Source organism: Gossypium arboreum, chromosome 1 (assembly GCF_025698485.1).
Source record: "Gossypium arboreum isolate Shixiya-1 chromosome 1, ASM2569848v2, whole genome shotgun sequence".
Classification (NCBI taxonomy): domain Eukaryota; kingdom Viridiplantae; phylum Streptophyta; class Magnoliopsida; order Malvales; family Malvaceae; genus Gossypium; species Gossypium arboreum.
This window is the reverse complement of record NC_069070.1, coordinates 70,713,405-70,785,493: the sequence shown is the minus strand read 5'-3', so window position 1 is coordinate 70,785,493 and position 72,089 is coordinate 70,713,405. Positions and strand designations below refer to the sequence as shown.

General features: G+C 34.2%; 3 protein-coding genes and 1 long non-coding RNA gene across 6 annotated transcripts; 3 read left to right on the top strand and 1 right to left on the bottom strand.

Moving 5' to 3' along the window:
• The first annotated feature begins 30,858 nt into the window (after positions 1-30,858).
• On the top strand, positions 30,859-33,176 carry LOC108480692 (uncharacterized). The gene is made up of 2 exons (XM_017783767.2): positions 30,859-31,872; positions 32,656-33,176. The coding sequence occupies exons 1-2, from the start codon at positions 31,257-31,259 to the stop codon at positions 32,856-32,858; spliced, it is 819 nt and encodes a 272-aa protein (XP_017639256.1). The 5' UTR covers positions 30,859-31,256; the 3' UTR covers positions 32,859-33,176.
• A 369-nt stretch (positions 33,177-33,545) lies between these two features.
• LOC108483304 (uncharacterized) lies at positions 33,546-41,745 on the bottom strand. 2 transcript variants are annotated; one of them, XM_017786623.2, is made up of 9 exons: positions 41,209-41,745; positions 39,995-40,363; positions 39,659-39,918; positions 38,440-38,581; positions 37,943-38,314; positions 37,733-37,864; positions 36,413-36,541; positions 36,118-36,310; positions 33,546-36,030 (listed from the first exon to the last, which is right to left on the bottom strand). In XM_017786623.2, exons 1-9 carry the CDS (start codon positions 41,305-41,307, stop codon positions 33,899-33,901), a joined length of 3,828 nt encoding a protein of 1,275 aa, XP_017642112.1. In that variant the 5' UTR covers positions 41,308-41,745; the 3' UTR covers positions 33,546-33,898. The 2 variants fall into 2 exon arrangements, with proteins under 2 accessions (XP_017642112.1, XP_017642111.1); XM_017786622.2 differs by having other exon boundaries at positions 33,546-36,310.
• An 11,031-nt stretch (positions 41,746-52,776) lies between these two features.
• On the top strand, positions 52,777-53,361 carry LOC128280755 (uncharacterized). The gene is made up of 2 exons (XR_008270891.1): positions 52,777-52,855; positions 53,078-53,361. It is a non-coding gene; the product is annotated as an uncharacterized LOC128280755 (long non-coding RNA).
• An 11,749-nt stretch (positions 53,362-65,110) lies between these two features.
• On the top strand, positions 65,111-67,949 carry LOC108482293 (E3 ubiquitin-protein ligase SINAT2). Of its 2 annotated transcripts, none has more exons than XM_017785417.2 (4): positions 65,111-65,236; positions 66,028-66,292; positions 66,797-67,183; positions 67,383-67,949. In XM_017785417.2, the coding sequence occupies exons 2-4, from the start codon at positions 66,080-66,082 to the stop codon at positions 67,701-67,703; spliced, it is 921 nt and encodes a 306-aa protein (XP_017640906.1). In that variant the 5' UTR covers positions 65,111-65,236; positions 66,028-66,079; the 3' UTR covers positions 67,704-67,949. The 2 variants fall into 2 exon arrangements, with proteins under 2 accessions (XP_017640906.1, XP_052875029.1); XM_053019069.1 differs by lacking the exon at positions 65,111-65,236 and adding an exon at positions 65,423-65,618.
• The last annotated feature ends 4,140 nt before the right edge of the window (positions 67,950-72,089 follow it).

Genomic DNA, 72,089 nt, shown 5'->3' with positions numbered 1-72,089 from the left:
AAAAGTGAAATAAAGGAAAATGTGGGTTGTTATAAGCTAGAATATAATTCAGCTAGGCTTGGGAAATCAAATGAATGCATGTATTTTATTATACGAGCCTAGGTACTAAAATGTAAAAATGTGCAAAGCTAGGGGTAAAAAGGTAATTTTACCATAGAGTAAGTTTCCGGGTTGAAATTGAAGAATGTGGTGAATTATAATTTAATCTGTTTATATAGACTCGGAAAGACCCATTCCAGAAGTAGGCCATGGAAAACAAAGGGCTTTGGAATAGTCAGAATCCAAACCCGAGACATCATTCAGGTAAGTTCGTGAAACCTAATTGGATGTTTATGCATGTTGACTTTAATTTTTGTATTGAATTGAATGTGAAATTTGTAAATAATGAATTGTATGAAAATGTCCATAATTTCGAAATTGATTGAAATGGCTTAGAATTTGTTTGAATATGGAATTTCGATAGATAGGTCACTTCTCACGAGAAAAGGGATCCTGAATGTGTTGTTGTAACACCCCAAGCCCTGCCCAGACGTTACGACCGAATCTGGCATGTCACATTGAAGCGTTACTAGAAAATTCATGTTTTATCTCAAGTCTTTCTTAGTGTTTAAAGAATATCCTCGTTATAGATTAAAATGAATGGAAGCTGTGCACCAGGTAGGATGCCAAAAAAGAGGAGGTGAGTTAATTAGACTGCTTAAGTACCCAGCTCTCCACGGATCCAATCCTAGACATACACACAACCATTGCCACACTTTAACTGAGTGATTGTTCAGGGAAAACCAATTCGTTTAAAACCATTTAAAAAGGTTATTAATTTTGAAAATGTTTTCGTTGCGGAAGCTTTGCCTTGTTATCGCGATATTTTGAAATCAAGTAACCTTTTTAAAATGCGCCCTAGAGCTATTCAATTTCAAACAATTAAAACAATATCATATCTAAGCTAACAAAACATACTAAAAATAATTAAAAATAATTAAAGCGGCCTTATTACAAATTAAAACCCGAAAACATAAAAGAAATAATCTAGAATAAAAGTGAAGGCATAAACACTTATTTTAAACAGTCCACATGGCCACTCTGAATCCCTCCAGCTCCAAGTCCACCGATCTAAGGCTCACCTGCAAAGATGGGAAAAAGGGGGTGAGTTTGGAAAACTCAGTGTGGAAAGTATCCCAACCAGAGCCCAAATCAGTTCAAGCTTTACTAGGCCTAAGCCCTATTCAGAAATCAGAGTTAACTGGGCCTTAGCCCATATCAATATTAATCTGGGCCATAGCCCCTTACAATATCAGAGTATATTGGGCCTAGCCCATGTCAGTATCAATCTGGGTCGTAGCCCTATTACAAGTCGAGATATATTGGGCCTTGCCCATATTAACACAGTTGGGCCCATTTCAATACAGTTGGCCCATAATAAAATAGTCTCATATGATTAACACATGATAACCCCATCCAACCCTGCACTTGCCTCCGTCCATCCCTACACTTCCTTTGGGGAATAAATCACCCACGCCATCCCTACACTTACAATGTTAGCACTGGTTGCGGCACTAACTATAATCCATAGCAAAGCTGCTTATATCAGAAGATACGGCACAGCCACCAGAACGGGTTCTTCCTCCATAACAAAACCCAACCCCATGCAGTATGACATGTATGCAGAATATATATAATTAACAAGGCATGCTTCAGAAAGATAGTCAGATTATAGCGTAAGAACAGTTATTTACCCTCGAGGGGCGTAATCGTGAACTTACCATTCAGGGTATTACGGTAATTCTACCTTATAGAGGTATTTCAGTAATTTTATCAGTCTTTTTAAGGTTTTATGCTCATTACAGTTATTAACGTATTAACAGAAACACTTACCGAGCGTTTTTACCGAATTGGGCCCGTTGGCCCATTAACCCGATTTCAGCCCATTAAGCCCAAATATACCGAAGTGCACGAAACTGCGCACTCTGCAATCTTACCGTTGAAGTTACCAAAATTGTCAATTCAAATAATCCCACGAGCATTCGCACGCTCGCAAGTTCTCGAAATGGCGGCTTTTCAGCATTTTGGCTTTTCGGCTTTTGCCGATCTAGTCTACTAGTGGGTGTCGTTTACACACCTGATCTGTAATGATACCCTGGCGAGATCCACACACGCGTTGACTACAATCGAGTTACTAACCGTCAGTCTACATATCAAAAGCAACTATGTACTAGTCCCCTTACCATATTCGGCCAACATTGCCTTAGAACCTAAAGTTCTTACCTTTCGGCCGAAATATGGACTAGATCTAGATGTCCAACCGAGTTAGCCTTCAAGCCCTTCGCTGTACGCCCCCTTGTCCACACAATCATTGTTCTGCCTAAGAGAGTGATCTTATCTATGATACTAATCCCAATCTACCGTAGTCAGAAGAGACAGGTTCAAGTAGCCAAAGATTAGTCTTCCTACACCACAGGTATGAAGGTTTCGGCTTTTTAAAGAAAAAAGAGAAAGGGGTTCACCTATAGCAAGATTCAGCCTCCTAGATGTAAGGAAAACAAATGAAGAGAAGAAGAGAATGAAAGGGATGGTAGATTCAGCCACTTAAGGAATCAATGGAGAAAAGAAATTGACGCAAGAAGTAAAAGAGGGGAGAGTATAGGTTCGGCTATGAGAGAAAAAGAAAAAAATAAAAAAAAGATGAATGAAAGAGAGGGGAGAAGGGAAACAATATTCGACAAGGGAAAAAAAATGGCACATAGACCTAGCCGAATTGCCTAATACTAAAGACCCTTTGCCGGCCAACTCTTGCCCCTCAAGAGTCCAACATTCGGCCAACACCAAGCTCCTTGATCAGCTCCTAAATTTCCTTCCTTATCTCATCCTTACCCAATCCTCTGATCAGCTCAAACTCTTCCACTGATTAGCAGCATCCTTATCCACCCCTTGCACCACTTCAGCATGCTGCCAGGAGAGTCTGGATCAGACTCCAACTCCCTCCCATGAGCAAGCGAGCAGTAAAAACCCAAACCTTCCGTGCGCGAGGTGAGACTCGAACCCCAGACCTCCGTCCGCCCCTGCGCCTTCACCCATGCTGCTGGCCATTGCACCATGCTTCCTTCTTTACTAATATAGGGTCATAATTAATTATAAACCTTACCTGCTGAAGCTCCGATTACTTGCAAAATAAAAAGGAAATTTTTGCCTGCTGTACATCTTGAACCTACAACCTTCTAAACACACACATACGCTTCTTGCCACTGCACTGAAGTTCCTTTCATGACATAATCCTCTCTCAATTAATTTATAACCCTTACCTGCTTCAGTTCTGGTCCGCTTTAAAAATAAAACAAAGTTCGCCCACGCAAGGAATCGAACCCGCGCCCTCTCTGCGTGCCCAGCACGCTACTGCCACTACTCCACAGTGCCCCTTTTGTTAGATTATGCTCGCAACTCCTCTTAACCCCTACTCCAACGACAACCTGCATACTAAAAAAAACACCCAATTTGCGCATGACGTGCCTTGAACCCAGGCACCTCCCACGCCCTCCTAGCGTCCTTAGCCACTGGGCTAGGTGCTTGCTTGTGCTAAAACTCAGCCCAAATTATTAATAAGGCCTACTGCCCAGATTCCCTTAAGAGGCAAAATTTAAGAATTTTGCTAAAGCTATGGGCCGAGCCCCGGACTTTTTCCCACACCATAAACCCTTTGTAATTTATTTAATTACTAAACTAAACATACTAAATAATAATAATAATAATAATAATAGTAATAACATCCAACTTATTTGGGCCGTCTTCTATCTGAACCCAGACTCAAGGCCCAATACTTCTAAGCCCAAAAATTGGGGCGTTACAGTTGCGGAAAGGATTTAGCCCAGACGGGTAATCCTGAAACGAGCCTATCGAGCATACATTTCAATTAGGATTTAGCCTGGACTGGTAATCCAGATTAGACTCTGTAAGGAATTCTTGTCATATAAAGGATTTAGCCAGGACTGGTCATCCAACAAAGTCCTTAGAGTACATGGTATAGATAGAATTTAGCCAGGACTGGTAATTTTGCTATAAGAGATGTGGCTCGAGAGTGTACCGGATAGGGTACTACTTGATATAAATGGACGGTTAATAAAATAGTACACCTAGAGCGTACTAAGTGATGAAATATCCATCGAAAATTCAATGATTCTATAACAGCCCGATTTAGGGCCTAGTCAAAAAAGTGGCCTCGGGACCACAATTTTGATGTTAAAAATTTTATTTTATTATTATTTTGATGTATTAGCATGTTTTTAAGAGTACGTGAAAATTTTGGTGAGTCAATTTTAGCGTTTGGAAGCCTAATTGAGAAAAAAGGCTAAATCGCATAAAGTGCAAAAGTCTTAAATTGATAGCTAAGGGTGCTAAATTGCCATGAAACCTAAATTGGGGGTCTTTAAAGGGCAAATAGACCTTAGAGAGGATGCTAGCAGGCCATAGGGGACATAAGAAAGAGAAATGGTCAAAATTAGGTAAGTTGGTGACCAATTTTGACTAAAATAGAAATAAAATAAGAGAAAGATGATATCACCTTCTCATCTTCTTCTCTACCACCGAAATTTTCAGCAAAATAAGGGCTTTGGAGCTTAAAAATTTCAGCAACTTTAAGTCTTCACAAGTAAGTGATTTTCCAACCCTTTGTTGAATATTTTTGTACTTTTGAAACCCTTGAAGCTTAAGCTTTCCTATAAGGGTACTATTTTGCAAATCGATTAAGAGTTTAGGGTTTTTCCATGAAAGGATTTATAATTTTTTTCTAAGTTTTTATGGAATAAAATGAGTCTTTGGTGTCTTATAAACAACTTTTATGAAATGTGTTAGCATGAAAACACCTAAAAGGACTATTTTGCATAAGTTGTAAATAGATGATAAGTGTGTGAAATAATGAAAAGTTGGAGTTGCTATAAGTGTAGAAAGGTTTGACTAGGCTTAAGGTGTGAAGAAATTCAATAAAAATCGATCTTCGGGCTTAGGGGTAAAATGGTCCTTTTGCAGAAGTCTAGGGGCAAATTGGTTATTTTTTCCAATTATGAACTGTAGAGTGCCTAGATTGATAAAGTGACTAAATAAAAACATTTTTTTATTATAGATCAAGAAACATCGAATCCAAATATAGACCGGGGGAAAGCCAAGCAAATTGACTAAATCGACTAGACGTCACATTTTGTAATCCGAGGTAAGTTGTATGTAAATAATACAACCACATCACTAATGTATATGTGTTGAATTGTATTTGAATTAATATAGCATGAATTGCTTGATTGTGAAATTGAGAAAGTATGATGATAATAGAGATAGTAGAGTTCTCGTTCGAAACTAGAAAATATATCGGATAGTCATGCCATGACATATGGGTCATTGTGCGCTAGCCTAAGACGTGTCTGGGACATGCATTAGCCACATTATGAGAGCTAGTGTAAGACCATGTCTGGGATATGGCATCGGCATCGAGATGAGAGCTAGTGTAAGACATGTTTGGGACATGCATCGACCTCAAGATGTAAGCCAGTGAAAGACATGTTTGGGACATGCATCGGCTACGAGATGATAGTCAGTGTAAGACCATGTCTAGGACATGGCATTGACATGAGATACGAGCTAGTGTAAGACCGTGTCTGGGACATGGCATCGGCACCTTACTCACGTTTGAGGCTTAATGAATATGTAGTGTTCTGAATGGTTCAACGGTGAGTATTATGACTTTAAGTTAATAAGCATGGTATAACTGTGTTGTGAGTGGTACAGGTACCTATTTGAAATGTATGAGATATAAGCTCGATATATGCTATGAGGCTTATATAGATAGTGATGAGTAAGTTATGCTTGCGCCTACTTTTGTGTTATGAGCATGTTAATTAATGGTAAAATTGTTGTTGTATATTTATTTATATGCAACTTACTAAGCTTTATGGTTACTCCCTCTCCTTTCCTTTTTCTTATAGTGTCGCCTACCTAGCTCAAGGATCAACAGAAGTCAGAGATATCGATTACACTATCAATCGAAGCATTCGGTATAGTTTGATTTATATTTTTGAATATGGAATGTATAGGGAACTAGACTTATGTTTTGTTTTAATATTAACTTGGCCAAATGTGTTGGCTCTGAATAAATCCCTCATTTTGTATTAAGCATCGAATAATGGCTAATGTTCATTTTGATTTGTATGGAATGAAGTTATTTTCATGGTTGAGTAAATTGCGTAAATGGAATGTTATCTGTTGTGGATGATTTGGTTGCTTGAGATAGTCTTATATTGGATTTAGTGGTTATTGTGTAGGTTGTGTAAATAAGGGTGGCAAAGAGGCTTGGTAAATAGCCTTATATTGTTCACACGGGTAGACACATGGGCGTGTGTCTAGGCCGTGTGTGACACACGACTAGCCCCATAGGCGTGTGGTCCGGCCGTCTGTCCCCTGCACGTAAAAAAATTTCAAGTCAGTATGCATGATAGTAAATACACGGGCAAAGATACGGCCGTGTGTCTCAGCCGTGTGAGGGACATGGCCTAGCATACGAGCATGTGCCATAGCCGTGTGATATCTTGGGGATGCTGACGTCAGAAATAGAATGTCCATATTTTTATACACGGGCATGTCATGGCCGTGTGAAGCACATGGGCCAGGGGCACGGGCATGTGCCAGGCCGTGTGAAAACCACTGTAGGTGTGCAATTAATATTAATTCCACACGGGCCATCAACACGCCCATGTTGAAAAAGACCACACGGACGTGTGCCTTGTTTCAAAGTCAAATTTTCTATATATAGGTTAAGGGCCTGGGTTGATCCCAAATAGTTCCCAATGGTCGATTAGGGGCTCATAGGCCCATCACAAGAGGTTTAAAGTAGAAATTGAAAAAAATTTAAGTTGGACCTAGTCTAGGTAAGTTGTGAAAGTTTGTGTGCATGAGATCGAGTTAAGTAATGCCTCGTATTCTGCTCCAGCATGGGTTACGAGTATGGAGTATTACATTTAATGGTATCAGAGCTATGGTTTAGTCGGTTCTAGGACTAACGCAACGAGAGTACTGGTCTAGCTATACATGCCATAACTATACATTGATAGTGTGACGACTTCTGATGATTATAAATTGTATTTTCTATATAGTAAATGGATCTTGATAGAACCACGGCAGATGACGTGGAGAGTAACGTGCCGGCTCCCATTGAAAGGACTAAGCCAGTAAAGAGTGAGCCCGTAACTATGGCCAAGGTGGAGGGGCTAGAGAAGCCTATCTCCGAATGATGGATGCTTGGTACACGGAGTTTGTTCGTGTGAATCTGAACATTCCACCTCCACCACCTCCTCCGATTCCTCAGTATGCCCCGGTAGCTCTGCAAGGCAGGGACTTGATTAGGAGAGAGAAGCCTTCGATAAATAAGATTAGGAAACAAGGGGTTAAGGAATTCCAAGCTAACATAGATCATGACCTGGAGAAAGCAGAGTTTTGGTTAGAGAATACCATCAGAGTGTTTGATGAACTATCGTCCACGCCTGAGGAGTGCGTGAAGTGTGCAACATCGCTCTTGCGAGATTCGGCCTACCATTGGTGGAGCACTCTTGTGTTTGTGGTACTGAGAGAGAAAGTAACTTGGGAATTCTTCCAGGAAGAGTTCCGAAAGAAGTATATTAGTCAGAGGTTTATAGACCAAAAGAGGAAAGAATTTCTAAAGTTACAGCAAGGCCGCATGACAGTAGCGGAATATGAACGTGAGTTTGTGAGGCTTATAAGTATGTGCTGGAGTGCGTATCTACAGAAGCCACCATTTATAAGAGGTTTAAGGATGGACTCAATGAAGATATCTGAGTGTTTGTTGGCATCTTAGAGCTGCGGGAATTTGTAGCACTTGTTGAAAGAGCCTGTAAGGCTGAAGAGCTGATTAAAGAAAGGAGGAAAGTGGCTTTTGAGTTACGAGATACAAAGAAAAGACAGATGGAGAAGTCACATCAGTCTTTACCAAAAAGATCAAGAGAGTTTACGACCCAATCAAATGCTTTGGTGGGGTTTTCAAATAGAAACAAAAACAAACAGAACACACATCTAGAGCCCAGACCGCTTTTGTAGTTAGTGTCGGTAGTGCTTGGCCAAATAGGCCTGAATGATCATATTGTGGTAGGCATCATTTCGGCGAGTACCGAGTGAATGAAAGGGTCTGTTTCAAGTGTGGATCATTAGAACATTTCATCTGTGATTGTCCCGAAATGGAAGAGAGAGAAAAACAGCAAGAAGGGAAGGCAAGTAATGCTCCTTTGAAGGGTAGATCACAAAAGAACCCTGGAAGTGGGACCAGCGGTAGAGGCATGCCAAGAGATGTTATGGTGAGGTCCAAGGGTAGAGCGCCCGCAAGGACTTACATTATTCATGCCCGAGAAGAGACAGAGTCTTTCGATGTGATCACGGGTACTTTTTCTATCCATGAAATATCTGTTGTTGCTTTAGTTGACCCAGGGTCTACCCACTCTTATATTTGTATGGATTTGATACCTCGTATAAACATGATGGTAGAGTCCACTGAGTTTGTGATAAAGGTGTCTAACCCTTTAGGTAGACATATACTAGTGGACCAAGTATACAGAAATTGTCCTTTGACAATTAGAGATCATTGTTTTCTGGCTAACTTGATGTTATTGACGTTTAATAAATTTGATGTAATCCTTGGGATAGATTGGTTGACTTTTCAACATGTTGTAGTGGACTGTAGGAGAAAAGTTATTGAGTTAAAATGTGAAGACGAGAATGTTCTTCGGGTTTGGCCAGATGAATCAGATAGTTTTCCTGTGATAGTATCGTCTTTGACTACTGAGAAATATTTGAGAAAAAAATATGAGGCTTCCCTAGCTTTTGTGCTGAATACTCAAGTGTCTGAGTTGAAGATCGAATTGGTCCGAAGGAATTACCTGGATTACCTCCAGTGAGGGAAGTTGAGTTTGGAATTGAGTTGGTCCCCGGTACGACACCCATCTCGATTGCTCCATATAGGATGGCTCCTACAGAGTTAAACGAGTTAAAATTGCAATTACAAGAGTTTACTGACAAGGGCTTTGCGAGACCGAGCTTTTTCCCGTGGGGTTCTGGTACTCTTTGTGAAAAAGAAAGATGGGTCGATGAGGTTATGCATTGACTATAGACAGCTCAATAAGGTAACATTAAAGAACAAGTATCCTTTGCCAAGGATCGATGACCTATTTGATCAGTTAAAGGGAGCCACTGTATTTTCTAAGATTGACCTGAGGTCAGGATACTACCACTTAAGGGTGAAAGAACAAGGTGTACCAAAGACTGCGTTTCGGACAAGATACGGGCATTATGAGTTCCTCGTCATGCCCTTTGGTTTAACTAATGCCCCGACGGTGTTTATGGATTTGATGAACCGTATTTTTCGTCCATATTTAGATAAGTTGTGGTGGTCTTTATCGACAACATACTATTTACTCGCGTGATGAGAGTGAACATGCGAAGCATTTGAGGACTATATTACAGACCTTGAGAGACAAAAAATTGTACGCCAAGTTCAATAAGAGTGAATTCTAGCTTAGGGAGGTTGGATTTTTAGGACACATTGTGTCAGGTGACAGGATTAGAGTTGACCCAAGCAAAATCTTGGCTATTGTTGAATGGAAACCGCCGAAGAATGTGACGGAGGTCCGAAGCTTTTTGGGTTTGGCTGAGTACTATAGGCAATTTGTAAACGGGTTCTCCATTATAGCTACTCCGATGACAAGGCTACTACAAAAGATGTTAAGTTTGAATGGATAGAAAAGTACCAACAGAGTTTCGAAATATTAAAGGCTTTGTTGACCTAAGCACAAGTGTTAGTGCAACCGGAGTTGGGCAAAGAATTTGTGATATATAGCGACGCCTCCTTGAATGGTTTGGGGTGTATGCTTATGCAAGAAGGTAAGGTTATAGCATACGCTTTGAGACAGCTGAAGCCTGATGAGAAAAACTACCCGACACATGATTTAGAGTTGGTCGCTATTGTGTTCGCGTTGAAATTTTGGAGACACCATCTATATAGCGAGAAATGCCAAGTATTTACCGATCATAAAAATCTCAAGTATTTGATGACTCAGAAGGAGTTTAATTTGCGGCAACGACGATGGTTAGTGCTAATAAAGGATTATGAGTTGATTATCGACTGCCATTTGGGAAAGGCGAATGTAGTCACCGACGCTTTGAGTAGAAATTCATTGTTCTCTTTAAGAGCCATGAATACTCAGTTGTCTATGTCTAGCAACGGTTCGGTACTAGTAGAGTTGAGAGCTAGACCGACATTTCTACAAGAGATACGTGAAGCTCAAGAAAGTGATAAAGAGTTGCAAGCTAAGATGGCTCAATGTGAGCCAGAAAATGAATCCGAGTTTTGTATTGGTGTTGATGGATGTTTAATGTTCAAAAATAGAGTTTGTATACCCAAGGACAATGAGCTTATTCAGAATATTCTACGAGAAGCACATAGTGGTTGTTTGTACGTCCACCCAGGTTGTGTGAAAATGTACAACGACCTTAAGAAAATGTACTGGTGGTCGGGAATGAAAAGAGACATTTCAGAGTTTGTTTCTAAGTGTCTAATGTGTCAGCAAGTGAAGGCTGAACACCAAGTACCTTCGGGTCTACTTCAGCCTATCATGGTCCCCAAGTGGAAGTGGAATCGGATTACTATGGATTTTGTGACGGGTTTGCCGGTAACCCCAAGGAAAAAGGATATTGTTTGGGTAGTTGCGAATAGGCTAACAAAGTCGGCACATTTTATACTAGTACGTACCGACTACTCCCTTGAAAGATTGGCAAACTTATGCGTATCCGAGATCGTAAGGCTTCATGGAGTGCCATTATCGATTATTTTAGATCGGGACCCAAGATTTGCCTCGAGGTTTTGGAAAAAGTTACAAGAGGCATTGTGAAAAAAGTTGATTTTTAGCACGGCATTTTACTCGTAAAACGACGGTCAGTCGAAAAGAGTGATTCAGATCTTAGAAGATATGTTGCGGTGTTGTATTCTCGAGTTTTAGGGAAGTTGGGAAAGGTACTTACCATTGGTTTAATTCGCCTACAACAATAGCTATCAGTCAAGTTTGAATATGGCACCTTATGAAGCATTATATAGGCGAAAGTGTCGAACGCCTGTATATTGGACTGAGCTCAGAGAAAGTCAAATTAATGGGGTCGATGTGGTCAAGAAGACTGAAGAGAAAGTTAAAGTGATTCGCGACTGTTTGAAGGCTGCCTCGAATAGGTAGAAATCCTATATAGATTTGAAACGAAAGGAGATCGAATTTCAAGTTGGTGATTGAGTGTTTTTGAAAGTATCCCCATGGAGAAAAGTTCTCAGATTTGGTAAAAGAGGCAAGTTGAGTCCTCGTTTCAAAAGACCTTATGAGATTACTGAGAGAGTAAGACCGGTTACCTATCGATTGGCTTTGCCACCAGAATTAGAAAAGATTCACGATGTATTTTATGTGTCCATGCTACGCCGATATAGATCAGACCCTTCACATGTGATTGCGCCAACAGAGGTTGAGATTCTTCCGGACATGACTTATGGCGAAGAGCCGATCAAGATATTGGCTAGGGAAGTCAAACAGTTAAGAAAAAAGAGTATTGCACTTGTGAAAGTTTTATGGGATAGACATGGAGTCGAGGAAGCCACATGGTAACCCGAGGAGACTATGAGAGATCAGTACCCGAAATTATTCACCGGTAAGGTTTTCAGGGACAAAAATCCCTAAAGGGGAAGAATTGTAACAGCCCGATTTAGGGCCTAATCAGAATAGTGGCCTCGAGACCATAATTTTGATGTAAAAAAATTATTTTATTATTATTTTTATGTATTAGCATGTTTTTAAGAGTACGTGAAAAATTTGGTGAGTCGATTTTAGCGTTTGGAAGCCTAATTGAGAAAAAAGACTAAATCGCATAAAGTGCAAAAGTTTTAAATTGATAGCTAAGGGTGTTAAATTGCCATGAAACCTAAATTGGGGGTCTTTAAAGGGAAAATAAACCTTAGAGAGGATGCTAGCCAACCATAGGGGACAGAAGAAAGAGAAATGGTCAAAATTAAGTGAGAGAGGATGCTAGCCAGCTGTAGGGGACATAAGAAAGAGAAATGGTCAAAATTGAGTTGGTGACCAATTTTGACTAAAATAGAAATAAAATAAGAGAAAGATGATATCACCTTCTCATCTTCTTCTTTACCACCGAAATTTTTAGCAAAATAAGGGTTCTGGAGCTTAAAATTTTCAGCAACTTTAAGCCTTCACAAGTAAGTGATTTTCCAACCCTTTGTTGAATATTTTTGTACTTTTGAGACCCTTGAAGCTTAAGCTTTCAAATGAGGGTACTATTTTTCAAATATGATTAAGAGTTTAGGGTTTTTCCATGAAATGATTTATAATTTTTTCTGAGTTTTTATGGAAGAAAATGAGTCTTAGGTGTCTTATAAACAACTTTTATGAAAGGTGTTAGCACGAAAACACCTAAAAGGACCATTTTGCATAAGTTGTAAAATAAATGATAAGTGTGTAAAATATTGAAAATTTGGAGTTTCTATAAGAGTAGAAAGGTTTGACTAGGCTTAAGGTGTGAAGAAATTCAATAAAAATTGATTTTCGGGCTTAGGGGTAAAATGGTCCTTTTGCAAAAGTCTAGGGGCAAATTGGTCATTTTCCCAATTATGAACTGTAGAGTGCCTAGATTGATAAAATGACTACATAAAAGCATTTTTTTATTATAGATCAAGAAATACCGAATCCAAATCTAGACCGGAGGAAAGCCAAGCAAATTGACTAAATCGACTAGTCGCCACATTTTGTAATCCGAGGTAAGTTGTATGTAAATAATACAACCACATCACTAATGTATATGTGTTGAATTGTATTTGAATTAGTATAGGATGAATTGCTTGATTGTGAAATTGAGAAAGCATGATGATAATAGAGATAGTAGAGCTCCCGTTCGAACCTAGAAAATATATTGGATATTCATGCCATGACATATGGGTCATTGTGCGCTAGTGTAAGATGTGTCTGGGACATGCATCAGAAACATTATGAGAGCCAGTGTAAGACCATGTCTGGGACATGGCATCGGCATCGAGACGAGTGCTAGTGTAAGACATGTCTGGGACATGCATCGACTACGAGATGATAGTCAGTGTAAGGCCATGTCTGGGACATGGCACCGACATGAGATATGAGCTAGTGTAAGACCGTGTCTGGGACATGGCATCAGCTCTTTACCCACGTTTGAGGCGTAATGAATATCCGGTAATGTTCTGAATGGTTCAATGGTGAGTATTATGACTTTAAGTTAATGAGCATGGTATAACCGTGTTGTGAGTGGTACAGGTACCTATTTGAAATGTATGAGATATAAGCTCGATATATGCTATGAGGTTTATGTGGAGAGTGCTGAGTAAGTTATGCTTGCGCCTACTTTTGTGTTATAAGCATGTTAATGAATGGTAAAATTGTTGTTGTATATTTATTTATATGCAACTTACTAAGCTTTATGCTTACTCCCTCTCCTTTCATTTTTCTTATAGTGTCGCCTATCTAGCTCAAGGGTCAACGGAAGTCAGAGATATCTATCACACTATCAATTTTTCTTATAGTGTCGCCTATCTAGCTCAAGGGTCAACGGAAGTCAGAGATATCTATCACACTATCAATTGAAGCATTTGGTATAGTTTGATTTATATTTTTAAATATAGCATGTATTGGGAGCTAGACTTATGTTTTGTGTTAATATTAACTTGGCCAAATGTGTTGGCTCTGAATAAATCCCTCATTTTGTTTTAAGCCTCGAATAATGGCTAATGTTCATTTTGATTTGTATGGAATGAAGTTATTTTCATTGTTGAGTAAAATGCGTAAATGGAATGTTATCTGTTGTGGATGATTTGGTTACTTGAGATAGTCTTATATTGGATTTAGTGGTTATTGTGTAGGTTGTGTAAGTAAGGGTGGCAAAGAGGCTTAGTAAATAGCCTTATATTGTCCACACGGGTAGACAAACGAGCGTGTGTCTAGGCTGTGTGTGACACACAGCCAGCCTTATGGGCGTGTGGTCCAGCCGTGTGTCCCCTGCACATAAAAAATTTCAAGTCAGTATGTATGATCGTAAACACATGGGCAGAGACACGGCTATGTGTCTCAGCCGTTTGAGGGACATGGCCTAGCACAGGGGCGTATGCCATGGCCGTGTGATATTTTGTGGATGCTGATGTCAGAAACAGAATGTCCATATTTTAATACACGGGTGTGTCATGGCCATGTGAAGCACATGGGCCAGGGGCACGGGTGTGTGCCAAGGCATGTGAAAAACCCTATAGGTGTGTAATTAAAATTAATTCCACACAGGCCATCAACACACCCATGTTGAAAAAGGCTACACAGGCGTGTGCCTTGTTTCAAAGTCAAATTTTCTATATATGGGTTAAGGACTGGGTTGATCCTGAATAGTTCCCAATGTCGATTAGGGGCTCATAGGCCCATCACAAGAGGTTTAAAGTAGAAATTGAAAAAAGTTTTAAATTAGACCTAGTCTGGATGACTTGTGAAAATTTGTATACATGAGATCGAGTTAAGTAATGCCTCGTATTTCGTTCTGGCGTGGGTTACAGGTATGGGGTGTTACAGATTCACCGGATAAAATATTTGTAAATGACATGAGAAACACGAATTTGAATATGTATATGATATGATGAGCTCAGCTATGGATCTTGAAATGTATATGACTAACTTGTTCATTGAGTGCATGTGTTTAAGGAAAATTATTTATAATTGATGGATAACATGGCTTATTATGATTATGTGTTTGAAATGACCGGTAAGTTTACCTTCCGTTATACGAACTTACTAAGCATGTAATGCCTACCCCTTTTTACTTTTCCCTATCTTATAGAGCTTTCAGACTCGTAAAGTTTAGAAAACGGTGGAAGTTTGATCACACTATCGGCAATCTCGTTTTAGGTATAAAAGAACTATTCATTTTGATATAATGGCATGTATAGGGTAACTTATCTTTTGGTTATATGTGTCATTTAAATTAGCCAAGTGTAATGGCTCATGATGGTTGATGAATCATTTTGTATATGGCCATGAAATATGGCTCATATTTTGCTATTGGGTTATAATCCTTATTAATCATGTATGCATGCAATGTGTCTATGTCGATGTGGATGTCTGAGAATGAAGGATGTGAATGATGGTATGTTGATTTACAAATGAACCATAATATATATATATATACAAAATGACCATAACAAAGTAGTAATGGGTAAGACTAGAAAAGGGGTTATAAACCTAATGGATGCATATTGGTATGAAAACATTGAAAGAAGCTTGTATATTTAAGAGGGTACTAAATAGCATTAGGGGCATAGATTTTAATCATGGATTTTGATATCGGAGTAATTAAAAGTGTTTTGTTGTATGTTGAGAACACGTATAAGTAAGTAAGTCCTTAAAGGTGACAATTGGCTTGGAAAATAGCCTAGAAGTTGTCCACACGGATGTGTGTCTAGACCGTGTGTGATACACGGTCTGCCCCACGGGCATGTTGTTCGGCCGTGTGTCCCCTCCACCTTAATTTTACAAGTCAGAATGCCCAGTAGTAAACAAACGGGCTAAGACACGGACGTGTGTCTTGGCCGTGTGAGAGACGACCTAACTACATGGGCGTGTACTCTGGCCGTGTGGAGTCCGCACCATTTTATGAAAAATCATTTAATTTCATTTGGCCACACGGGCGTGTGTCACGGAAATGTGACCTTATTTTGGTGATGATGTCATAGTCAAAGGGTTACACGGCCTGAGGACACGAACGTGTCAAGCACACACGAGCGTGTCCCTTTTTTTTACGTGGACATGTAACTCTGTATTAAAGAAAATTTCCCAAGTTTTTCTAAAGTTTCCGGTTCGGTCCCGAACTATTTCTAATGTATGCTTTGGACCTCGTAGGTCCATACAAGGGACGTTTCGCATATGTTTGAATGACTTTTAAATTGAAATAAATTTTATAGCCTGGTTTTGCATGAATATTTGTATGTATGTCTAGTAATGCCTCGTACCCTATCTCGGCCTCGGGTATAGGTAAGGGGTGTTACAAAACCTGTAGGGTATACTAACTTATACCACACGACCAAGTCACACGCCCGTGTACTGGGCCGTGTGGAGCATGCTGACTTGATTTCTAATTAAACACCAGGGGATACACGCCCGTGTCCTCTGACCGTGTGTCACACACGGCTGAGACACACGCCTGTGTTTCTACCCGATGAACAAAAATTAGGCTATTTACCAAGCCATCTTTCTCACCCAAATTGCAATCACCTACACCAAACCAAAAGGCATATGATATGGCATAAATAGGTATTCCAAACAATATCAACCAAGCCTAATTCATGCTAATTCCATACTATCAACCATATGACGTACAAGTATCACAAATTAACATTCAATTTCATACCTGTACAAGCTCGTATAGTTCACGTACAATTTGTCATTCAATTTCACGTACATACTTGTACAAGTTCATACCATTCTCATACTCATCCATATCCTTGATATACTCGTTGAACCATTTGGAATACTATCAGATACTCGGGAATCTCTCACCCTAAGTGCCAATACATAGCCAAAGCTATCTCAATCTCATATCACATATAATGCTCACTTTCGAGCTATCAATGGGTTTGCTCACACAAGTTGATGGTCATGATGTAGCTACACAGTACTGCTCACACAAGCTGGTGAGAATCTGCAACACATGCTGGATAACTCAGCCACCGGTAGGACGTACGGACCAGCACCAAATCACATAACCCCTAATGACATGACATGCGTATCCTAATCTATTCCTAAGGGTCAACCGAGATTTCTCATTGTCGAATTTTCATTGAACATTTTCGTACAATCATATTCATCAACAATTCAAATATAAAGCATTTAAAACACAATTACAATAATGTTTATTAACATATGAACTTACCTTGATTCATAAAAATGACAGAATGAATCGATTAATCCAACACTTTGTTTTTCCCCTGATCTAGATCCGAACTTCATTTTTCTTCATCTATATGTAATCAAATTTAGCTTATTCAATTATCATTCTATTCAATTTAGCCCAAAATGCACATTATGGCAACTTTATACTTTTACCCCTAATATTTCAATTTTTTTACAATTTAGTCCTTTACTCATAAAAGTACAATTTCATGCAATTCAATTTCAAGCCATCACAACCGAATATCAATCAAGTCCCTAGCAGCCGAAAATTTTCATTTATTTCACAATTTAACCATAATTTTTACATTTCTCAATTTAATCCCTAATTGGAAATTTTACCAAAAATCACTTTACAAATGTTGTTTATCTAACAACAAGCATAAATTTTCTATCATCAAACATCAAAATACACACATATTCATCAATGGAAAAACCCTAAACCTTTAACAATTTTTCAAATTAGTCCCTGGGCTAGCTAGATTAAGCCGCAACGATCTCAAAAACATAGAAATCATTAAAAATGGGACAAAAATGAACTTACATGCACAAGGAGACTAGGCCGAATGCTTCAAGCTATTCTCATGGCTTTTCCATGCCCTAAATTCAGCTAGGAAGAAGATGAATAAATACAATGGCCTTTTGTTTTATTAATTTGTCATTTAATTATCTATTTACTTAATTAACCTTAAAAATTAATTCAATTTACAACATTACCAAGCCATTATCATCCACTAACATATTAATGGGTTATTACCACATAAGGACCTTCACTTTAATATTCTATAGCTATTAGACACATTTAGCTGATAGAATGCAAGTTTTACACTTTACGCGATTTAGTCTTTTTTATCAAATTAAGCATTTAATCAATAATGTTTCTTAACGAAATTTTTACACAATCATATTATCATGCTGTAGACCTCAATTTAATAATAAAATAAATATTTCAACATTGGATTTGTGGTCCCGAAACCACTGTTCCAATTTGACTAAAAATGGGCTGCTACAAAGTATGCTTACCTTTGTTTTGTTTTCTTCATTGTATATTATTGGGAATCGTGCTATCAGTTGGATCAAATTGGAGCTCACACTACCCACTTATCAACTCAATAGACTTTTGAACATTTTTTCTCAGTTATAAATGGCATGTAATTAGGTGTAAATGGATATGTGTATGTCTGAGATTGGAATTTACGAATTGGTTTCTCTTGATGTGAATATAAGTGTAACGCATATGAGTAATGTTGTTGTTTTAGTTGGTTTGAATCATAAATGTAACACCCCTAACTCGTGACCGACGCCGGTGTCGGACACGAGGGGTTAACGGCCAAACCCTCTCAAGATACCAACCAATTTGACATTACCAGTCAGGCTGGAAAACTGCGTCACCGTCGCCTTAAAAATCATATCTCGAGTTTCAAAACTCAGAAACTGGTTTCGTAAATTTTCCCTGAATTTACACTCATATACCCATCCATGGATTTATTTTTAGAATTTTTGGTTGGGCCAATTGGTACAGTTTATTAGTTAAAGTCACCCATGTTACAGGGACCGACTGCTCTGACCTTCGCGCGTTACAACTTGAATATCTCCCTGTACAGGGCTTTAATACTGGTGCCGTTTGTTTCTAATGAAACTAGACTCAAAATGGAATCTTTACATATAAGGCATGACTCCTAATTCTTTCTGGATAATTTATGGTAAATTTTCAAAGTCGCAACAGGGGACCCAGAAACCGTTCTGGCCCTGTCTCACGAGAACCTTAATATTTCTCAGTATACCGCTCATATGGTCGTTTCGTTTCGTCCATATAAAATAGATTCATCAAGGTTCAGTTCCATAATTTACTCACTATTTAATTCTACTTCTACTATTTTTAGTGATTTTTCAATCTCATCTCACTGCTGCTGTCCGCAACAGTTACTGCAGTGAGACTATGCCAATTTCATGAATTTTTCCTTGGCCTTAATCATCCATCATACATGACACAAATTATGGCCACCTTATCAAAATTTGAGTTTCTAAGACTCGTGGCTATAGGTTCTAGCATCCCACTCGGCGACCACATAGGCCATTTTCACATGGCTTAAAGTTTACAACCCACAATTCGACAAAATATAATAGCCTATACATGCCAAATGTTCTTCAACAACAAAAACAATACCACAAGATTTCAGCCGGTGTGATGACTTCAACGACGGTCCCGATCACGCATAAACAATACGAGTCCGAGAGACCTAAAATGGGTGACAAGAAAAACACCGAGTGAGTTTACAACTCAGTAAGTCATAAGCATTCATCAATCCACCGATAAAGTTACTACAACATGAAACAATAAACGAGGCTAGGTACTCATCCATATCGAATCTATACCATAATTCCTCGGACCTTTCGGTCCAATCTCATACCAAGTCATACATCCACATTTCATATTCTACACAACAAGATATTTGAGGCATTTTCACACACTAACTCATTTCCACCACAATCATACAATTTCAATCATCACATAGATTTAAGGCTTACCAAATTCAACCCCGAGCATGAACATATTTTCTATTCGTCATGAGCTCGAGGTACTTACCCGATCCGCTGTCCGGGATTAGCTCGATGATGTCGCACACTCGGTGCCAATTGTAATGCAAGAGCATATAGTGAATCCGCACACTTAGTGCTATATGTATTCAACTCGCACACTTAGTGCTATATAATCAAACTCGCACACTTAGTGCTGTACAATTTTAAACCCGCACACTTAGTGCCAATCTTGTCACCGTGTCCATTTATACCCGCACACTTAGTGCCGAGACCAATACCTTATGTATTTTGCTGCCTTTATACATTCAACAATGGCATCATTCCATACACATACATTTCCATTTACACACCAACTCATTTAAACACATTTGCATATATATATTGATCATTTAAATCAACACCAAATATACGCTTAATGACTTACCTCGTGTTGGGTAAAACAGTCCAAGTCGGCTACTCGATGACCTTCGTCTTTCCCTTGCTTGATTCTCCTTCTTTAACTCCTTGAGCTTAATCAATAAATCAACTAGTTTAACCCTCTTGCTAAACATTCATAATTCAATTACACATGCATATGTATGTTTGTATATTCGCAACCATCCTCACTTATTACCCATTTGGTCAACAATCTAAGCCAAGATAAGGCTTCAATATGGTTGCCTCTAACCGAATACATGCACACCAATCTACTTCCTTTGGCGAATATGCATGTCTATGTGGAGGCCAATTTTACACTTAATACTACACAAAAAAACAGCATACATTTTCCTAATTAACGCATTACATATTGTAGTTCTATACACATCTCTCATTTATTTCATAACCGAAACAACATCACAAGCAAATAGACACCTTAAAATAGTATACATGTCATACCAATTCATCATGTGCAAACATATATTCATGTAGGTGAAATGGCCGAATTCTCAAGTGGCTTATATCCAAATATACACACATATCCAAAGCTTAAATCTTACTTACCATGCAACATGCATGAATCATACTTATGGATATAACATGGCCGAATACCACAACACCATACCGTTTAAATTTGGTCATGGTTAAACAAAGAACTTAGTATCTCATTCAAAAATGCTAAAAGAAAATCTAAGAATCCTCAATCCACCATCACATGAATCATTATCAAGCTTGATATTTAGCATTCAATGGCATTAACACCATATTCACTTTGGCCGAATTTCATTCCCATGACATAACAAAGATTTGAACCATGGGCTAACAAGAACATCAAGCTAGCAACTAAAATATACATGAATCTCATGGCAAAACATCAAACTTACCTTAATCTAGGTACAAGTATGGCCAAACCTCCTCCTAAACCTCTTCCAAACCAACATGAAACAAGAATTCCTTCCTTCTTCCTTAGAATTTTCAGCCCAAAGGAAATGAAAATGATGAACAAAAATTCTTCTTTCCTTCTCCACACTCACGGCAATGGGCATGCATGAGACCATTTTTTCTCTTTTTTTTTTTTGCTCCTTTCATTATTAAATTCCCATGCTCACTATTTTATTTTTTCTTACATACACCATTGTCCCAACATGTTTTATGACATGTTTTTACCCATAATCTCTTGTCATGGCCGGCCACTAACTATTAGGGGGAAATTTGACATGCAAGTCCTCCCTTGACTACATGCACTATTAGGTCCTTATAGATTAGCCTATCACTTTTCAAAAGTGTCACACAAGTCCTACTAACTGAATTCACATGCTATCGGCTAAATCGAAGCTTGAAATTTTCACACATTCATAATTACATATTCTAGACAATAAATATTACGTTCAAACATTTCGGTGACTCGGTTTAGCGGTCCCGAAACCACTTCCCGACTAGGGTCAATTTTGGGCTGTCACAATAAAGATGCATATATGCCTTGGATAATTTTACATACTCTACTTGATGAGTTTTAGATTGGTGTGGTGATTGTATAAGCATTGATGTTATGGTATGTTTGAAAGTGAATAACTTGAATTAATTTTGTTGCGATGTGGTATCGATTGTGGCATATTGGTTAGGTATTCAGGGAGATGTTATAACTTGTATTTTGGCATGGACTGTACATGTTTGAATAGGTATATGTGTTGGCTAGAATGTGCATTTTAGGTTCCTTTTAATGGTTGGTTTTTGCTATGCTTCTAATAACCTATTTTTGCACCACATGAGCTGACACACAGCCATGTGTCACACACGAACTGGTGACACGACCATGTACTCTTTACAAATTAGGAAGCATTTGTACCACTCAACTCCCGATTGTCACATGGACTGGCCACACACCCGTGTGAGTACTGTAGATATGATCACTTAGTTTTGCACATGGTCTCAATTGTTACACAGCCCAAGCACACAACCGTGTGACTTTTGATGAATTTTTGCATTTTGGCCCACACGGATTCAATGAGTTACACAGTCTTGCGACTCCTTTTTCACACAGTCATAGCTTACCACACGGCCTAGGTACACGGCCCTGTGACCCCTATTTGTAGAATTTTTCACAATTTTTTTAAGATTTCAATTAAGTCCTTATTTGTTTCCATATTGGTTTTAGAGCTTTCATAAGTTCATTTGGGACTCGGATTTGTTTATAAATCATATTATGCTTGGTTTATGAAATGTTTTATTGTTTAATTGAATGTTAAATATTGGACTTGTATGAGATATGCTTTGTTAACTGTTGTAGCATCCTATAGCTCGAGTCCTGCGACTAGACCGGGTGAGGGTTGTTACAAAAATTCTTTGTTGAGTGACTATTCCATTAAAGCTTTTTCTCTACTTTATCTCCTACTCGAAAAAGACTACTGGTGAAGAACTAATAATGTGAGAGACACCATTAAGCTCATCATCTAAAGAAGAATCATAAAAAGTTAAAGGAGTGTTCAGGGCTTAAAAGAGTGGTAATGTACGGCGATGACCATGAACTATCAAAGTTTAAGTCTGTCATAGGGAGCAGCACCACCACTTCGACCTCCATTGAATCCTTGGGGTCTGAAGATTTCATGTAATATCCCGAATTAGGGCCTAATCGAAATAGTGGTTTCGTGACCACAAATTCGAGATAGAAATAATTATTTTATGATTATTTTGAGGTCTATGATATGATTGCATGATTGTGTGAAAATTTCGTGAAGAAATTCTATGCATAAAGTTCTTAATTTGAAGTTAGGGACTAAATTGAATAAGTTGAAAAACTTGCATTCTAGAAGTTTCTAGTATGAAATTGCTTTGAAATATTAATTAGGAGGTCTTAAATAGAAATTTGACCAATTTTAAAGTTTATGGACAAATATTGGACATGAATGGAATTTTTGGAAAGTTTAGTAGTAAGGCCATTTTGGTCATTTAGGGATAAAATGAATTAAAATATAAAATTAAAAGTCAATTTTGCTCATCTTCTTCACCATGGACGTGTATACCAAGGGAGACTCCATGGCTAGGGTTTCTAAGCTTCTAAGCTCGATTATGAAGGAAATCGAGATTCGGGCTTAAATCGGGAAAATACAAGGTTATGGACTAAAATGGTAAATTGTTATTTCGGATCGAGGTAAGTTCGTATGATAATAATAATGCAATGTTATGTTTGAATTATATTTCTTACTATTATTGCATATATTTTATGATTTAATATATTGGAAAAGTTGATAGAATGGTGTTTATGATGTGGAAATATGACATGAAAGAATGTTACATGAAATGCAAGAAAATGAAGATACATGACAAGTGATATATGAAATATGTGATATATGTTATGTAAATTCTTAAAAGCTGATTTGATATTTGAGTTGTGTCTTATTATACTATGAATGGACAATTGGTACTATGGATAGTGAGATCGACACTTCGAGTAAATTCGTACATAAATAATCTATCGATTCTTTTTATGTTATTATATTTTGATATCATATGAAATGTGGCTGCCTATCAAATGGTTATTTGATGTAAATTATGAATTTAAATTGATTACGGATAATTTAGTAAAATGTTGAAAAGTGAGGAATTTCCCGATTGAACCTTCAGAATAAAAACGATATGAATGATCTATTGTGAGGTCGCATGTGTAGTACTAAGTGCAGGCTACTATGCGTACCTGAAAATTGTGATCACGTGTGTAGTACTAAGTGCAGGCTACTACGTGTATTAGATGGTGAGGTCACGTGTGTAGTACTAAGTGCAGGCTACTATGCGTACCAAATAGCTTCGGCTACAAGTGTGGAAATGGGAAAATGTGAAGGCAATTGTGTATCTGTTATTATTCCGATGAGTTCAACGGGAAATCGATTAAATGAAAATACATGTGAAAGTGATTATGTGATGAACAAGTGCAAGTATATGTTTATTTGAATTTATGAGCAATATGCTCAATATTTGAGCGAACCTCGGTAAAATGGAATGGATTAAGTGAAATTGTGTAAAAGTGAACTTTAGTAGTAAAATAGTATTAGACAGCAGTAGTGCATGACTTTGAAAATTCACCAAAAATTATGTAAGTTGAATTAAATTTAAAAAAAAATTATGGAAATAAAGCTTAATGAGTCTATTTTCACATGAAAGAAACAGGGGAAGTAAAATAATTCTATATTGTGTGATATTTGAATTCTTGTGAAACAGGGTCTGAATGAATTCGAGATCCCCTGTTCTGACTTTAGAAATTCACCATAAGTTGTACAAAAATTATTGAGAGTCATAACTTAAATGCATGGATTCCTTATTGAATCTAATTTTAAGGGAAACAAATGGCATGTCGTTGGAATTCTGTACAGCGAGAAATTCGGTTCAAGTAGTACACGAGGTCGAGTAGTCATACCACAAACAGGGAGAATTTAACTAATAAACTATCTTGAATGGCCCAACCAAAAATTCTAGAAAAAATTAGTAAGTAGACATATGAGTCTAGTTTCATATAAAATTCTGAATTGGATTAGAGTTTTGTAACTTGAGATATGATTTTTTTAACACCGAGACTCGAAAACACACATCTGAATATGTGTAATTGTACAATTATAGTGTTTTATCTTGAAAAGCATGGTAGTAATTGCTTATTATTTTCATATGAACTTACTAAGCGTAAAGCTTACCCATCCTCTCCATTTCTTTAGTATTGGCAGGTCGGCTCGGGGTTGGAGATCGTTGGAGGCAAAATCACACTATCAAACTATCATTTTTGAGAAAATTAATTCAAATATTAGAAATATCAAGTAAGTGGCATGTATAGGAAGTTGGTTTGTGATATGTATTTTTACTATGATTTTGACCATACGTATCAGTCTGCATTGAGTTATCATATAAAATCATGAGATGTGGTACTTATCCATTATGGTTTATAAGTTTAATTAATCGTGCCATGTCTTATGTTTTGATGTGATGATATAGTTAGCTTTGTTCGTTATGCATGTGTTCGAAAAGTTTTGAATTAAATGAAATTTTATGGCCTGGTTTTCATCTATGTGTATTGTTAAGTCTGTTAATGCCTCGTACTCTGTTCCGGCCTTGGATACGAGTAAGGGGTGTTACATTTAGTGGTATCAGAGCTATGGCTTAGTCGATTCTCGGAAAAAGTCCAGCTATACATGCCACTGATCCGTGATAGTGTGATGTCTCCCGACGCGTATGAGCACCGTCTTGCTTAGACAGAGGTACTCTCCAACTGAGCTGCACTGACCATGTTCAATGTGATGCGAAGGTGTTTGAATAAAATTACGATTATGATGAGTCTCAATTTAGAAAAGTATGAATAAAATTTTATGATATATATATATATAAGTGATAACACGTGAGATGAAAGGTCATGTTGTGATAAATATCCATACTTGCTTGATGCTCATATGATGTAGTGCACTTGGCTTACTTGATAAGATGAACGGGATAAATAGAAATTCATAAAAGTATGAGTAAAAGTTCCTAATATCATGATATGAATGAAAATGTCATTGCCTTGATTGAACATTGAATGTTGATGAATGTCAATGATATTTTTTATGAGATAAATGATTATAATGAAATGAATTTATCTATGTTAAATTGTTTGGACTGAATTATGTGATTGTAATTATATGTATATGATGATGCACGAAACGAAATTTGTGATTGTGATATAAATATCTAGTTTGTTTAACCCTTATATGATGTCATGAGTATGATTTGTTCGAGTAGATGAATGGATAAGTCAAGCTATCTAGAAAACATAGGATGCATGCATAATTATACTTGACTAAATGAGATAACTAGAAAGTGAGCATTAAATCAATATGAATGTTAGTTACTCGAAATGAATAACATGATTGAGATATGATTGCTATGAAGAAAACTGTGTTACATGTATATGTATATGAGAGTTGAATTAGAGGCCCTACGACCCCTTTCCCCTTACCAAAGTGGTGTTTTATAATGGAATTTAATAAGATTTATACTGAATAAGTTTCCGGTTGAGAAACCAAAGATTTCAGTGTTAGAATAATTATAAATATGATTAGAGATTGAAGAATGAATTGATAAGTAAAGTCAAAGATAGAAAAGTATCAGATTGGCATAAGGATTATTGGAGTTATGCCTTTGTTCGATTAGAGAAGAAATTCATTTTGATAAATCAATTACTAAGGTACAAGGTCGAGAAAAGTGCAAATAAAAATTTATTCAGAACTAGTCTTCTTTAGTGAAAAGTAATATGAAATTTGTGATGGCAGAAATAGTTGGGGAAATGATATCTGAAATGTGTAATATCTAAGTGTGACAGTTACGGTTGGACAGATTTTAGCAGTTTCTTCTAAGATGTTCTATGTGTTTATCCGTTCCTAGAAATATTTCTATGGTTATTGACCTTTTGAAGAAATTCTTGTTATATAGGGATGTTTTCTAATCCTGATGTTAAATGAAAGCATTGGTAGCCTGACTGGTTTATAATTTATATTGCCCTATTCCTTCGGGCATTCTATTACATTCTGCCTGATAAAAAAAAAATTGATGAGAGAATATGTATGATACTATGATTTTGTTTCTTCTACTTGATGCTCCATTTGATATGTATATATATGGGAAGATACATTGTTCTTGTTGCATTTGATTCCAGTGAGACTAAATGATGTTTTCTACTGGATTTCTTTTCTCTGAGGAATTATCGGGATTTCTATATTTTCCTATGAGTTTGGTTTTCAATTTTCCGGCATAGTATCGTATCTTGGGTAGTATCGTATCTTGGGTTTCTTTATTCTGGATTTCTTTATTCTGGGTTTTTCTATCTTGGATTTCTTTATTCGGTTTTCTTGTTATCTTTATTCCGTAATTTGTCAACTATGACTCATGTTCGGAGTGCATTCTTCAGCTCGTGATAATCATGTCAAGTATGGCTATACTTCTGATTTGATTTGGGTGATGTGGTGATTTCAATATTGGGATTTTTCTAATTTTCGTAAGGTTTGACAACAAGAAGGTATAAGTGATAAAAGTGCGAGTTTCAATCGGTATGGTGGATTACTTCTCTCAAGTAAGTCAATTATAGTTAATGTCTTCAATTGAGATATTTTGGTACTTGAGCTAATGCAATTGAGACGGTTTTGATTAACGTAATGAATGAATAGTAAAGGATGGCATGATGAATTGTTTTGTAACTAGAAGAAAGGATTATTTTCGAGGTTATATCAGAATTATTTTCGTAGCGGAAAGAGGAAAATGTGATAGTGAGTAGCAAACTAAAAGAGTACAGTGAGGATCGACTTCTGATAATGAATTTCTGAATATATGAGAAATTAAAGAGATATATTGGAGGCACCGCCTGAGTGAAAGTTCTTCAACACTGAATATGAAATTGAGGAATCTAAGTGAAGACCACTTTTTTGGTAAGATTTTCGGGGACGAAAATCCCTAAAGGGGGGGAAGAATTGTAATATCTTTAATTAGGGCCTAATCGAAATAGTGGTTTCGTGATCACAAATTCGAGATAGAAATAATTATTTTATGATTATTTTGAGGTCTATGATATGATTGCATGATTGTGTGAAAATTTCGTGAAGAAATTCTATGCATAAAGTGCTTAATTTGAAGTTAGGGACTAAATTGAATAAGTTGCAAAACTTGCATTCTAGAAGTTTCTAGTATGAAATTGCTTTGAAATATTAATTAAGAGGTCTTAAATAGAAATTTGACCAATTTCAAAGTTTATGGACAAATATTGGACATGAATAGAATTTTTGGAAAGTTTAGTAGTAAGGTCATTTTGGTCATTTAGGGGTAAAATGAATTAAAATACAAAATTAAAAGCCAATTTTGCTCATCTTCTTCACCATGGACGTGTATACCAAGGGAGACTCCTTGGCTAGGGTTTCCAAGCTTCCAAGCTCGATTATGAAGGAAATCGAGATTCGGGCTTAAATCGGGAAAATACAAGGTTATGGACTAAAATGGTAAATTGCTATTTCTGGATCGAGGTAAGTTCGTATGATAATAATAATGCAATGTTATGTTTGAATTATATTTCTTACTATTATTGCATATATTTTATGATTTAATATATTGGAAAAGTTGATGGAATGGTGTTTATGATGTAGAAATATGACATGAAAGAATGTTACATGAAATGCAAGAAAATGAAGATACATGACAAGTGATATATGAAATATGTGATATATGTTATGTAAATTCTTAAAATCTGATTTGATATTTGAGTTGTGTCTTATTATACTATGAATGGACAATTGGTACTATGGATAGTGAGATCGACACTTCGAGTAAATTCGTACATAAATAATCTATTGATTCTTTTTATGTTATTATATTTTGATATCATATGAAATGTGGTTGCCTATCAAATGGTTATTTGATGTAAATTATGAATTTAAATTGATTACGGATAATTTAGTAAAATGTTGAAAAGTGAGGAATTTCCCGATTGAACATTCAGAATAAAAACGATACGAATGATCTATTGTGAGGTCTCATGTGTAGTACTAAGTGCGAGCTACTATGCGTGCAAACTGTGATCACGTGTGTAGTACTAAGTGCAGGCTACTACGTGTATTAGATGGTGAGGTCACGTGTGTAGTACTAAGTGCAGGCTACTACGTGTACCAGATTGTTGGTCGCATGTGTAGTACTAAGTGCAGGCTACTATGCGTACCAAATAGCTTCGGCTACAAGTGTGGAAATGGGAAAATGTGCAGGCAATTGTGTATCTGTTATTATTCCGATGAGTTCAACGGGAAATCGATTAAATGAAAATACATGTGAAAGTGATTATGTGATGAACAAGTGCAAGTATATGTTTATTTGAATTTATGAGCAATATGCTCAATATTTGAGCGAACCTCGGTAAAATGGAATGGATTAAGTGAAATTGTGTAAAAGTGAACTTTAGTAGTAAAATAGTATTAGACAGCAGCAGTGCATGACTTTGAAAATTCACCAAAAATTATGTAAGTTGAATTAAATTTAAAAAAATTATGGAAATAAAGCTTAATGAGTCTATTTTCACATGAAAGAAACAGGGGAAGCAAAAAAATTCTATATTGTGTGATATTTGAATTCTTGTGAAACAGGTCTGAATGAATTGAGATCCCTGCTCGACTTTAGAAATTCACCATAAGTTGTACAAAAATTATTGAGAGTCATAACTTAAATGCATGGATTCCTTATTGAATCTAATTTTAAGGAAACAAACGGCATGTCGTTGGAATTCTATCAGGAGAAATTCGGTTCAGTAGTACACGAGGGTCGAGTAGTCATACCTCAAACAGGGAGACTTTAACTAATAAACTGTACTAAATGGCCCAACCAAAATTCTAGAAAAAATTAGTAAGTAGACATATGAGTCTAGTTTCATATAAAATTTACTGAATTGGATTTAGAGTTTTGTAACTTGAGATATGATTTTTTAACACGGGACTCCGAAAACACATCTGAATATGTGTAATTGTACAATTATAGTGTTTTATCTTGAAAAGCATGGTAGTAATTGCTTATTATTTTCATATGAACTTACTAAGCGTAAAGCTTACCCATCCTCTCCATTTCTTTAGTATTGGCAGGTCGGCTCGGGGTTGGAGATCGTTGGAGGCAAAATCACACTATCAAACTATCATTTTTGGGAAAATTAATTCAAATATTAGAAATATCAAGTGAGTGGCATGTATAGGAAGTTGGTTTGTGATATGTATTTTTATTATGATTTTGACCATACGTATCTGCCTACATTGAGTTATTGTATAAAATCATGAGATGTGGTACATATCTATTATGGTCTATAAGTTTAATTAATCGTGTCATGTCCTATGTTTTGATGTGATGATATAGTTAGCTTTGTTTGTTATGCATGTGTTCGAAAAGTTTTGAATTAAATGAAATTTTATGGTCTGGTTTTCGTCTATGTGTATTGTTAAGTCTGGTAATGCCTCGTACTCTGTTCTGGCCTTGGATACGGGTAAGGGGTGTTACATTTCAAGTATGAGAACCAGAGGTAAAGATTGAAATGGAAAGGGTTGGTGATAACGGTAGCAGTGACGGCGTTGGAGTTTGGGAGAAGAATAAAGAAAGGAGAGAAGAAAAAAAGGAAAAACAAAAGAAGGGAAGGGAAGGGAAAAAGAGAGAGAGAGAGAGCATGAAAAAATTGAAGGGGAGAAAAAAAAATAATAAAAGGGAAGAAGAAGAAAAAATAAAAAATATTTTTTCCACGTGTAATTATATAATTGGGCTCCATTTTATTGGCAATGGTTGACTGATTGAAGTATGAAAACGAAAAAAAAATATAGTTTACATATTCAAATTAATAAAAAAAAAGTTTAAATATAGAAAAAGGGTATAGTATAAGGTAGAGCCCTAACAAAATTTTAGGTCCAATTAATAAGCCTGGGCTGACTTGACCCGAAAAATGGGCCTAAATTTTTGCTCAAGCCTGGTTCGTTCATATTAAAATTTTTATTTTATTTTTATATAAAACTGTAAAAAATAATTAATCAAAAACACTAAAATTAAAATAAATGTTTCTCAACAAATTAAAAATAAATTTAAAAAGTTATACTTAAATAACATTAATATAGGTACAATTTAACAAGCAAATAGCTATAAAATAATAGCAAAATTAATAATAAAATAAGAGTTATATAATATCCAAATAATAATAACAAAATAACAACAAAACATTAGTAAAATGACAATAAAATAATAAAATATTAATTTTTTAAAAGTAAAATACCAAACAAAATTTACAAATTCGGGTCGAGCCAAACTAAATTCAAACCAAAAAAATATTATCCAATACTGAACCCCGTGTCTAAAGTAACCTTATTATTTTGCTCAATCCTATTTTTTGACATATATTTTTTCACTTTTCGAACGAGCTTGTATCGGCCCGGCTAAATATATCCCTAAGTCTTTTCTCTTTCTTCTATCATCATCTTACTCCGACCATCGTCTATCTCCTGTCTCTCGTCTCTACGAATCAGTTTTTCTTTTCTTTTTCTTCTCTTATCATCTCAGTTCTCACCCACCGCCGTGTTCGCTGGTTTTTTGCGGATGTGACCCGTATCCCGTGTCGACACGGTTACGGCACCCCAAATTGCCGAGTCCGGGTAACGAAGCCTAAATCTTAAGGGGGTCAAGCTTTTTCTTCATTAGAAATTGTTTAGTGTAGTGAAACTGCTTGCTTTTGATTATAACCATAATTGAATACAATACTTAGCTTCGATGGGGTCACTCCTAGTAGCTTCCCCTCTACTCCTTCCCTCACTTTCCCGTAGCTTCCTTCCTAAACTCCAATCTCAGCCTCAACATATTAGCCCTCGCATTTCCCTATGTAATCAATACCCTTTTCGCCTTTCATTTCAATCCAGTTTTCCTCGTAAGTCACTATGCTGTCATCGGTCATTAGCAGGGGCTTTTAATGCTTCAAGCGAGGGGACGGTGTCGGTTATCAATATCGAAGATTTTAATGAAAAAGATTGGTCATTTCTTGATTCGGAAGAGTTAAATTCCGAGCAAGCTAAACGAAATATCGACCGCATTACATCTGCCGGAGAAATATCGGAGTCGTCAAGGGTTCTAGTTTCGGTCGGTTCGGAAGGATTTGTGGATCATTTAGTTGAATCATCAACTACCCAATTGTTGCTTGTAGTCCATGATTCTATTTTTTTCTTAGCTGGGATTAAGGAGAAATACGATGAGGTTAAGTGTTGGCAAGGGGAATTGATTTATGTGCCGGAAAAATGGACACCGTTTGATGTCATATTTCTCTATTTTCTGCCTGCCTTGCTATTCGAACTTGACCAAATATTTGCGGCGCTGGCGAAACGTTGTTCATCAGGTAATCCATTTCTAAGTTTTTACTTTTGTTCAGATACTGTTTGCTTGCTATAACTATTTCTGCATATAATTTCATGGTTGGAACCCAATAGCTATGTGTTCTAATGATAGAATGTCGGGTTTGGAGTTCAGACTCTTAGTTTTAGTTATCAGAGTTCAGTGATTGAAAGTGTCAAATAAAACAGGAGGGGAAAAGAAGGCATTTTCACCATTAGAATATCATAGTGGAAACTTCAACCATATGCAAACAAACAAGAAACAAAGGTGTTGAAAGGACCGTAGAAATAAAGATACAATTAGATCTGACATGTCACATGACACTGTATTTCATCAATCACGTCAATTTGGTTAAAATTTTTAATATAATCAATCAATTTGGTTGAAATTTTTAATATAAAGGATTAATTTAATTTTTTATTTAACATATAAGGATTAATTTACTTAATTTTTTAGTAGAGAAGTAAAATGTAATTTGACTCGGCTCAATGGTATTTTTACGAAACAAAGGCTTGGTATATTTTGCAAGTACTAGAATAAGGAGGCAATGCTGCTTCTGTTTTTCATTTTTCTTAAAAGAATTTGTATCCTACACAGTTTTTTCATGTGCGTATGAGGATATTTTTTAGGGATAACAATGGGAAGGGTCGGTTTTTTGCTTGCCTTGATCATGACCCAATTTTTACTTACATATCTGAACACCCTGGCTCTTAACTGTATTTAGTATTTTTAGGAGCTGTTTAAGCCATGACTGCAATATGAGATTGTGAGTGTTACTGTTGTATAGGTGCAAGAGTGGTTATTAGCCATCCCCAAGGGAGGGAAGTGCTAGAGCAGCAACGGAAAGAGTTTCCCGACATTGTAAACGGAAACTTGCCCGACAAAACCACGTTACAGAAAGTTGCAGCTGACCATTCCTTTGAGATGACCGAATTTGTTGATGAGCCTGGATTTTATCTAGCTGTTTTGAAGTTTAGCGAGGCAAATTAGTTAAAAACTTTTTTGGATTTCTACTTAAAACTAGGTGCTTCATTGTTGAATCAAATTAAGTTCGGGTTTTTACTTTTTCATCAAATTAAATTTAGGCAGGTTGGGGTTTGAATTTTTTTCAAACTTGTGTTTATTATTATTACTATTATTATTATTAGGTCTACATAGGTGAACAAGATCCCATACTAACCCAGGAAAGTCTTGGGAGAAAATCTACCCTAATCAATGTCCAAAGTCCAAGCTATAATTGAACTTTACAGGGTTTTTCAAGGATGGTAAATTATTAGTTTGTTAATAGAAACATCTACTTGTTGGAAACTGTTTCTTCTCCTGGAAAGTCCAGCTAGTTATTTTGATTAAATTCGAAAAGCAGATTTGATTTTCGTAATCAACTTCAAATTTGATTATTTATCCTCGAATTCAATTATGAAATCAATACTAAAAACTAAAAATAAAATTGATTAGGTTCAAGCACTAAGATTCTAATAAGTTCGATCTTATTGAGTTCTATTTTTAAAAATTTAAACTGGTTTAATTATATTCAATTAACGTCATTGATTAAAAATGAATTTAATTTGGTTATTTGTGTACAGAGTTCATTTTAAATTCAATACTAATTAAAATTTAAAAAAATTTAAAATCTACTTGAATCAGGGTGCTATTAATAATGATATACGACAAACCATATTTGATATAGATTAAAATCTGAAACAATCTATAATTAAAAAGAAAATAAATCCAAATAATTTCCGAAAAATAAAAACAAAATCTCAAACCTCAACAAAAATATAGAAAGCCCTCAAACCTTAATAGGCACTCTTCCAACATTTTCATTCTCTACATCAAAAATTTAAGGAAAAAAAAAGGAAATGAGAAAATTGAGCAACCATCTAATAAGAAACTATAAACTAAAATTGGGATTTTCTTTCACAGCAAAGACCATTGTATACTGAATTACAAGGTACTCTCAAACTTCCACTTTCTGGGAAATAGGGTAGGGACTGAAATGCCAAACAGTCACCTCTACCTAACTACTTATATTAGAAGAATGAAAACCTTATTCCGTTACTTGCCGCAAACAAACTGTACTCTTCGATAGTGGTCTCTTTTTTATTGCAAGCATGGTCGTTTTCGACATGATAAGCTGAAAATTGAGAAGAAAATTCCCCGGCGATCTCCTCTTTCAGGGGGGCAGGATTGGATTTGCATGCAGTTGAAAGAGCCACCGGCCCACCGAAATGGAACAAGGAAAAGCTAGTGTCATCTGTGTGTGGTTTGGTAGAGACATCATTTTGCCCACCTTCTCCATTTGCTGCTTGTTCAGTCGTATGCAGCCTGCCAGGGGCAAACATCTCAGAATTAACTTCAGTAAAATCATCTTCTTTCCTTGTAACCAGCTTGGGAATCTGTAGTTGATCCTCTGCATACAAGCCATTGGCCTTTGAAACTGGCTGATAAACCGGAACGGGACCAGGATTAAACAGAGGGGTAGCAAAATGCTGCACAGTGCCATATGGCATGCATAAACGTGAGTTCCCATTTACATCATAGCCAAGAGGGCCAGTATAAAAATAGGGGTTTGAAGGGAAAGGCATTAATCCATTGGCTGGTGTTGCTGACCAAGAAACGGGGTTCTGATGGTAGTAACCCATGGTTGAAGGAGCTTGATATACTGGGAACTGTATAGGTTGGTTATGGACTGATGTAAACGTGCCTTGATGTTGAGAACTCATAACAGCAGTCGATTTTTCATTATCAGAAATTGCAACAGTTGTCAGTGGATTTCCAGAAACTTTGTTCCCTCTACTGTCTGGTGAATGCCCAAACAATGCCTGGTATTCCAAAGCAACCCCCCCATTGACATCCTGTTTTTTTTCGATTCCTTTAACCTGACACTCAGAGAAGCCATCTTGAATGCAGACTGAAGAATCTCTCCCATCAGGTGAATGTCCAAACAATGCCTCGCTTTCCAAAGCAATGCCTCCATTGACATCCTCTTTTTTATCAATTCCCTTCACCTGACACTCGGAGAAACCATTTTGAACGCAGCTTGAAGTATCTCTCCCATCTGATCGTTGACTGGCCTCTTCAGAATCTGATGATGAAGATTCTATGTTTCCATTATTTGAAGAGCAGGTATTGCTATCTCCTTCACTAAAGCATGAATAGCAGTTATCAGAACTAGAACTGCTGCTTATCATAGAATGAGAAATTTCTCTCAAGGTAGAGTTTCTATTAGGACGAACTTCAACATCCTCAGATGCAGCATTCAATGAAGACCATTTATCCTGTGCTTCAACATCACAGTTCTCATTTGTTGCAAGGCTTGTGCTTGATGTGTTAACCTTGCTATGATCATGACTGATTTCACCCAAATTTACACTAGCTTCACTTGTGCATGTCTCACCTGATGACTTAACAAAGTCATTATCAAGTCCAGCTCCTTTGTTGTAAGTAGATGACCTCAGAGTAATATCCGTATCAGAGTTGGTCCGGGGGTAATTTCTCTGGACTTCTGTGGGCTCCCAAACTTTATTACCGGAAGGATTGTTTCCTGCAATAATTTTATTTTTTAGCCTTCCACAGTCTTCATGCATGTACTCTTGTTGATTATACTTGTTACCACGATAGACTTGCTTGGACATATCTAATGCAGATTTTGACTTGCTTACAGCCTTGGGTTCTTGGCCTACTCCAGTCACAGAAACATATGGCTCAATTTTGGCTCTGTACTCTTTGTGTTGGCCGCAGCTGCAAGAGTAGATGTCATATCTGTCACTCCGGCTGTTTGGACACTGAAACTTTTCAGGATATTTAACATCACAATTCCGACCATTGGACTTTGCACTGTTTATCCTTAATTGCTTATTTGGTCCATTGATGCTCCTTGAAGGAGCCTCAAAGTTTTCACTTTTATATCTAGCTTCAGATCTATTAATAGGAGCACTTTCTGACACAACAGGAAATCGACGCCGATTGGACCATGTCAGAGATGTATCAAATTGACCATCCTTGCGAAATTTCAATCTCTGTCGAGAAAATTTTGATTGTTCTGTTGGAAAAGAGCCATTCCCATCTTTTACCTTTGTACCTTCTCCATCAGGACTATCAAAAGAGTGATTTTGCAAACTTGATGCCAAATGCCCATCTAAACACTGTTCTCCTTGATCATCTGGATAACCAAGTGTAGACACAATTATATCATTCGTCTCGCACACCGAGTCTCTGCAATTAATGGAAACATTTTCTTCAACCTTACTATTTGGTGAAGATACGTCCTTTGAGAAATCAGGAGTAACGCTTGAGTCCGCACATTTTTTCTCTCTCTCTCTTTCTTTTCCTTTCAGTCTCTCCTTTCTCCTGAGCTTTTTCTCTCGTTCTTTTGTTCTTTTCCTCTCCTTTTGTTCTTCTTCTTCACGCTTTTCCTTCTCTTCTTCTTCGAGAAGCTTCATCTGTAGAATCATTTAGTGGTGGTAATACTTATCAATATCTAAAGAATAGCCTCCTATATCTACTAATATGCAGAAAGGAAAGCATATCCCAATTATACTGACCTGCTTTTCCAATGTAATAATTTCCTTGCAAGCAACATGAACTCGTTCTTCCAGCAGCTTTATTGCAAGGCAAACAAAGATACTGTGTGCATTCTGGCGTGCTGTTCCTTCCCTAAAAGCCTTTTCAACCTGAAAATCAAAATGGGTAAATCATTGATAAAATTTGTAACATAAATTTAGCAAATACGCAAAAGGCAAACAACTGAAGCAATTTGACCCGTATGATTGCTGTGCCACTACCCACAAGAACCACCAAACAAAGTCCAAGTTTTTTCCTACCAAGCTTTAGAATGTTCAACATAAACTCATTTTGACTCTTTGATTCAGTTACTTTAAAGGTCTTTCAAAACTCTTCTTAATCAAATATATAAGCAAACCATTTCTTTAAAGTTTGTGAAATATGGCAATCACCTATATCAAAACAAAGGACCAAAATATGTAGCCTCAAATCTAAATTCATTATCCTTGATTGAAGATGACCTCACTTAAATTAGCAGTTCACAGTGAAACTAGGATCAACCCGCACTTCCACACCATGCATCCCCTGGTGTTTTTCCAAATGATCAAAACCTCTAGTGTGCATTTGCTCCTTTAGACAACAATTGCTTAGAATTTCTTAGAAAGAGGAATCTCTATTAATTATTACCAGAAAATTTGATTTCCTCAAGTAAAAAGTGTGCTACTGCCTCTGTATTAACATGAATGTGAGCAAACAAGAATAAGGTTGAACACCTGCATGGGACTTGTTTGACAATTCAACAAAACTAACAAGATATCATATTAGAATTTGTCCCCAAGCAAGCTTAACAACATGGAGCAAGTTTGGCGTAATACAATCATACTTTTTTGATGATATCATTGCTTGCACAACAAACTAATTGCATTCTTCACTCCAGTAGAGTAGCTATACTGCGATGAACATCCGATGGTAATACTTTTCAAAGTAATTACAATCTTCCCAACTTTATTTATCACTCATATAGGTGCTTTCCGAATATCAAGTTCAAAGCATTTGCCTATCAATCATGAAGTTTAACTGAAGACAATTTTTCGTCTATCATTAGCCCTGCTCCTCTAAAAAGCAAGAGCCAACAGAAAATATTTCAAACAATATTCTTTTGAGAAACAATTGGATGAATTATGATTGATAGCTAGCCCTAATTGACAACATTAGCTCATTTATATGAACCAGATTTTTGTTAACTTTCTCACTATTTCATTCTTCTAAACATAAAATGTTTTTATGTTAATATTTGAAAAGAAGAGCAGCAATATTGCAAGACTCTAAGGCATAAGAAAGGAGAATGGTTGGGAACATGCCTGTTCCTTAAATATAACAGTAGCAGCATCAAGAAGAAACTCTCGAGCAAGTTCAGGACTCTTCGCATGCTTTTGGGGACGGAAGCATTCACCATCGATCTCATTTCCCTCCTTGTCCATGGAATCATCATCCTAAAGAAATGAGTCAAAGTTTCAACATCTCTAATATCCAAACAATTTTTTTCCTAAGCCTAACAAAGTTTGAAATACCTCTTCTTCCTCGACCTCTTCAGCATGCTCAAAAAACCTTCTAATATTTTCACCTCTTGTGATTGTGACATAACCATCTCCAACTACAAGCCTGCAATGCACACATTGTTGGCCCTTAAGTGCATGGGCTTTTACATAAAGTTCAGAGCAGCGGCCATCCAATTTCCAGGCCCTCAGGGTAATATAACACGAACTCAAGCCATCAAGATCCAAACCACGGACTCGAGCACTTCCATTCATGCCAACATTTTCAAATTCCCTAATATCTGATTTTCCTTCCCCAGTTCCAACCGCCCATTCAAAATGATGGTAAGTTCCAATAGTGTCAGCAAAAGTTTGGCGCCAATCAGCTTTTACTGTGTCATCAGATACCTGGGTAGTAGTAAAGAAAAAGTTTAGCCATACATTCATTATGAACAAGTAAATCAAAAGATGAACATATTGTAGTATAATATAGTAGTCAGTGCACTAAAAGGTTAAAGATATGTATGAAGCACCTCATACAGAAAAGCTGTATCTGCAACACAAAACCAACTAGTGCATCGAGGTTCTCTACGCATGCGTTTTAGCTCCTTCAGCTCCTTGAACTCACGGATAACGTTTCTTCTGCAATCTCTGCAAAATCTCTTGCTGTCAAACCTGACAAGAAGACAGAGAAATATTTGACTCCATCCTAACAGCAAATATTTACTGAATTGAAGAAGTAACAAGAGGGGTAATAAGCATGCCGGCAATCTACTGGAGATAACTGATGCAAACAGTGTATGCGCATCTTCCACTACCCATCGTTTCAGGGATTTCAAACTCCAACTCACCCTCCCCGTTCATCTTCCATGAGAATCACTTGGAAACACCAACATTGAAAGAAATCAGACATATTTGGGATAGCTTCAAAATAAAAAAACAGTTTCCATGTCTTCTCACAATCTCTAGATAGCAAGGTTCTATTTTGAATTTATTTTAACAAGGAAAAGAGCCCATCAATTTCATCAAATCCTTAATTCTCCTCTGATAAAGAACTGAACAGCCTACAGTTGACTATTCAGAAGACGGAAGGAAAAATGATAACTAGAGGGGGGGCAGAAACAAAGACAGATCATTTGTTCATAAATCTTGGTTCTAAGATCAAGATGTTTTATTCTCTGAAAGATTGTAGAATTTTCTTTTGATCTCCTTCAATATATAAAAAATTTGGCCGACCTAGTGTCTTGATTAAAAAAATAGGATTAACCATCCTCCAAAGTTAGCAAAACAAATGGGTGAATCGTCAAGGTTGTACTTTCTGGACCTTGAAAGGTTTCGTATAGTGCACAAAAGCCATTAAGAATGCATAAAGCCGAACTACTAAAGCTCAATACATGCTTCCAGGAGTACTAGTTTTATTTCAATAATTATACACGTTTAAAAACTTAACTCTCTTATCTAGGAAATCAGAGGCTCCAAAATTGAATTTACTTCACAGTGCTAATCAGTCATCAATTAGGAGAACACAGAATATCAAAAGCTTGAATGGCTCACAACTGAAACTTTCATGTCTTTAAGATCATCAAACAAAAATTTTGTCCTCTATAGTTCTGACATTCCCACCATCGGTCTTATTTTTCTAGCTCCAATGAGAACCTCTTGATCAATTATCATCTGACTTCATACCGTTTGCCAGCTGAACAATATAGAAAATGAAACACATTCAACCATAAAGAAGAGCCATAAACACACCTGTACATAAGCCTCTCAATAAAATCTTCTTCCTTCATTCTTAAAAGAGATTGCCGAGTTTCTTCTCCAAGAGCTGACCAGAAATCCACCAAGGTGTCACAAGAAAGCCTGGCAGTGTGCAGTGCACATGTTTCTCTTGTTCCATGTCCTCTTCCATAACTAGCAATTCCTTGGCTTATCCAACCCCGACCTCCCCCACCACAAGCATCAGGATAAAGCAATTCACGCTCCCGCTCCCTTGCACGTGCACTATCAAACACCTGATTCAATTAAAACGTCAAAAACTAGAAGAAAGGGGCAAAAATAGTCAGAGAAAACAATCTGATCAATACAAACGTTTTGTAGACCCTTAAATGACTTTGGGCACAAATAGTAGTCAAGAAGTGTCAGTGAACCATCACGAGTTGTTGTCAAACCTCCCCAAGAATGGACAGATGGATCTTGAATTTCATCTTGTGTCCCGTTTGTCAAATTCAATCCGCCACCAGTTCCCTTTTTTGAGGCTCCTGACCTGTTGTAATGAAGGTTACCAGCTACTCCCTCCTGCTGCAAGGATTTTCCATACATGATAATCTGCAAAAAACCTTCAAGCAACAGCCCATTACATCTGGAGCAGTAAATGTTCTTGCGAGCTCGCTCAAAGAGTGTTTGTTTATCAATTCTAAGGAGCTTCTGCCGAGCTTGCAATGACAGCTCACTCCAGAACTACAAAATAAAATCAAAGCTCTTAGTAATATATCAGAAAAATAAAATCAATAAATCACATATTTATAAATCATATCAATTATTAAATTGCATAATCAATACTACCCCTCTTTTTTCTGTAAAGTATGGACCGTGGAGAGCATAGTGCAGAGAAGGCTAGGTCTTGGGTTACACAAAGAGGTAGCTCTAACTTATGCCATAGACCATGCCTCCACCAGGCACAAGGACTCTACCTGTGATTCAGAATTGAAGTTTCACATTCTAACCATTTGGGTGCTCCATCCTAATTAGCTAATAGGAAAAAAAAAAAAAAAAAGCACCGTTTCTGGAATTCCCAATTCTTCAATCACTTTCGTTTTACAGCCAAAAAGATAAAACCGAACATTTATAGCAGCCGGAAGCCACATTGAGCTCAACAAAGTGTAAAAAGAAAATCCACAGTGATGAAGTTAATAATCAAACTTCCAGATTCTATTTCTTCCATCACTCAATTCAAAACCAGGAACAGCACTAAAATTTAAGTGCCTCGGCTCTAAACAAAATTAGGTAACTAATGGACAGCGTTTCTAAGCAAAAGACAGATTTCATGAAACAACAAATAGATTACTAGAGTGAAAATTGGCACATAAACAAAATTAAATTAATTCCATAAACTGGATCTAGTAAACAATTAAAAAAGAATTAAAAATCCAATCAATTAAGATCCAATCAGACCTTAAACTACCCGTCAACATAAACAAAAACCCAATCCAAAAAAATTGATACAATCCAATCCCAATTCAATAAAAACAAAAAAAAAAACCCGAAAAAAAGATAATAAAGCGAAGAAAATTAAAACCGGATACCTTCTGGAGCTGATTGTAGCTAACAACGTCATTTTGCTTAGACCAAAACCCAAATGAGGCATTACTATATTGCTCATTCCTTTGCGCTAATCCTGGCATCCTTTGATTTCTCAAACTCTCTTTGCTTTGCAATCGTTTACCAATCTTTCCATTCCCGCCCTTGAAATCCGTTTTGCGTTACCGGTCCTAAAAGGAACAACCGGTTCGATAAAACTGAATCGGAATTAACGAAATAAAGTTCAAAAAAGAATGAATCGGAGATAAGGAGATGACGATCCAAATCGAATTAAATTTGAGGAAATTCAAAATTAAAAAGGATGGGGTTTGAAGGATTGAGGACAATGCATATTGTTGTTGTTTTTGTTTCCTATTGATTTTGATTTTTTATATGTAATTTGTAAAAGAGAAAATCAGTGAGGGTGAGGGGAAGATTTTGAGAGGAAAAGGATGCTTTGTTTGGGAATGGAAGGACGGTTAAAAGGGAAACAAACTGTTACATTACAGTTTTTAACTATCCCAGGTAAATTTCATTGAACTATTTATATTGCTCTAATAAATAAATAAATAAATATTATAGAGCAACAATTTCTTTTCTTTTTCCCTTTTAATTTCAAAGTTTTCGTGTATTATACTCAATTCTTATACTTTTCCTAAAATATTATCTTCTACTTTGGCTTAAATTTTAATAAAAGTTACAATAAATGGAGTCCTAATTAATAACTATAACTTATTATAATTTTAAGTTTTTTCAAATGTAATTCAAATAAGTTCAAATCCATCATATATATTTTTATAAAAAATTAAAATACCTTCTAATAATATAACTTATTTTAATATGAAAGGTCATTTCGTAATTTCTTAATTGAATTTGTTCTTAATTGACTCACCACACTAATCAAGAATTTTATTAATAGTATTGATATACAATTAAAATGTGCGTAATAAAATTAAAATGTATAAATAAACCAAAATAAAATCTTGGTTAGATGATAAATTTGAAGTTTTTCTAATATAATTAGCATTCGTTTAAATCCCACAATACACATTTTTATTCTTTTTAATTAAAAATATTAAAGTCCCCAAACAATGTATCTTATTTTAAACTCGAAAGTCATTTTTGTTCGAGTAAGTGCTTGATTGACTTGTGATACTAACTCGGGAATTTTATTAATAGTATAAATATACAATTAAAATGTGCATAATGGAATTAAAATGTATAAGTAAGCCAAAATGAAGTCTTGGTTAAAGGATAAATTTAAATATTTTTGTAATGTAATTAGCATGGATTCAAATTCCACAATACATGTCTTTTTTTTATTTTTAATTAAAAAACTAAGGTGTCTTCAAATAATGTAACTTATGTTAAATTTGTAAGGTTATTTTGTAATGTCCTAATCGACTTAGTACTCGATTGACTCATAACACTAACTCAATCATGGATTTTACTAATAGCTAGTATAGGTACAATTGATGGAGGCAATAGAGTGTATATAATAAAATTAAAATGCAAAAATGAATTAAAATAGAGTTTTGGTTAAGTGATAAATTTAAAATTTTTTAATGTAATTGCTATGGGTTCAAATCTCATAATACATATATTTTATTTTTAATTAAAGTAACTAAAGTACTCTTGAATAATATAACTTATTTTAAATACTGAAAAGTCTTTTTTGTAAATTCGTAATTGAGTTGGTGCCTAATTGACTCGTATATTTTTTTCAATGTAATTGACATAAGTTCAAATTCATAATACATATATTTTTATTTTTAATTAAATTAACTAAAGTACCATTGAATAATATAATTTATTTTAAATACGAAAGATCTTTTTATAAATTTATAATTGAGTTAACGTCTAATTAACTCAACATATCAAATCAAAGATTTTATTAATTATATAGATAGAAACATTTTGACTTCCGTTCCTTCTTCCAACTTCACAAAAGAAGAATACTACTAATTTCAAATAATAAAAATATAATAATAAAATAAAATCGAATAATAAAATTGAGCATATCAAATAATAGTGAAAATCAATTTTTTGGTGATGAAAACAAAACTTATAAAATAATACTAAATGTTGATTTTTTTTATTTATGATTCTAAGCAAAGATAAATATAAAATTATAAAAAATAAAACCTAATTACATTCAATAATTGAATAGAGTAAAGATAAATATAAAATTACAAAAGAATAGAATATTAACAATTTTGACATTCAAACAATTTAATTTAATAATATATAAAATAAATAATGTACCTAAAATTATTAATAATATTATTTAAATTAAAATATATTAATATTAATATTCAAATCATGATAAAATTTGATATTATTTTAATATTATTTTAAAACTAAATAACATTAATATAAATTATTCTAAATTAGTTAAGTATTTTTAAATATATTTTGTAATTATATCAATTTTAATTTATTAATAATATTTGAAGAAATTTATTAAAAAAATTAAAAAATAATGTTATAAAAATATTATAAATTTAATATACACAATTAACCCACTGTACAAGAATACAAACTAGTTTAATTAATAATGAAAACTATAGAAATTAAATAGAAAAAGAGATGCGCCACTTGTTATCATTACGCGCTTTTATGCCTTTTTCATATTGTATATAATAGTTTTCTATCTCGATGCATAATTTACTTGTGTATTTTATAAATTTATTATTATTACTTAGATAATAACATATTAATTAAAATTATCAATGAGACAATATTTGAAAGATATAAACAACTTTAAAAATATATTTTAAATTTTAAATATTTGTAATATTATGAATATAATTTATATTGGAAGAAAATTTGAAAATAAAGTTGTTATAATATTTAAGGTAAATTATAAAATAGTCACTTTTGTTTGCCTCATGTTACATTTTAGTCACTTATGTTTGAAATGTTACGTTTTAGTCAGTTATGTAATTATTTTATTACGAAGTGATCACTCTTCCGTTAAGTTCTGTTATCTCCCTAACAGTAATCCTACGTGACAGTCCAACTAGATATTACTGAATCTGCTAATACATACTTCATCAGAATAAAGTATGCATTATTAAAATTAAATTAAAATATTAAATAAGAAATAAAATTATAAAAGAATATGTTATTTGGAAAATAACTATTATTGTAATGAGATGCATGTTTTATTAGGTATAAGTAATTAAAATTTTGTTTTTGTAATATGATACATGCATAAATATATACATATATATATATATAATCATATAGTGAATCTGCTAATACATACTTCATTCGGATGAAGTATGTATTAGCAGATTCAGTAATATCTAGTTAGACTGCCACGTAGGATTACCGTTAGGGAGATAACAGAACTTAACGGAAGAGTGATCACTTCGTAACAAAATAATAACATAAGTGACTAAAACGTAACATTTCAAATATAAGTAACTAAAATGTATCATGAGGCAAACAAAAGTGACTATTTTTATAATTTACCTTAATATTTATATATATAATTAATGATTCAGAATTTATGGCAAGTATTTCTATATTCAACCAAAGTCTTATGTAAATAATAGACAACCAAATTCGATATTTTTTAAGTGAAATATCTTCACTTCTGGCTTTATGGTCACATGTATTTTTTATTATAGAAATATATGGTCCTTTAAACTTTGTTAGTAAAATTCAAAACTCCGTATTAAATAATTTTCTTATTTTTAGAAAGAAATTTTGAATTTCCTTTTCTTTTAACGAAATTTCCACTCCAATACAACTAAAATACCATAAAATTATATTTACCTTGTATCACTTCAATTTCAAGGACATTGTAAAACAATGACGACGTATTTTTAATAAAATATTATCACTACAAAGATATGAAATAATGACGACATAAATTACTATAAAAAATGATGCAATGTGAAATAATGACGACATATTTTTAAAAAATATTATTACTATAAAAATGATGCAATTGAAAAATAACGACATATTTTTAAAAAAATTATTGAGGTTTGTTGACTTTAATCTTTGTTAGTTAAAAATATTTTATAAAATGAAAAACATTTCAAACTAGCTAAAGGTTACAATAATTTTATTTTAATAAAAGTTGTTGCTACTTTATTTAAGGGTGAATAAAGTATTTTTTCACTTTTTCTTGTTGAAATTTCTTATAAAATAAAAAATTAATTTAATTAAAAGCGTATTACTCACTCTTGTATAAAGAAATTGAACTTTTTATTGAAGTGGAGAGGAAGCTTTTTCAGGGTACGCACAGTTTGAAGAGATATACAAAAGCGACGCCGTTTCGTGAGGGCAAAAGAACTAAACGTGTGAGAATCTTGTTGGGCCATTTTTAGGGGCAGGAATCGGCCAGAAAAATGTCAAATCAGACACTACATAGTCAAATTTTACATGTCAATGCCCAACCAAAAACAGCAAGTGTGCTCCTTTATTTTATTTATTGTCGGCGAAATCCAGTAAAAGATAATTATTTTTATGGTAGGATTAATAGGTTATTTTGTATTTGAGTTTTACTTTTTATTAAATATGGTATTTGTAATTTTTTTATTCAATGATAGCAAAAGTTTTACATATTAGTTCGCTGAGATAATGCTGTTAATATTTTAGAGTTTAATTGATTGGTTTAATGGAAAATAATTGTTAATATTATTAAATTTAAATTTTATTATTTTGTTAATAAAATATATTTAATATAAATTGTGAATTTGTTTAATTTTTAGAAATTTATGATTTTGTTTTTGAATTTTAAGATTGATTTGATGAAAGTTAATTGTTAATTTTATTAGTTAATTATGATGATAACTATAGTAAAAACTTTTAAAATGAGAACCAAAACTATCTTAACTATTAGATCAAAATAAACGGTTTTAAACCTTAGATTTTGTATTTATCTTACCTTATTAAAATAAAATTAACAACACCTTATCATTCTTTTTTTCTTTTCATAGTGTATATTAGGATTTTAGATTTAATTTCTTTTTGGGAGCAAAAATATTAGAATGGAAAGTATGAGATCGATTAGGGTTAGTAAGATTAATCAATTTGGGTATATGGTACTTATTTTAATTAAAATTTTGTCAACCATTTCATTCTATAATTTTTGAGAATATGCTTGAAATTCTTTGAGTACTTGAAATCAATCAAAAGAAATGTTCCAAAATTTTTAGAATGAAATGGTTGACCAATGTTTTCAATAAAAATTAAAAAAATAAATCCCTAATACCCAAGTTAATTAATCTAAAGCTTACAACTATTTATTTTGATCTAATGATTAAGATTATTTTAATTCTCATAATTCTCATTTTAAAAGTCTAATCTTATTATTAGCTTGATTTTATCGAATTACCTTTTAATGAGTGAAGTACATATTTACATTAATTTTTGAATTAATATTTTTATTATTATGAAAGAAAAAATTAAATAATTAAAATATTTAATAAAATATATATATCAACATGATTTACTTTTTCTCCGAACATATATAATTTTTGAAATAATAATTTTTACATATGTAACGTTAATAATATTATTTGGAAAAAGTTTTATAGGTTTATAATCATTATATTTTATATAATATTTAAACTTGTTTTTGGGTTAGAGGTCAAACTTCAATAAATAACATGTATTTTTTCAACATCCTATTCGACTTGTTTACCATTTAAGACTTCTTTTATATTAATATTAATTTTAATTTAAAAATAAATTCAAAGTAAAGTTTTAATGTTTTAAAAGCCTGAATGAAACTTGTATAGTTAAAAACAAAATCCACATAATAAAGTTTAATAACAATTTTAACTTACATGAAATAATACTAAGGCAAGGTAATTTTTATTCTCTTCTTAATCTCATGTCAAAGTGTCATGAGCAGCGAATCAAGGCCAATAATGAATGTACACAAATTGTCTTATGGAAGTTAATTGATTAATTGGGGCTCATTTGACTCACTTGAACTGATCCATTTCGTAGAACATATGACAAAGCCCATGTACTTGAAGCTTTAGTAGGTCTAGTAAAACTAAAGTTACCATGGAGAATATTTTGTAATCTTGGGATAAGATTGTATAGTGTTTAAATCCCTTAGGACTCTCATATTATAGATAGGCATGAATCTAAGTCGTTGATGTAATTCAATCTATACCAATGGATCTAGGGGAGCTCAACTATAAATTGAGACCTCCCTCCTCATTTGTATTCATTCAATTCAGATTTACTGAATATATTTGATATCATTTACTCAAACAGCTAATGTGCATTACTTTCTTGTGACTTTTTTAGTTCTTTCGTTGCTTCGTCGCTTTGAGTTTGCTTCCGTTTTACTCCGATGCTTTAAAGAATTTCCTTTGTGAATTCTCACTTTCAAGGGTTAAGTTGACTAAGGCGGATTTGAAGATAAGTTTATGCCTAAGGTCATGCAGTTTGCGAGATTAAAGTTCTACCCCTGTGATAGTTGGTATCAGAAGCTAGTGTCCGGTAAGGCGTCGGTTGAGATGACGAAAGGAGTAAACAATCAGAGTGAGCCTAGGGAGGCTGGGGGGCAGGAAAGCGACCAGATCGAGAGATATGTTGTCAACTTTGGAAGGTAGGGTTTCCCAACTTAAGGATTCCATAAGTGATGTAAGGAATGTTGGATCTGGTGCCTAAGTGTAGTATATTTATTTTGTATACTTATATTTTTTGAACAAATTAATTTAATAATAACATCCATTAATTACATTAATACCCTTTGTATATTGTTTTCAATGTTTTAGCACGCAAAGCAAAATGAAAGCAAATATTGACTCACTAGTTATCTAATATTTAACTAATAGTAAGCGGTATTACGTGATTTGATCCTAATACGAAAAAACGACTTGTATTAGTAGATGAACCTAAACATGTCATTAGTCTAATTGAAAATGAACAAACTGATTGAAAAACGAATATGTCGTTTGTCAAGCCCAATTAGGGAGATACTTTTTTTGAGAATCGGAGTCGATGACTTCCAAAAGATAGAGACATAAATGTGATTGATTGGATTGACAATACATCAAATAGGACCTAAGTAGAATAGATCCTAGATCTGTTTATAGATTCATTCACTTGTGATGTTTATAGTGTAGCGTACCTTAGACCTGAGTGGATGATGGACTATGTATGTGTGACTCGTATGCTTTGATGTAAGTAAAAGCTTGAGTTCAAATAGATAAGGAACTGAAACCTGGTGTGTTGAGTATACAACTTCTGCAGTATGTAGCATCATTCACAATAGTGGAGTCTATAGCCCAACTAATGGGTACATGATAAATGAAAAACAAATGTGGTCACGAGTTGTTTGTCTTTGTGATAAATAACTTAATTACTTTTTTATGGTCATTGACTTTTCATGAAGGAAGATGTAATGGTTACCATGAGGTGAAATAGGATCATATTAGGAGAACAGATTTATCTAAAAGAAATTAAGGATATCATATGAAAGTAATACACTTATGACAAGGTTATTGGATGAACAGTTATTAAATAACTTTCGTAATGGTATATAATTAAGGAGAGCTAAGTCACGATACTTTAGTGGAATGACTTATAAATTATTTGAGCGTTAATTATATATGTCCAATTGGTCCCTCTGCCAGCTTACTGAAAAAAAATTCTATGTAGAACCAAATGGACAAAAATGAATAGAAATGATGAATTTAGAGAAATGGATCGCATTCATAAATAAATGCGTTAAATAAATGCGTTTTCTCACTAAGTATGGAACTAACTTAATTAAGTTAAAGTTTTCAAATTATATTAAATAATTAAAGTTCAAAAATGAAATTAAATTAATTAATCATTATAAATACAATTGAATAAGTATGTTAAATATATTTTGTCATAGATTCTTTCATGATAAAGTTGTTATGAGTTTGACAAATAAGAATTTAATTGAGAAAATTGTTTTAATTAAATAAGTTAATAGTATAAATAATATTTACTTAGAGAAATAGAAAACAAGTATTGTGTGAGATTAAATTATAAAGTGTTGGATTAAAAGTCTAGTAAGCACATATAATTAAATCCATCTCAAAAATAGAAGGTTAGTAGAATCGGGTTTGTCAATTGAGAGAGAGTGGCCATACTCTAATTTTTTAGATTATTTGTGCGTTTTAAGGAAATAAATGAGTTAATGATGGTCTGTTGGTTAAGTATTAGTGGAGCTATCATTGAAACCTAAGTTCAAATCCCTTCTCTTGCACTATTTTTATTATTTTACAAATTTTGCATCAAACTGTAGTATGTGACACGCTTTATTTTTAAAATAAATATTGTAAAATTATTTCAAGAATGAGAAAATAGCCCAATGGTTAAAAGAAATATAAGAAAACATGGAATTAAATTAAGCATGGAAAATAGATTTAATAGTCGAGAATAGACCCTCTCTATTTTTGGGAAGAGTAACAATATCTTAAAGTTGTGTATCTATGTTTAAGAAGAAGTAAAACACTTCTTAAATTGTATAAGTTTATTTCAACTAGAAAAACAAACTCTTAGTCTAACTAGAAGTATAAGGGTGACAACCCTAGTTAATGTTACTTGGGTTTGTCGTCCCTCCCTTTAATATAAGGGGCTTATGAGCCTCTCCCATATTAGGTCTAATTATAAGTAATTCTCGGACTTTTAACCCATTACTTTATAATTTGATCCAACCCAATATTTGTTTTTCTATTTTCCAAAATAAACATATCAATTTATTTTCTATTAAATAATATTCTCAACCTAATTCTAATTCCGTTAAAATCATGACGACTTTACTGTAAAAGAATCTATAAAAAAATATACTTAATATTTCTACATTCAATGGGTTTACTATGACCAAATCATTCATTTCCATTTTTAAACTTCATTTAGTTCAAAAAGATAAATTCATTTTCGGTCATTTTCATTTTTCATTTTCATTTTATTTTTGGAGAAAACTACATTCATTTTCAAATGATTCTATTTCTCCATTTTCATTTTTATTTTGGAGAAAACCATAATAATTTTCGAGTGTTTCCTATTTCTCCATTTACACCATCTCTATCCATTTTTGCTCATTTAATTTAACATGCAATTCATTTATAGTTTCAACAAACTTAACAAAAGGACGGATTCAACATATGCAATTAGGGCTCAAATGATTTATAATTAAGTTTCAACTTTTCTCCTATTAATTATAAACTCACTGATTCATGAAGTCATTCCAATATAGTATCGTGACTGAGCTCTCCCTAACGATATACCATTACGAAAGCAACTCGATCAATGACCGTCCAATAACCTTGTCATAAGTGTGTTACCCTCATAGGATATCCTTAATCTCTTTGGGATAATATCCGTTCTCCTAGTATGATCATATTTTATCTCATGGTAATCATTACATCTTTCTTCATGAAAAGTCAATTACTATCAAATAGTAATCAAATTATTCATCACAAAGAAAAACAACTCGTGGCCACTTTTACTTTTCATCAACCATGTAATACTAATGAGAGGATATCATTTACCCATGTCTTCGGCTATGAATTTTGCTGTTGTGAATAACACTACATATTGCAGAAGTTATATACCCAATGCACCAACTGTTGGTTCCTTATCTATTTGAACTCAGGCTTTTACTCACATCAAAGTATACGAGTCACGCATACATAATTTGTAATCTATTTAGGATTTAGGTATGCTGCACTATAAACGTCGAAAGTGAATAAATCCATAACTAGATTCAGGATCTATTCTTTTTAGGTCCAGTCTGATGTATTGTTAGTTTAGTCAATCATATCTATATATAACACCCCTTACTTGTATTCGACGCCGGAATAGGGTACGAGGGGTTACCGGACATAAACTCACACAATCATACAAAGTCGGGCCATAAAATTTCCATCCAAATTAAAACTTTTCATTCACATGTATATCGTCCCTTATATGGGCCATCGAGGCCTAAAACATACATTGGGTGTGGTTCGAGACTATACCGAGAATTCTTAGAACTTATACAATACTTAGAAAATTTTTCTATTTTGGAGGGTCACACGCCCGTGTGGGTAGGCCGTGTTGTAATATCCTGATTTTGGGCCTAGTCAGAATAGTGGTTTTGTGACCACAAAATCCGAGATATAAATAATTATTTTATGATTATTTTAAGGTCTATGATATGATTGCATGATTGTGTGAAAATTTCGTGAAGAAATTTTATGCATAAAGTGCTTAATTTGAAATTTGGGACTAAATTGAATAAATTGCAAAACTTGTGTTCTAGAAGTATTTTGCATAAAATTGAATTAGATTATTAATTAGAGGTCCTTAAAGAGTAATTTTACCAATTTCTAAGTCTATGGACAAAAATTGGACATGGATGGAATTTTGGAAAGTTTAGTAGTAAGGGCATTTTGGTCATTTAGGGTAAAATGAATTAAAATACAAAATTAAAAGCCAATTTTGCTCATCTTCAACCCCATGGCCGAATATAGCAAGGAGAAACCATGGCTAGGGTTTTCAAGCTTCCAAGCTCGATTGTAAGTTCGTTCTAGCCTCGTTTTTAATGATTTTTACGTTTTGGAGTCCGGTTGCTCGATTTAGCTTATGCTAGCAATAATTTAACCTAGGGTTTATATTTGGAAAAATACCCATAGGTGAAATTTGTGTATTTTGGTGTTTTATGATAGAATATGAGGTTTTAAATTATGTTAGACAACTTGTGCTACTCGGTTTTAAGTGAAAACGAGCAAAAGGGCTTAATCGGTAAAAATACCTAATAGTCATAAGTACATGTTAGAGTGAGAATTTGATGTTGCCATAGAAGGAAAAATGATCAGCATGTCATAAAACATAAGAAAATAGGCTGAATTTTAATTTACGAGCTTTGGGGAAAAAGTGTAAATATGCAAAAGTTTAGGGCAAAATTGTAATTTTTCCAAAATATGATTTTGGGTCAATTTGAATAATGTGAGTCCTAATTAGACTATATTTTAAATGATAGAGCAAGGAAAACTGAAATTGAGGCTAAAATGGGGAAAATACCAAGTGGTGGACGAAATGATAAAATAGCCATTTTCAGATACGAGGTAAGTTCATATGTAAATGTTGGTAACATAGTTATTATTTTAAATGTTTTAATGTTTTTAAATGATATGATAATTATTATGAAATATTATACTTGTGATAATTGTTTGATAATATGTCAAATTATGTGATATACTTGGAAAATGTGAAATACTACCGAGTATCGATATCGGCATTCCGTAGAAGATGGTTGAGACACATGATTGGGAAAAGGTCCGTTGAACCTCGTGAATGGATTAGGATACAAGTGACATGTCACTGGGATATTTGGGCATCCGAACTCGTTGAGTTGAGTCCGAGTTCACTTATGGATGCGACGTCCGAACTCGTTGAGTTGAGTCCGAGTTCGTGAGATGTAACTAGGCATCCGAACTCGTTGAGTTGAGTCCGAGTTCACTTATGGATGCGAACGCCGAGCTCGTTGAGTTGAGTCCGAGTTCACTTATGGGCGGGTTACATGGTAGCTTGGCTACATATGTGGCACTTATGTGCAAGTTATCCATGTATCCGAATTATATTCCGATGTGTTCAACGGGTAAAGTTCTACTCAAATGGAGGAATACTCAAGATGAAAGGGACGTATTGGTAAGTGTTGTGAAATGGATACTTTGAACAGGTATGTACTTAACCCTCGGGTTGAAAACTCGATATAACAACAATATGGTAAGATGATAAATGAAAAGGTGATATGAATGTCTTGATTATGCAAATGATGTTTTATGTTTGCTTATATGGTTATGTTACTTGCTATTTGCATGTGAGCTTACTAAGCATTTATGCTTACTCCCTCCTTTTCATTCCTTGTAGTGTTGACAAGCCAGCTCGGAAATCGGAAACGGTCGGAGGCACGCTCACACTATCCGTATACCATCTTGGCATAATGGCTTGTATATTTTGAGTATGGCATGTATAGCATTATAATCATTTTATATGTATGGTCTTATGATATGGTTATTGAGTGGTATGGAAATAGAAATGCTTGGTAATGATTAGCCATTGGAATGGCTAATCATGATCATATTTGGTATTATGTATGTCAAATTGCTAGCTAATCCATGGAAACCATGAAATAGGTAAAATTTACCATAAAATAGATTCAGACAGCAGCAGTGACGTGAGTTTGAAAAATCACTAAAAATAGTAGAAATGGAATTAAATAATGCATAAGTTATGGAATCGAAGCTTGATGAGTCTATTTTCATATGGAATAAGCAAAACAGGTATATGAGCTATATTTTATGAGATGTTTAAATTTTTGTGAAACACGGCCAGAGCGATTTCTGGATCCCCTGTTCTGACTTTGGAAATTCACCATAAATTTTACAAAGATAATTAGAAGTCATAATTTATATGTACAGATTCCTTATTGAGTCTAGTTTTATTAGAGATAAACGGCATAGTCATTGAAGCTCTGTACAGGGAGATATCTGATTCGTAATACATAGAGGTCAGAGTAGTTGAACCCTGAAACAGGGGAGACTTTAACTAATAAACTGTACTAATTGGCCCAACCAAAAATTCTAGAAAAAAATTAGTAGATATATATATGAGTCTAGTTTTAGGAAAAATTTACGGAATTGGATTTCAAGTTTCGTAACTCGAGATATGATTTTTAAAGCGACTGTGATGCAGTTAGCCAGCTTGTCTAGAAATTTTAAAATGAATTGTATGAGCTGTTTAATTAATGAATTAAGTCCGTTAACACCTCGTATTCGACTCCGGAAACGGTCTCGGGTACGGGGTGTTACACGTGTGGTCTCACACGCTCGTGTGGCTTGGGACACGCCCATGTAACTCTCCATTTATGACATCATCAACTAAATTGAGGTCACACGGCCAAGTCACACGCCTGTATGCTCAGGTAGTGGCCTCCACACAGCTAAGACACACGGCCGTGTCTCTGCCCGTGTGTTTACTACTAAGCATTTTGTTTTACCAAATTAGGGTACAAGGGACACACGGCCGGATCACACGCCCATGGGGGCAAACCGTGTGTCTCACACGGTCTAGACACACACCCGTGTGCCTGCCCATGTGGACAATTTTGAGGCTATTTTCCAAGCCAATTGTCACCCTTATTTGCACATTCATATACATGACTTCAAAGGCATTTAGCATGGCATAAGTGAGCACTTAAACATACACAAATAAGACATGACTGTGATCATTTCATCTTTACATATACATGCATAAGACTTTATATTTTGTCATGCCCAACTTACCAATTCTTATTTAAGCCATGTTTATCATCATACTAAACAAATCCAAATTAAATTATCAAGCATTCATAACCACAACACATCACCATTGCATGGGCACATGTATACTTAAATAAATAGGCTTACAACCTAATAATCTATATGTTCCAGATCTCATGGCCTTATACCAAATAAATCAAATATCAATATAAGCCAATATAAGCCAATTTACATGACTTCACATTACATCAAACCCTTAACCATTACAAGCCAATACCTTTGGCTAAATTGTAATGACACATTCACAATTGACTTAGTCCCTATACATGCCATAAAATTAAGAGGTTTGTATTCATTTTTACCTACGATGATAGCTTGATAGTGTGATGACATCTCCAGCGGTTTTCAACCCGAGCTAGCTAATTTAACCTATAAGACTTGGGAAAGGAGGGGGGTAAGCTATATAATATAGCTTAATAAGTTCATATGCAAATAACAACAACTATTAACATTCATTTACTTTATCCATCCATAAAAGTACTATAATTTCAATTAGCATTAGATTTTAAGATTTCTACTTATTCATTCATAGTGATTACTCCTTTAATTCATAAACACCATTTACATGCCTTGGCATTAGCCTAGCCACTATAGTTTTCCTATTATAACATATCACATTAACTAACAAGTTATTTCCATCCTCTTAATCACATGCATATTATTTGTGAGTAATCATAATTTCAACATATTGTTCAATCACCTTTCACTTGTCTAAGCCCGTATCTTACTATATTCTCATAATGTCATTATTCGACAATTATGCCTGTCATTCTTTTCCTTATATCCAATGAAACATAATTTTAATAAATGAACCGTAATATATCACAATCAATTAGGCTCCTAAGCCTATCACATGATCATTATCAAATCTTATCATGCATCCATTAATCATAAATGTAGACCATTTGTCACAAGGTTATCAATGTTTCACAAGCATAACTTGTTCATGTACATTTTCACCAAGAATTCATCATATATAAAATTCATTTCACATGAGTTCCATGTACATACGTGTACCACTCATAATATAGTCACATACCTACTCGTTCTTAGCATACTCATTGAAATTCAATTCAAGCATATAAACATATTAGGTCACATCTCAATTCGGCTAATCAACCTAACACAAAATCATCATTCATATTCATCATATATCCAACATCACAAGCATGTGTACTATCAATCACTATGGGTAATAAACAATTATTTCCACAATAATCAATAATTTAAAATTATAGGCTTACGTACAAGCCTGTTTACTCGTAGTAATTTCATTCTCATACTCATCTTTAATTTACCCATTGAACACAACAAAATACTAAATATGCTCGGGGATCTCATACTCTTAGTACTGTAAGAATGCCATATCCCGGATATGGTCTTACATGGAATATCATATCGACGCCATGTCCCTGACATGGTCTTATACGAAATCACACACCGATGCCATATCCCAGATATGGTCTTATACGAAATCTCAGTAGCTCTAATATCATGACATTTGTATTCTACCCTTGAAGTTAAATCGAGATTTCTCATTTCTCAAAACCTCGTCAAAATCGTCATTAATCCATTTCATAAAAACAAATGTTTAAAATTCATGCAATATCAAAATATTAAATATATAACATAAGGTTACATTATTTACGCATGAACTTACCTCGACACAAAATGGCAAAAGGGACCTAACCGTCAATTTCTCGTTTTTCCCCGTTCTAGGTCCGAACCTCGTTTTCTTTGATCTATAATATCACCTTTAGTCTATTTATTAGTCACATTAGTCAATGTGATCCAAAAATCATACTATGGCAAAATTACATTTTTGCACCTAAACTTTGTCATATTTACACTTTGCCCCTAGGCTTATAAATGATTTTATTCAATTTCTTTGCACTTTAAGCCTAGCCGAATCATTTTCATAACCATAGAAGCCCACAATTTCCACTAAATCACACTTTTATGAAAAATTTTATAACTTTTACAAATTAGTCCTTTTTAGCGTTTTCATCAAAAACTACTTAGTAAAAGTCGTTTAACACACAAAAAACATTCATATTCCTCCCTTAAACATCAAAATACACACATGTATCACATGGGTAAAATTTTTGAACATCAACCCTAGCTCAAATAAATGGTAGAAATAGATAGATCTTGTTATGGGGATTGCAAAAACATAAAAATCATTAAAAACGGGGCTAGAACAAACTTACAATCGAGCTTGGGAGCTTGAAAAACCCTAGCCATGGTTTCTCCATGCAAGTTTCAGCCAAGGGGTTGAAGATGGACAAAAATTGGCTTTTAGTTTTGTTTTTAATACATTGTAATAAACTTTAGAAACATGCCTAACCATGTCCATTTTTTTCCACCAACTTAACCAATGGTCTAATTACCATATAAGAACCTCAAATTTAAAATTTCATAACAATTGGACACCTCTAGCATGTAGAACTCAACTTTTGCAATTTTTTACGATTTAGTCATTTTGGCTAAATTGAGGCCCAAACGTCAAAATTTTCAAACAAAATTTTCACGAAATTAATTCGTGAAATTGTATACCATAAAAATATAATAAAAATAAATTTTATTATGTTGAATTTGTGGTCTCAAAACCACTGTTTCGACTAGACCCTAAATTGGGATGTTACACTATGTCTATATCTTTTGGGAATCATCCGTTCCGATGCCCAAGACAAAGCATCTCCCCTAATCAGACTTGATAGACATCATATTAGTCTTTCAATCGGTTTGATCATTCTGATTAGACTAAGTATCAGGCTTGTCTACTAATATAAGTTGTCTTTCTGTATTACGATCCGACCATGTAATACCGCTTAGTATTAATTTAAGCATTAGACAACCACTGAGCCAACATTTGCTTCTATTTTTCTTTGCATGCAAAAACCACATGAAGATAATTATACAAATTATATTAATGTAATCCATGAATGTAACACCCCTTACCCGAGACCATCGCTGGAGTCGAGCACGAGGCGTTACCTGACTTAGCTTACTAATTCGGGGCATAAAAATTTGTTTTTAAAAATTAATTTAGTTTCATTCATTCAATATGTCCTTAAAAAGGGTCCTCGAGACCCTAAAACATGAAATTGAAATATTTTGTGAACAAACCGAAATCAATAAAAATTTTCCGATCATTTAAACAAATCAAAACAATTTATTTCATCTTTCATAAATAAACTATCCATTTGCGACATAGTCACTAAATAAATCATAACTTGAGTTATGAAACTCGAAATCCAAATCCATAAATTTTTTCTGAAACTAGACTCATATATCTTCTTACTAAATTTTTTTCATAATTTTTTGCCTAATCAATTAGTACATTTTATTAGTTAAAGTTCCCCTATTTTAGTGTTTGGCTGCTCTAACCTCTGTTCACTACGAATTAATTTTCTTCTTATAAAGAATTCAAATAACCATGCCATTTATTTTATTTAAAATTATACTAAATAAGGAATTTATACATATAAAGTATAACTCCTAATTATTTTTGTACAATTTTTAGTGAATTTCTAAAGTCAGAACAGGGGATTCAAAAATCACTCTGACCCTGTCTCACCAAAATTTAAATATCTCATAAAATACAATTCCTTTATTTAATCTGTTTCTTTCGTATGAAAATAGACTCAATAATATTTAATTCTATATCTCATTAACTATCTAAATCCATTTCTACTATTTTTAGTGATTTTCCAAAGTCACATCATTATTGCTGTCTGATACTGTTTTAAAGCTAATTTCACCTTTTTCATGATATCCATGGAATAACTGGCATTTAGGCATACATAACACTAAACATGTCCTTGATTAGCCATTCCAACAGCTAATCATTATCAAGCATTTACATACCATCCATTAGCCATATCATAAGATTATACACACAAAATGGCTACGATGCTATACATGCCACACTCAAAATGAAACATCTAGCTATACCAAAATAATCCTTGTGATAGTGTGCCCGGACCTCCGACGTACTTTACGATCCCCGAGTTAGCTTGAAAAAACTATAAAAAGAAGGAAAATAAAGGGGTTAAGCATTAAGCTTAGTAAGTTTGCATGCAAATAAATAACAATATTCATAAGAATTATCTTACTACTTAGCATGATACTACTTAATGCAACTTCATTAATTGTCATAGACATATTTTAAACTTCTTCACTTACTCACTTACTTAAATACTTACTTACTTAATCAAATTTATTAATAAATTTTACTTACCTTTTTCCTTATCAAGCATGCATGAACAATATATACTTACCTTTGCTCTTCTAGTATAACTCGTCTTACCTTTTTAACATAACTCGTCTTACCTTACCTTACCTTGATATTCTCTTTAAATTTTCCCGTTGAACCACTTGGAATAATAAGGATACACGGGTACCTTACCATTGCCATGACTTGTCATAGTCTTACGTGGTATCCTTTTGAAACTTACCATTGCCATGTCTTGACATGGTCTTACATGGTATCCTTGCCTTATGAACTCACCAATGCCATGCCTTGGCATGGTCTTACATGGGACCTTTGCCTTATAGTAACTTATTAATACCATGTCTTGACATGGTCTTACATTATTTTCTTACCTTAGAAACCTTACCAATTGCCATGCCTTGGCATGGTCTTACATGGTATCCTTAAACCCTAATGTCATGACATTTGTATCCTACACATTCTTAAGGTTCAACCGGGACTTTCTGAAATTACTTCTCCGTCAATTCATGCTTGAGTCTTCTTTTAATAATTTCATAAAATATATATGCACATGCTGGAAATTAACAACATTAACATAAAACAATAGAATATTGCATTTATTTACCGCAAACTTACCGCGAAACAAAATACGATCAACTATATCGATTTAGTCCACTATCTTTTTCTTTCCCCGGTCTAACTCCGGATTTCGTTCTTCTTGATCTATAATAAAAAAAAAATTAGCTTATTTAATACTCACATTTATTAAAACAGTCCTTGACTCAAACTTTGGCAAAATTACATTTTTGCCCCTAAACTTTTACATATTTACACTTTTTCCCCAAGGCTCGGAAATTAAACTTCATCCTATTTTCTTATGTTTTATGACATGCTGATCATTTTTCCCTTCTATGACAACATCAAATTCTCACTCTAATATGTGCTTATGAACATTAGGTATTTTTACCGATTATGTCGTTTTACTCATTTTCACGTAAAATCACTTAGCAAAACTTGTTTAACACAATTTCAAGCTTCATATTCTACCATAAAACATCAAAATAAACACATTTCACCTATGGGTATTTTTCCAAATATGAACCCTAGGTTAAATTATTGCTAGAATAAGCTTAATCAAGTTACCGGGACTCCAAAAACGTAAATAACATTAAAACGGGGATAAAACGGACTTACAATTGAGCTTGGAAGCTTGAAAAGCCCTACATATGTCTTCCTCATGTGAAATTCGGCCAAGGGGTTGAAGATGGACAAAAATTGACTTTTAATTTTGTTTTTAATTCATTTTAATAACTAAATGACCAAAATGCCCTTAATTAAAAACTATGGTGTTTTATCTTCCTTTAGGTATTTTTGTCCAAACTAGTATAATGGTCTAACTACTATCTAAGGACCTCCACTTTAAAAACCCATTACTCACAAGTACTTAGTACCTTTGTAAACTAGAACACACATTTTACAACTTTTGCAATTTAGTCCTAAATATCAAATTAGACCCTCTATCGATAAAATTTCTAAACAAAATTTTCATACAATCATGAAATCATGCCATAGCCCTTAAAATGATAATAAAATAAATTTTTCTACCTCGTATTTATGGTTTCGCAACCACTGTTTCGTTTAGGCCCTATTTCGGGATGTTACAATGAATTTATTTCATTAACCAATATGTTTGAAAAAATTACAATTGTATATAGACGAAAATACTACACTTAGGGCACTAGATACAACAACTTGGGTCAATGATACTTAATTCTGTTAAAGCGAAAAGGGTCACAAGTAAAAAGAGTTGATTTTTGTGGAAATCAACATCGCAAATCGAAGGAGGGGTGCTCTTATTGATACTGGGGCATCTGATTTGTTCATGTCAGGAAAAGCCATAGGTAAACTTGGTCTCTCAGTTAGTAAAACGACTAAGAGAATAAAGACTGTTAATTCTAAGAAAGTACTGACTGTGGGAGTAGCACAAGGAGTTGAGATACATATTGGTCAATAAAAAAGTAATGAAGGCTTTGTGGTAATTCAATTAGATGATTACGACTTTGATCTTGGATTGAAATTACTTGACAAGATCGATGCTTTTTTGGTTCCTTTTTTCCTATTTCATATGTATCTTGGATACTAGTCAACAATAATGCATTGTGCCAGTGAGTCTAGGCATGAGGGGAAAAACCAAAATCTTGTCAGCAATCCAACTAGCCAAGGGTACTCCTTATGGTGGGAGTGTTGACTTGGTAAATTGGAGTGCTAAGAGACCTCATTGGAAATGCTAAAGGTGCGAAAAATCGGCATGAATCTTTTTGAGTTATCAATGGGACTACCACCAATGAGAAAAGTGGGTTATGTATCAAATTTGTGGGAAAGTGGTGATATAAACTGGGCAGTCAGAAAGAGTACATGCTATGAGAAAAGTGGTGATACAAATTTTATTAATTTTTGCATAATTAAAAATTAAAAATATTTTTATAATTTCAAACAAATAAAATTATGAATTCTAGAATTTTCAGATTTTTTATAATTTTATAATTTTATAGGATTTAACATTAAAATTTATAAAAGTACTAAAACAATAATTTAGTCATAGTTTAGGATCAAATTAACTATTATACCTATGAGTTAATGTGCCATGTTATTCAAGGGTAGAGATAGGGGCGGTGGGCTGTGGCTTTGGCCCTAAAATGAAAGATTCTATATATAGCTCTTCTAACTTTAGAAAACCACAAATTAGTATAATGATATAATTGCACTTTGACCCTAAAAACTTTTATTCATTTCTAGCCTCCTAAAATAATTTTCTAGCTTTTCCTTTGATGTTATTGGTCCATTAGTAATCATTTTGTAACTTTTTTTTAGTTTGGTGGCCAAAACAAAAATTTACTAATAATTGATTAACTAGAGTGCAGTTTACCCGGATATATTTGAGGAATAATGACTTAATAGCCCACGTTGACCATTAGCAAGTTAACAAAAATGTGACTTAAATGATTAACTTCAAATACTTGAATGACCAACTTATATTTTTTTTATAATTGAGTGACCAACGTATAAATTTCTAACAACCTGAAATTCAGTGGTGACGAATATTGCAATTTTGGGACCTTATTTTCATAAACCGAGTTTGTAAATATTAAATATTAAATATTAGATAAATTAAAATTAGATTAAGTAATTTAGCCGAAAATGTCATTAATTAAGGCCTATGGACTAAATTGTGAAAGTATAATCACTATAGAGTTTTAATTAGAAAAAGGCTTGGAGACTTGGATAGCAATTATCCGAAGAATCAAAATGGTTATTAAACCATTTTTCTTTAAATGTTAGTCGACATTGATGATGATGGACATTTAAATTAAACAAATAAAGATTAAAGAATAATAATCTTAATTAAACTAATTAATTAAAGTTAATTAGCATATAACTTTAATATAAATATTAAAGTTGGTGGGATGACAACAAAATTGTCATCTTCCCAAGCCTTAATTTGAAGAAGAAAAAAAATGGGGAAGAAAACACCATTTTGAAGCTAGGATTCGGTCACATGATTAGCTAAAGACAACGCTGAGTCGTCAAGAAGGAAAAGAAAGGCAAGAGCTGGCGATGAGTGACGCGAGCTTTCGGTTTGTATCTCTATGATCCGAGATCAATCTAATTACTGAGTTGAGTTGAGGTGAGTTGTTAATGGTTATTGAGTTGAAATGCTATGATTGAAATTGAATATCAAGAAAGAAACTAATTTGAATAAAATAGAAAGTTGTATGACTTAATTGATATAGAAAATGAGTATGAAATTGAAATGAATTATGTTATATTATATAATGAAATGATGAATTGATGTTGAATTGAGAATGACAGGATGTGAACTAAACTATGTGATGAGATTGGAAATCGATTACTTTATTAATTGCAAGGGTTTATACTTCAGTTTATCCCATGGTGCACTTACGTGCCATTATATTTGTTTCGGTACAATGATGCGCTACGGTGTTAGATTGAGATGCATGTTGTCTATTTTGTGTATCCGTCTTGAAACTCGAGTTAAGTTAATAGGGTTATATAAACATGTTTTCGTTATATGGTTGATTGAAATGAAATGTGATATTCGATAGCATGTGAAAGACCATATGAAATGGCTAAAAACATGGCCTGAGGGCTGATTGTGTTAGATGAGCTTATAAGCTTGGAAATGACAGAGATGTGAAATGAAATGTTGATCATAGTAAATGAACAAGCTATATGCCTATAGATGACAATTTGAATTGATTAAGTTGTATAAAATTTGAATGAAAATGAGATTAAACATTGTATTGTTACATAAATGAATATGTAAGTAATTGAATTAGATATGTTACATATTTGTTAATAGAATGGATGATATAAATGTTAGTTGGATTATCAAATGGAACGTTGTAGGAGAACAAAATTCTTAAATTGAATATGTAAATTGTTTTAGTTGAATTGTAGCATATTTGCGACGATGTGTATTTAATGTCGTGATGAGACCTACTCAGTATGTTGCGTCATGACGACCAATGTTGCAACATCAACTCAATATTTTGAAAATTTTACAATTTGATCCTAATTCGACCTCGGGTTAGCTTTAGAGCATTCATAAGCTTGTATAAAATCCGAAAACGACTTTATATCGTATTGTGTGATTGTATTGGTTGAAATAAATCATTAATAGTATAAATCGAACATAGTTTGATCATAGTTGCTTCGGCAAAATATGTGATACCTCATAACTCGGACCTGATGATTGGGTCGGGTAATGGGGTGTTACAAAATTTACTAATAATCGAGTGATTATGATTGTAGTTAGGGATGACAATAGAGTGGGATGGGGCATGTATTACTAAATTCATTTTCACTCCACAATTGACACAATCTACTCCACCACCCGTCTCGCCTCACTATGGATATATAATCTTGAAAGCTACTACCACTTCCAGGGATGTTGGATGCATCCATCCTTGTCCCGCCCCCACGCTCCTCTTCAATTTAATTTTGCTACTTATCTTTAATTTTTTAATTTTTTAAAATCAAGTAAAAATTTAAACATAATTCTTCAAAAAACTAAACATAAAATATACACTTTTTTCTAAATTACATTATTATATTTAACCATTAATAATTATATATACAAGAATAAAATGATAATTTTATATAATAGAGCAGGTTGGGGTGAGGCAAGCAATTGTCCCAATCGCTCCATAGTACTATAAATCCACTCCATCCCGTCCCATATCCATTTTTCAAATATATAAAAAATCTACTCCATTTAGAACAAATCGAATCGAAATCCATGAAGCAAATCCCATCATTATTGTAGTAACTGTTTTGTGAAATATGATTTTAGAATAAAATCGCCATAGTTTATTTTTTTAAAAAAAGAAAAATAACTTGATTTGTTGGACTTAAAGGTGTCCTTGTGTATCACCCTTACGTTTATATATGATATTCATGTGATATTTTCCTTAAGTTTGGTTCAAATAGAAACATTAAATTTTATTAAAATATATTTATATAATTAATTATTTAATATTATTTTAATTAAAATTAATAATTTAATAATTTTTAATTCTTATATTATTATATAATCTTTACGTGATACAAATGATATAATATATGAAAACAAAAATTATATATATCTCCACTCATATTTTAAGGAAGATTTTTCTTTATCAAGGTAATTTTTTAGTTTAATTTTTAGTTTTTAATTTTAATTTTAATTTTTATTGTACGAGTACCGAATTCAAACTTGGACATAAATCATTATTTAATAAAAAAATTTTAAGCGTTAATTGCATCAAAGATCCTAAATTATGATCCATTTTAAATTGGTTTTAAATTTCAGTTCATTCTAATTATATCCTTAAACTACCAAGATTATATCGATTAAGTCCTTTCTTTACTAAAATCGTTAGTTTAAATGTTGAATGATACACAATATCTTATGTAAAATAATTTAAAATGAAAATTTTAAGAAAAATAAATATTATAAAATAGATGTTTTAAATAATCTTAGATTTTAGGTTTTCAAAACTTTTACAAAAGATTTATCATTTACATTTTTCTTCTTCCGATTTATCTTATTTTTAAAATTGATGCGACAACCTTATATTTATTTAAAATTTCATTTTAAATTTAGTTAAATAAGAATTGACGTGTCATTTAACTGTTAGATTAACGGTTTCAATAATAAAAGGATTTGATAAATATAAAATCTTAAAATGTTTTGAAGTTTAAAGACTAATTTAAAACAAGAGTCATAGTTTAGGGATGTCAGTTGCAATTAACTCTAATTTTAAATATAAATTTTAAATATATATATTTTTTGAATTTGGCCAGCACCTTAGTTTTAAATCGCATGGCAGTCTATTTCAAGGAGAAAGGCGTTTGCATTTTCAAAGAAGGATGGTCACCATTTTAAATGTTTTTGCCTTTCATATCTTCCATGTGTTGGGTTTAAAACTCGTAAGTTTGGGTTGTTCCCCCTTCACCATTTTCTCTAATTACTATTATTTCACTGTTTTAGAGCACAACCCAGATTTTATTTTGGGATGTTAATGATGTTAAATGACACTACTAAGCTTGGAAATCTCAACTCTGTATTTTTATCTTTGGTTCTGCTTTTGTTTCTTTCTTTTGATTGGTAATGTTTGACAACTTTTTAAAAATAGGTGCTTTTGTTTTGCTTCATTGTTCTTTGTGTCTTATTAATCCAAGTAGATAAGTTGGTTTTTAGAACAAACTTAGTTTAACATTTCATCGAAAAAGAGGAAACTTTGTTGGAACGTTTAACATTTTTGGGTTGGGAGGGCCTTCTCTTCTTTCACATTTCCCCCCTCATTTTCTGGTTTCTCTATTACAACCTATTAAATTTCTTTTATAGTGTAAAAATCCAATTGAAATTTGGTGGATTAAGTTTTGTTTTGTTTTTCTGTATGCTGTTAGTCTCGTATTTTGGTTTCTTTTTTATGGTTATGTTGCTTCTTTTTCTGCATTATTCAACTTTATATTTGATTGAAATTGAATGGATTTTCATTAAAAAAAAAAAACTGGGAATGTTGCTTTCTTAGATGATGATGTTATTAGGAAAGGTGGGTTCTTTTTTATTGGCGATCCTCTCCTTTTGCTTGCTTAAAGATGTAGCATTTTATGCCCTGCTTGTCTTATTTTCTTCTAGATGTTCAACTGCATATGAATTTGGAATTTGATTTCGGTATCTTTCTTTTCTGATGACATCTAATTTTTATCCTCTACAGGGAAACAGAGAGTGAGGCCTTTCCGTAATAGGTAAATATATTTGGAGTAGCAATGGCTCCTGGAGGCAGTGCTTGCAAAGAAGTTGAATCTTATCCTGCCGTTGCAGATTACGCCATTGCTACAACAACACCCGAGAGTAATTCTATGACGACAAAAAGTTCTTTTGGTTTTGTTGGAAAACATGGAATTCAGTCAAACAATGGTGTTTATGAGCTCCTTGAATGTCCTGTATGCAAAAACTTGATGTACCCGCCAATTCACCAGGTTCATTCTGGCTCTTCCGTAGAGATGTATTTTTGTACCCTTTATTTATTGTTTTTCCTGTTACTGAATTTTCTAAATTACTTGACCATGAATGCTAAGATTTGTGCTTTCATATGCTCGTATGGAACTTATTGATGATATCTGTATGTTGGGGTGAAAATGGTGGCAAAGAACTGGTTGTGCTGCCCTATTGAATTAAGTTTTTCGGTTATGTAATTGTGAAGTGTACGGAATCAGGCACAAGCATCGAATGGTTAGTTACAGACTTAGCGTTATAGAGAAAAAGAAAACGCTAATTTATGTCTATTAAAGATTATAACTTTTCATCTTGGAGCTTAGGTGCTGCAGTATCTTTGTGCTCGTAAAGTCATTCAAAAGGAATTCGATACTTTTGTTGAAACATAGGCTGATTTGGTCTTTACCGTAAGAGATTTTGGCTACAATATAGAAAATTACTCAGTTACTGAAATATTTATATGTTTTGCATTCAATCTTCTATTGCAGTGCCCAAATGGACACACTTTGTGTTTGAATTGCAAGAATAGAGTGCGTAACTGTTGTCCGTCATGCCGGTATGATCTCGGAAATATAAGGTTTTTAGCTTTGGAGAAATTTGCGGAATCCTTGGAACTCCCTTGTAAATATCATAGCCTAGGTTGCCATGAAATTCTCCCATATTACAGCAAGCTTAAGCACAAGCAACACTGTCGATTTCGTCCTTACAATTGCCCCTATGCTGGTTCTGATTGTTCCATCACAGGTGACATCCCAACCCTCATTGCACATCTCAAGGATGATCATAAGGTCGACATGCACGATGGATGTACCTTCAACCATAGATATGTGAAATCGAATCCACAGGAAGTAGAACATGCCACATGGATGCTTACTGTAAGTTCATTTATGCTACCTTGCATTACAATCATTGTTACTGTGCTTCAACAATCATCGAGTTCTTACTATCACTGAGGAAATTATGTGGTTTCTCTTCAGACTGTTGAAGTTACAGTTACTGTTAGTTACGATCAAATTAAATCTTGTATTGTGATGAATCCTGGATCTAGATTTTGAACGCTGATATCCTTTGCAGGTGTTCAAATGTTTTGGAAAACAATTCTGCTTGCATTTCGAGGCCTTCCAGATAGGGATGGTACCTGTCTATATGGCCTTTTTACGTTTTATGGGTGATGATAGTGAAGCAAAAAAGTTCGGTTATTGTTTGGAAGTTGGTGCCAACGGTCGTAAGCTAACATGGCAGGGTATTCCAAGGAGCATTCGTGACGGTCATCGGAAAGTTCGTGACAGTCAAGATGGACTTGTTATCCAAAGGAATCTAGCTCTACACTTTTCCGGTGGCGATAGGCAAGAGCTGAAGTTGAGGGTAAGTGGCCGTATTTGGAAAGAAGCATAAGTTATGAAACCGTGGAGAATTCATGTGATTTTGTACAGTTTTGAAAATTTCTGAGTCTTTTTCGTGAATAGATGAATCTTTTGGTTTTTGGTTTTTGTTAATCCGATCATGGCTTTCTTCCGTATTTGCGTATGGTCCTATTCGGCCGAATGTTTAGTGCAGGAAATGTTGGTTTACATGACCAAACTTGCTTGCTTAAAGTTTAATGCAACATGTATGCAATGTTCTTTTTTTGGATCCTTGAAAGTCTTATGCCATCTTTTGGCTGTTATCAAGTTCTATTTCGCTCTTTAATCATTGTATTTGGCAAAGTTTGAAATTAGTCCCTTTATTTAAAAAGAATCTTATTTACTTTAAATTTTTTTAATCTTATTGCTTTTTTATTTAAAACTTCTAGTCCAATAATAGGCATCGTATTTTCTTCTGTTAAAAAAATGCTCACCGTCAATTATGCTTATTGAATTCACTATGATTGCATTGGGGTATTGATATTAAATTTAGAGGAAAAATGATTGAAAGAGGAATATATTTTAAATTCTAACTTTTTTATGATTAGGGATTAAATTTCAAACTTTTGATAAAATGATTTGACCCAAATTTTATGATTAAACAATTGGAATTTTGAAATCATAGTCAAATTTTTACTTTTTATGAGTTGAGTTGTTCATTCGAGCTCGAAAGTCCATTTGTAATATAGAAGGATTTAAATAAAAATTACGTTTGTTTAAAATATAGGCAAACTTAGGTTTCAACATTTAGAACCCCAACTCTTAAATAGGAGAATAAATATGTTTTAACGCGTTTGAACTCATATCCACTTGCACTAGTAATTAAATCAACCGAATTAAGACTCAGTCAAAAAGTAATTTAATCAATTTGAATAAAACCCTTTTTTATAATATATAATATATATTTATATATATTATGTGATTTATATTACATAAAATTAAATGTATAATAATACAATACTTTGTAAACATTAAAAATATATTAAGTTGTCTAAATTTAAAATTTTAATAAAAGAAAAACCATCTAAAATATTAAATATTAAATTAAAATAATATATATTTAAAAACTATGAGCGGGCCTAAAATGAGTTAGGGTTAGTCATTTACAAATATGGATGAGTTTGGACAAAATTTTATAATTGTTATGGTGTTCGCCATTATTGACCCATTACTTGCTTACCCGACGGGGACCGACTCGATCCTCTTTACTTCAGTAGTGATCGCTTACATTGTTCGCTTACATGAGTTCGCACTTGGTGGATTTGCATTGTCATGCAAGTAAGCCCACACTTAGGGAACATGTGTTAACCTTAGAATAGGGTACGTATTAGTATGCATGGGGGCCTACCTAGGACGTCACATCCAAGAACTGTATCATATAAATAGGGAAATTATCCTCCTTGAGTAGATAGACTTACAAAAACACTCAACAATTTGGTACGGTGAGCGTGGATAGACTTACGACCATCAAAAAATCATAAAACAAAGATGATTCACCTTAGCGAGAACTTCCCTAGCAACTTCCCATTAGATCAAGTTGGAGGTTTTGACATCAACAATCAACCCCGTGAGATGGACCTTTTCGCTGGATAGTTCACTGGTCGATTAGAAAACTTAGGTAACTCAGGCTAGGGAGGTACCTTTAACTCTTTTGATTTCAATGTTCCTTCTGGTCAAGGCCAGTCCTTTCCCTTGGATCAGGGAGCATCGTCTTAACAATTATTTAGTTTTCAAGAACAACTACAGCTAATGAAAGAGCAGATGAATCAACAGAGTACTAGGTTTGAGAAGCAACAACTATTTCGCCAAGAGCTGCTAAGACAGAATGAGGAATTTAGGAGAAAGATACAATTCGAGCATTCCGATCTCTAGGAAAATGTTGTGCCTTTCAGGAGGAGGCTGTTGGAACACATGCAAAACCATGGAAAAATGAGATGTATGTTTGGGTAGGGACATTCAGGCGTTACACCCTAATGTACAAGATATGGATTGGTTGTTTTGTTCTAACACCCTTTGTCTCACGAGGTTGCAACTGTGGGCCTGCCATCAGAGTTCAAAGTACCGAAAGAGATGTTTGGAGGTAGAATGGACCCAAGAGCACATCTCATGTAATATAATGATTATATGAATGTGTTAGTGGCTAACGAGATGAAGTGTAAGGCTTTCTCGATGACTTTTAGGGGAAAAACGAAGGATTGGTTCTTATATTTGCCACATGGTTCCATTTAAAGCTTCTCATAGTTGGGTCAGATGTTTTTAGGTAAGTTTTGTGCCCATAGAACAATAATGGGCACCCTAACGGGTTTAGTGGTAGTGAAGCAGAGAGATGGGGAATTTTTACAGGATTATATGAAGTAGTTTCATGTTGCCACGTTGAACACGAAGAACTTGAGAGATCAATAGGCTATTGATGCCTTCATTACGGGAGTTCAAAATGAGCATGTTTAGTACTTATTTATTGATAATAGACCACAAATTTTTGTAAAATTATATGAGAGAGCGCATAAGTTTGCTGAAGCCAAGGAAATTAAGAGAGTAGCTCATAGTACCTTTCAGATGGATGATAGACAGTTTAGAAGTCGTTAGAGTGTGCATGGCCAATAGGGTCCTTCTTAAAACCTGCAAGTCCAAGGTCAGGGACAACAAATGAGTTATTCACAAAATGAGTCACCAAAGGCATTCCAGAAGCCTCAAGGTGAGCACATGAGAAAAAATGTTCCTCATGGAAAATTTGAAGTTTACATTCCTTTAAATGTTTCGCGTACCTATATTCTTAATAAGGTAAGAAGCTTGGGAATTTTGTAGAGTCTACTACCTATGTGACTCAGTCAGTTGAGGTCTAATTTGAGGGACATATGTAATTTTCATAATGACAGGGGCCACAAGATAGAGGATTGTTTCTCTTTGAAGAATGCCATAGTGAAGGCTGTTAGAAACGGTGAACTAAAAAATTTTGTAGCACAAGAGGCTTCTCCATTGAGGCAGAGTTCGCGAGGTGTTGATAAAGGTAAGCATAAGGTTAGAGGCATGATACATGCCATAATTGGTACAGATGAAGAATGGACAATGTCTAGAGGATGGATCATATCAGAAGTGTGATGTCTGTTAACTCACTAAAGAAGTTATGTCAGCAAGAGAAATGAAAGGTAGAATTTAATTAAGAAGATAATGATTCAATTTGTGATGAGGAAGGAAATGGCCCTATGGTGGTACCAACAACTATTGCTGGATTTAATGTTCAAAGGATTTTGGTTGACAGTGGAAGTGCAGTAGAGGTTTTAACTTGGGAAGCGCATAAGAAGATGAGGCTGAAAGAACAGGCTTTAAAGAAGGCGAGCCCTTTATATGGCTTCGCTAACCATCCAATCGAGGTAAAAGAGTGTATCACTCAACCTATTACCCTTGGGGATAGTGAGCACACTATTACAGCATACATTCAATTTTTTGTGGTAGACCATCCTATGACTTACAATACCATTTTTGGGCCCCTATTATGCAAATGGTTAAAATGATGATTGCCACCTTTTGCATGAAAATCAATTTTCCTACCAAAACGGGGGTGGGATTCATGAAACCTAACCAGTGGTTAGCCAGACAATGCCATATGTTGTTGGTTAAACAGACTTGCAAGCAGGAACTACAAGGTTAGAGTTTGCAACAAGTAGAAGTAGCTAGTCAAGTTTTGGATTGGGATAATTTGGATTTAGAATCAAGGAAAGAGTTTGCAATCTAGAGGTGATAGAGGTAATGGAAACTCCAATTATTTATCTTTCTTTTTTGAACATAACGGAAGTCTTGAAATGAAATCCATAGTAACCTGTTCCCACTTCCACTCTGGAATTATAACAGGCTGTAGCAATCCTGAAGGTATCTAATGCTTGGCTTTAACTTGCTAGCAAATCAAACATTTTGATACAAATTCAGAAATCTCACGTTTTGTACCTGGCCATCAATATATCTGTTTTAGGTCACAGTACATTTTATTACTACCTGAATGAAGTGAGTAACTACTATGAGCTTCTTGCAGAATCTTCTATTTAATTTCAGAATTCTTCGGCACACATAGTCTGTTTTGAAAGTATAAAATATCGTCGGTACCAATGCAAAAATCTAAATCTGATGACTTTTCAATATATTCTCGTTTAGCAATCAACTCTGTATCATTTTCCTGAGCTTCACAAATCTATTGCAGTTATGTTGGTTTAGCTTTTAACTCAGCTAAAATTGAATGTCCTCAATAAGCGTCAATTGAGTGTTCAAAGCTCTCAGTAAAAATAATGAATTTCAACACAAAGCATCTGTAACACCCTGAACCCGAGACCATCGCCGGTGTCGGACACGAGGGGTTAACGAGACAAATCCTCTTAAAGTGCCGACC

Coding starts and splice junctions, on each gene's coding strand:
- LOC108480692 (XM_017783767.2), top strand. CDS start 31,257: ATGGGGTCACTCCTAGTAGCTTCCCCTCTACTCCTTCCCTCACTTTCC. Junction 31,873..32,655: donor GGCGAAACGTTGTTCATCAG/GTAATCCATTTC, acceptor ACTGTTGTATAG/GTGCAAGAGTGGTTATTAGC.
- LOC108483304 (XM_017786622.2), bottom strand. CDS start 41,307: ATGCCAGGATTAGCGCAAAGGAATGAGCAATATAGTAATGCCTCATTT. Junction 38,582..39,658: donor ATTGAGAGGCTTATGTACAG/GTGTGTTTATGG, acceptor TCTTCTTGTCAG/GTTTGACAGCAAGAGATTTT. Junction 36,542..37,732: donor CTGTTATATTTAAGGAACAG/GCATGTTCCCAA, acceptor TTTGATTTTCAG/GTTGAAAAGGCTTTTAGGGA.
- LOC108482293 (XM_017785417.2), top strand. CDS start 66,080: ATGGCTCCTGGAGGCAGTGCTTGCAAAGAAGTTGAATCTTATCCTGCC. Junction 66,293..66,796: donor TGTACCCGCCAATTCACCAG/GTTCATTCTGGC, acceptor CTTCTATTGCAG/TGCCCAAATGGACACACTTT. Junction 67,184..67,382: donor ATGCCACATGGATGCTTACT/GTAAGTTCATTT, acceptor TATCCTTTGCAG/GTGTTCAAATGTTTTGGAAA.